The following is a 70,170-nucleotide window of genomic DNA, read 5'->3' on the forward strand; positions in this document are numbered from 1 at the left end:
CTCGATCAGATTGAAATTTTGATAGATGGTTCTTGACTTATGATTATTCATTTTTACAGTTGGGATTGTCAATAAGAGGTATATAGATAGAGAAATGATTTTCACATTTTGATGTACTTGATAAAAATATTGTAATTGAATGTTATGCCAATGTAATAGAAAATGAATGATGAATTATTAACATGTAATTTGAAATAAAGAATAGGTGAATTATGTTATAAGATGAGTTTGGATTTAGGTGAAATACCTATGTATGACATGATGTGATTATTTAAGATTATATGCGAATGTTAGTGATGTTTAAATGTTGAATGAGATGATGATATGAAATTGGAATGTGATGAATGTGTAATGGATTTCAAGGGAGAAAACATTCCACTCTTGTGTTAGGTGTATTGAGTAAGGACTTGGAGGAGATTATCCAAACTCTGTTAGGTATCCCAACTCACATAAAGTAAGATATCTAGTTATAGTGAAAGTCGATGGAGGTTCCTACGACAAGAATTGGTTATGAAGGGACCTTTTCTGGCTTTCATAGGTTAACTAACCTTGCATAGAGGAAGGCTAGGTAAATCCATGGTTTGATGAGCCAAAATCTATTGGGATCCTTATGGTAAGGAACAATTCTAACGTTTCGCTTAATACACAAAAATCCTTCAGAGGTAGTTTATGTTTGTTTTGTTATATATGATGTGTATGCTAAATGTTTAGTTTTGAAATGGTTGATAATGTCTTCTTCAAAATTCATTATACAAAGATATATTAAGATAACTCTTATATGATACCTTGTAAAACAACTTTAGTTTAGTAAAATTTATTTTATTATATTAAAGTCACTACAATGTGAAATTCTTTTAATTGATTAAACTATTATGTTAATAAAATAAAATAGTATGACCATCAACTAGACACCTTCATTAGACAACCAACTAGATGAAGAAAGACAAGGAAAAGTCACCTATTCTCTTCCTTGACTTTGAGTCTTCTTCTAGATTAATATTATGAGACAATTGCTATAAGCAATATCAAAATTGAACAACTCCAAACACTACATGAACTTTCTCATAATAATAGGCTTGGTGACATAAATTGGATTCTCCTTCACACCAATCTTTTGCACTTCAAATGCTTCTCAATGTGAAGAAAATTATACTTGGTGAACAAATCAACTTTGCATTTGGTATCGGAGAACTACATATAGCCTAGGTTGGGGTCAAATAGTATAAAAACAAATTGTTCATTATTGGTTTCTATTACACATACTTATATTCTCTTGGTTGTCTTTAAACATTTTAGAAAGTTTTTACACTCATTTATAAAACAATTAGAGGAATCCTTATAAGCATCTAATAGGTCATATTGGAAACAAATTTCAAGGCAATTTTAAAGTTCTATTTAAACCCTCTCTTTTTAAAGTAGATGTTCTTTTTTGAGATTTCCAATATGTTTTTAAGTAATGTTATTTTTTTAGAAAGACATTCTTAATACAAGTGCTCTAGAAAGTGTCAAGTGTGACAAATTACTATGAATCATTAAGAAACAATTCAATATTCCTGTATTCTTGGATATAAATGATTTATGTGTAATTTTTTGGGGTATAGAGTGAGAATGTGATGGGTGACTAATAAATGTATATTTTATATCATATGATATAGCATGTTACACATTTGTTTACATAATTAACTCACCCTTGTATGTGTGATATAAACTTTACGATCATACTTGATATGAGAGCATACGATATTGCAAGTGGCATGTGATAGAGTTAGAGTAATTTTGTTTCCTTTAGTTATGGAATGTATGAAATATTATAATGTTTTGAGGAACACAATGTTCGTTGTATGGATATATAATTTTCAATTTGACAGTATGTTTTTTGGTCTAGCTCACCATAATGATGGGCCAAAGGTAGTATAGGATGGGCAGATCCACCTACCCTTCTTTTACAATTAAAAATTAAAATAACAAATAATTTAAGTAATTAACTTGTTTATATTATATTATTGAAAAGATGCAAATATCAATAGAACTACAACTCATTAATACTTACAAATTAAGTTCAAATTATTAATCATAACGAAGTAATATAACATTAAAGGTAATAATTATTTTAACTTATCATAATAGAGATATTCATTAATCAATTAAACACTTAAAAAATATTTATTTGATTAAATGTGATATATATATATATATATATATATATATATATATTATAACAAAATTTAAAAACAAATACAAAATACTAGTGGACAAATCCACCAATCTGTCAATCTACCAACCCATTAATCCATCCTTTTTAATAGGTTAGACTAAGATTTTCAACCCACTTTGTCATAGTAACCCAGCGCATCATTCTTTATTTATGATAAGAGATCAAACCAAATTGAGATGGTTTGTGGTTTGCTACTCATATCCAAAATTAACAATTTAATCTTGAAAAATATTAATGAGAAAGCATAACATATAAATTAATTTAAATAAAACTATACCTAAATTTATTAAATAAAGTATCAAATTTGATTTTTATAAATTAAATATACAATTTATTTTTTACTACAAGTAGTAAACTATGCATACAAAAATTATTTTTCCTTTAATTGCAAGTTATTATGCATGATCAATTATTATAATAATTATCTTAAAATTATACTAATAATAGTAGAATAAACTTGTCTATATCAATTCATATTTTATTATCATGGTATTATAAACCAAAATCTATTAGGATCCTTATGATAGGTGCAAAATATCTAATGTCTAATTCAATACATGAAATCTTCCGAAAGTAGTTGTTATAGTTTGTCTAGATAATGGTATATGATTGAATGAAGTTGTTGTATGTGACTGGTTGTTTTTAATCATTTGATTAAATTATAAGTCTTTCCTTTTTAAATATACTACCTTACCCTGGTATATGATTATATTTTTTTCTAGTATGATTATGTGTTACACAAGAGCATATAATAATACAAGTGAGGAACCTAGTAGTGATCTAGCCCTAGAGTAGTGTATATATGGACAACTACTTATGTATAACTTATTTCATGTTGTATAACATTCATCTTTCTTTTGATAATTTTTATATTTTGAAGAACTATGTTAGGTATATTTTAAGGAATGTTATAATACATGGAGCATTACTTATGATGTGATATTATGCTTAATACCAAATTAATGGATGCTTTAAATTAGTTTAGAATTTCTATTAATCCTGGGTGTTACATTTGTTGATGTCTATAAACCTCCTTCTTTACATTTTAAAAATTTAAAATAGAATTCTCCATTAACTTATAATGTTGAAAAATACCATTTGAATTATATAACAGTTGGAAGTCCCAAATCGACTAGAGAAAATGTTGATTTCCAGTATATCAATGAGTGCAAACCTTACCTTACAAGTCAATTTTATGAGATCGAGTTAGGCTTAAAGTTTACTTCTTAACACTCTATCATAGAGTCTATCCTAACAAAATTTGTTGTTTTTTGGGTTTATTGTTTTATCTGCTATCGGAACCTATATGCATCGACGTGAGAAGATATGTTGGAAGTCTTATATCGACTAGGGATAAAACCAATTTACAGTACATAGGTGGGTGCGAGCATCACCTTACAAGCTAGTTTTATGAAGTTAAGTTAGGTTTAAAAGTCCACTTCATAACAAACATATATATATATATATATATATATATATATATATATATCTATATATATATATATATATATATATATATATATATATATTTCAATTAAGTGTTGGTAACTTTAATTAATACTTTTATATTTAATTTACTAATTTTATTTTATAAAATATACATAAAATGAATATTTTATCGTAAGATAATTTATTTTAAAAGTTAATACTACTTTGGATATGAAATAAATAATATTTAGTTATTATTTTTTTGAATAAAAAAGTATATTTAAAAAAATATCAAATCTATGATTTAAAAATAAACCTAAAATAAATATTTATATGTTTTTGTCAAGTTGATTGTAAGAAATTACTTCTTGTATAAAATTATTTTATATACTTTTGTGTGTTTTTGTGTGTTAGGTATGAAGTTTAAAAGTTCTTTGAAAAACATTCATTTTTTCAATAAATATTTTTTCTTTAATAAATTCAAATAATATTTTATTGTAACTAAAATGGAATATGAATTACGATATTAACTTTTAAGATAGGTAACTATATTTTTCCTTTCCTTTTCCTAAATACATTTTTCATACCAAAAAATCAAATCGTTAGTTGGTGTTCTAAAATAATCACACATATTTTATATAAATTTTATTTTATTTTCATAATTAAGAAACTTATAAGTTTTTTTAATTAAGAAACTTATACGTTTTTTTAAATAAGAAACATTAGTGTAGAATTAAAAGAGGTTTATTTATAGTATTTCGTAAAAGAGGTTTAAAATTGAAAATAGATGGTAAAGAAATTTTGAAACATTGGTATTATAAAATACAACCTATAAATTAGTTATTCCAAGAACAATTTAATTCATTTACACTTCATTTTAACTTTCTATTTCATTTTACATTAATAGTTCATATCAATTAATAGCTCATATTGAATAAGTGATAACGTATTTTAATTCTTTCTCAAGAAAACTTTAACATCAATATGCTGAGATACTATAATTTTTCTTTCTTCGTTCATATATATATATATATATATATATATATATATATATATATATATATATATATATATATATATATATATATATAAGAATAAGAATAATTTCCTTTATATAATATAGAATAATATAAATAAATAAATAAATAAAATTAAGAGTAAATAATTTTCTTTGCTATATTGGATGAATATTTAAACTAATTTATTAATTTGTATAAGCTTAGTTGGAAAAATAAATCTGAACTAATGTATATGTAATTTGAATGAATAAAAGTATAACTATGTTTTTTTCATCTAATTTTTGTTTTTAGTTTATTTTGTAATAGAACTTCATTTTAAGTGATAATTAGAAAATTGAAATTAGTAATGAGAATTGCTTCATAAAAAAAAATAATTATTTATATTTTGCCCATGTATATTTAAGGTTTAATTAGTTAATTGATATCTATTTTTGTTTAGATGTATCAATTTGGTAGCCACTATTAAAAAAGTATCAATTGCGTCCCAACTATTGAAAAAAACGTCTCAATTAAGTCTTTTTCACATAAAAATTGTTAACACAGTTAACTATGTGTCACGTGTCCGTCTCTAGTTTTTTAAATTATTTTAAAATTTTTAATTTGTTTTGAATTTTTGTTTTGTTGTCATGTGTTAGGTCCTTGGTGTGCCATGTGGCACTGCTAGTGCCACGTGACAAGGTATTGTTACGTGTTAGTATTACTATCAAATGTTATTGTCTTGATTTCAATTTAGTTTCCACATATGTCTAATTGATTCAATTTAGTCACAAATATGTCTATTTGTTTCAATTTAGTCCCCCACATATGGCATTTTAATTCAATTTAGTCTCCAACTCTTTTTTTTTGTCAAAATAGAGAAATATTCTCTCTCTAAGACAAAATTTATTATTTATATAAATTTTATATTGATATTTGTCATTAAAAAATGACTTACAAAATTGAGTATTGATATTTATATTAAAATTTAGTGATAAAAGTCATGAATAACAAAATATAGGTTAATATTACAAAAAATGTAATATGTTATATCGTCATTTTCAATACAAAAAATATGAATATAAAAATACTCATATTTCTTTATTGAAAATGACATTATAACATGTTACATTTTTTTTTAAATTTTATCTCAATTTTTGTTATTCATGGCTTTTACCACTAAATTTTAATATAAATATGAGTAATTAATTTTGTAAGTCTTTTTAATAATAAATATCAATATTACATTTATATAAATGATAAATTTGATCCGAAAGGAGAGACATTATTTCTCTATTTTGAAAAAAAAAAAACATTGGAATAAATTGAAACAAGTAGATATATGTGTTGACTAAATTGAAACAAATAAACATATGAGAACTAAATTGGATCAAATAAACATATATGTGAACTAAATTAAAATAAAGACAATGACACTTGGTAATGACACTAACACGTGACATCCACATGTCACACCAAGGACCTGACATGTGACAACGAAAATAAATTAAAAAATATTAAAGTTAAAATTAAAAAAAATAGAAAAACCCAGAGACTGACACATGGCACGTCGTTAACTACGTTAATAATTTTGTTATGAAAGAGAACTAATTGAGACACTCGTTCCAAAGATGAGACGCAATTAACACCTTTTTAAAAATGTATACCAAATTAACACATTTAAACAAGAGTGAATACCATCCGACTAATTAAACATATATTTAAATAAACTTAATTAAAAATTTAAGTTTAACTTATAAAAAATACGTTATGTTTGACTTCAATTTATTTAATATATTTATATATCAATTATTTTCTTACCAAGTCTTTTTAATAATTTCCTAATTTTAACGATATAATATCTAAAACGTTATTTTATTTTATTTTATTTTATCTTAATTTAGCACACAGAATTTTGTAAAGATAAATAATAAAAATTAATAAAAATTTAAGTACATTATATATGAATTCTTTTTAAGTTATATATATATATATATATATATATATATATAATATGAAATAATGTATATGTAATTTGAATGAATAAAAGTAAAACTAATTTTTTATCAAACTTTTGTTTTTAGTTTTATTTTGAAATATACCTTCATTTTAAGTGATAATTACACCATTGAAATTAGTACCGGGAATTGTTTCACAACAAAAATTAATGGATTACATTTTTCCCATTTATTTAACTAAGCTTAATTAAAAGTTGAAGTTTAACGTATAAAAAATATGTTAAGTTTGACTTCGATTTATTTAGTATATTTATATGTCAATTATTTCCTTACCAATTTCTTTTTATAACAATTTCCTAATTTTAACAATATAATATCTGAAATGTCATTTAAATTTTTTTTATTTTAACTCAAAATTTTGTTAAGATAAATAGTAAAGTTAATAAATAAGTTTTAGTATATTATATGCGAATTCTTTTTTTTTCTGATATATATTATAATATTCACCTATTAACTATTTATACATATTTTTAAGATTTATAATTATTTGTTAATACAATTTTTGTATTAAAAATTATTAAAATTAAATTCATTATATGAGAAATACAGAGAAACAATTAATTTTAATTTTGTTTATAATTATCTTAATTTTGTTTAGTCATTTGTCTAACAATATTTATAATACAATTTTAAAATAAGTTTTTTAGGCACAAAATTGAATAAACCTAACTTATAAAATTTTTGTGGAGGAACAATGATTGAAAAAACCTATACATTACTATTACTATTTATACTTTTTTTTTTCTATTTTAGTCCAAGTAGCAATTTATTACAAGTCACCCCAGTTTCAATACTTTTATATAAACTTTTTATTTATTTATTTATTTATCTTATTTGACATTTTTCATTGTTTCTTTATCATATTACTTGTCATATTTATAAATTTTTTCACGTTATCTTCTATTTTTTCCTCTCTAACCCAATCAAAATATGTTATGAATATTTACATTTGTTCTATAGATAATATATATTTAATACATATCCTAAAACAAGAAAGAGGATTTAAAAAACAAAATTTTGATTGTTTTCTCATTTTTCCTCTCTAACCCAATCAAAATATGTAATAAATATTTTTACATTTGTTCCATAGATAATATATATTTAATACATATCCTAAAACAAGAAAGAAGATTTAAAAAACAAATTTTTGATTGTTTTCGTAGTTTGAAATCTTTGTACCGTTAATAAATCCTACGGTTCTAAGGTGGAAGTGGAGTGCACAGGCAGACAGAGCGCGTGGAGGAGCCATCTAATTTAGGTAGACAAGAGGTAGCCAACGTCTACATATTCAGGAGATCTGGGCTAAGCAACAGCTCTTTTCAAAATAATATTTTTTTGACATTATTTTCGAACAAGCAATTAATAATTTTGTTAAAAAAAATTACTATATCCATATTCATATTAAATGACCTTACTAAAATTTTAAATATTAATTAATTAAATAATTAATGGCGTCTCCCTTTTATTTCCCAGCTTGTGAATAAATATTAAACTTTGTGTTCTCAAGTTACACCAATCAATCATTCATTCATTCCAAGGAGAGATCGCTTTTGTGCCCCCCTCTCTCTCTCTTTCTCTCACACTCTCTCTTGTTCTTCTCTCTCCTCTGGCACCTCCAAAAGCTTCTTCTGTTCTTTGCAGGTGAATTCTCATCTGGTTTCATTTGATTTTGCTCTAGTGGGGTTTGCATTTTTTTCATCTTACCGGGTTTCATTCATATATTTTCCCCATTTAGGTTGAAATCTGTGTTCAATTGGTGGCGTCGATGATATCCAGAATTTTTTAAGTGTCGTGCGCTGTCAATTGATGCTTTTCTAATCAAACAAGTAATTTTTTTTGTTTGTGGGGTGTTCTGTTTCTTGTTAGATTGGGATTATTGAGATTCTGGGGGTTTCATTTACCCAGTAGGGTTTTGCCGCTGTCGTTTGCTCTCTTTTTTTACAAAAAAGGGCTTTAATTTTTCTAATTCTTCTTCTTTTAATATTTTTTGCTTTGCATTCAAGTGAGTTCCTCTCTTAGGAAAATATAATCTTGAATATTTCTAGGGTTTTGTTGTGAGTGATGTAATTCGGGTCAGGAGCTCAATTTTGGTGTTATTGATTTTTTTGTTTAAATGTATGTGGGTTTTTTTCACGCGATTGGTTGGACAAATATTTTTAATTTCCAGTTATTTGGTGTTTTTAAGTGTCTGAAAGGGGCTAACCGTAGATGTTCCGTTTAATCTTCTTGTGTATGAGTGTGTAAGAATTTTTCTCTTTTTGGTTGTGAAAAATGAGTTTGATTCACAAGTTACTATTGATTGTTTGTGTTTTGGAGGTTTTTTTTTTTCTGAAGGGGAATTACCGATAAATGGGTTACTGGTTTTCTTTCAGCTGATTACTTTGGGTTATTTGAGATTTTTGATTCATGATTTTCCGTACAACTCATTTTAATGCCAATTCTTCTCCCTAGTGCTAATTCTAGTATATATGAGTCCCATCTTTGTGCATAATAATTCGACCTAACTTTTCACTCATTCCTGATAAAAATGCATCTGCATGCAGGCAGTTTTTCTTTTGTTTGATCGGATTCTTTGGTCTAAGCCGCAAATTGAGAATTCAGTTTGAAAAGGGCCACTCCCCCTTAGTGTCAGAACAAAGCAGGTGCCTTTGTACCGATGGTAAGGAATGTTTTGCTCATTTGACTGGAGCTATCTTAATAGAGCTCATGAATCATTAATCTGGCATTTTATTATTAAATATTTGTCACGGTTTTCTATTTCCATTTTGTTAAGGTGTTTAATATTCTCACATTGTAATATGATGCTTTTGTTCTAGGCCACTAATGAAAATCTTCCACCAAATGTTATAAAGCAACTTGCCAAGGAATTGAAAAATCTCGATGAGTCCCCTCCCGAGGGCATTAAAGTTGTAGTAAATGATGATGATTTTTCAACTATTTTTGCTGACATTGAAGGCCCTGGTAAGTAGCTTCATGTTCTTGTTGTGCGATTGTGCATTCATCATTTGGTAGGGAATTTGATGAACTGGAGTATATTATTTTGCAGCTGGAACTCCTTATGAAAATGGAGTTTTCCGCATGAAGCTTTTGCTGTCCCATGATTTTCCTCATTCTCCACCAAAAGGTGTGTTTTAGACTTCCCTTATGGGCAATCTTATAATCTGCTAGTTACATTATTGAGACAGAATTATACTGTTTAGTTTATTGCTTTGGGATTTTAATTTGGTTATTCTTTTGGTTTTTTGAGACTTTTTTGTTTGGTAGAGTTTATTGTGTATTTAACAAAATGACATATATATGCTCTACAGGATCACATATATTCTTTGTATGTTGCAAAAGCTGTTAAACTTATGTAACCATTGAATTCAATGTTGTAGGTTTTTTCTTGACTAAGATTTTCCATCCGAACATTGCAACCAATGGAGAGATTTGTGTCAACACACTTAAAAAGGATTGGAATCCTAGCCTTGGGTTACGTCATGTTCTTATTGTAAGTGCTTTAGATATTCTTCATTTATTAAGTTTTGCTAGATTGGTCTTCATATATGTTAACACCCATTCCCAAATTGAACAGGTTGTTAGGTGTCTATTGATTGAGCCATTTCCAGAATCAGCCCTAAATGAGCAGGCTGGTAAAATGCTGCTTGAAAATTATGACGAGTATGCTAGACATGCTAGGTAAGTTGTCCAAGGATGTTATTCCTGTCAAATAATTTCTTATTGGGGAATTTGAAAAGTTAATGTGAAATTTTTGGTTTTTACCAAGTTTAGAATATTACTAATGAGTGGGTGAATGGCATTGGCTATGGAGCAGTTTATATACTGTTAGATAGGGTTTTTAATATAATAAATGCGTTCTTTTCAATTGCATCCTCCTTTGTTTAAGCCCTGCTCTGGAATCTTTCAAATAATAGATTGCTTTCTTTCTCTGCTGAAGTTCATCACCCGGGCACTTGTATATATCTATTTCTGATCTTTATTATTGCCTCATTTAAACTTACCATTGTGATCTTGAATACCAACATGTTTTATTCGTTGTGGCCAACTCCTATGGTGTTTGAGAGAGAAAAGAGTTCATTCCTTATTTTGGACTTGTTCTGTGAATTTGGTCCCAGCCATAGTAAGTTGTTATCTCAAATGTTATGGCCTGTGTCCTATGGAAAACTATCTCAAACAAACAGGCTCCACCTCATTTAATCTTATGTTTCTTTAGCTGCTCAAGTTCACACGAGTTGAGATGAGACCTTAGGACATATCATTGCTTATGTTATAAACTAAACGTTCTTTTGTAGTTTTGATCAATTTTCCCGAGTTTGTACAGCCATACTATTTTGACATTTTAACAATACCTTACCTACATGATTCATAAACACTCCCTTCCAATTGTGGCATGCAGGCTTTATACTGGAATCCACGCAAAACCAAAGCCCAAATTCAAGAGTGGAGCTATCTCTGAATCAACTACTGCTCTGAATGTTGATCAGACAAACACCTCTGTACTTGGTGCTGACGTTAAAACCACTTCAGCGAGTGCTGCATTGCCAGTACCAGTACCTGCTGCAACAAGAGGAAATAGTCAGGAACAGGCAGCCACCTCTGTGATTACTTCTGCTACAGTCATTTCTACTGCTTCTGCACCTCAGAAGAAGGAAGCAAAAGCTCTGGTGGACAAGAAGAAGATAGATGCCAGAAAGAAAAGTTTGAAAAGATTGTAATGAAATTGTTCAACTGTTGAGGTTTTTATTTGTTGCTTAGTTTTACAATTCCATAGAAAAAGAGGAGTGAGTGGAGATGTGTCCTTCTGGAAAGATGGGTTCAACATTTGCTTTATACAATGAATGAGTTATTTCCATTGGGCGTAAAATGAATGAAATTGAACTTCTTGTCTTTGGCCTTGTGCTATACACCCTAGCAGAGAGCGTATAGGTAGATTGAAGTTAGGTTATTTTAGGATTCAAATTATTTAAAGAATTTTTCCTTTCTATTCAAACTGCTATCGTTTTAGATTGATGTTTTAGTTGAACCCAAATGTTTTTATGTGAAAAAAAAAAAGAAAAAGAAGCTTGATTATGTAAACAAGGATAATCTTAACATGTTAATGAACCAATTTTGAGAAAATTGTGGTAAGTAGGTATTGGTCTAAACCCTACCAAATTTGACAAGGCTCACGAGGCCTTCACTATCCACAGTGGTTTACTCAAGAAGTTCCCCATCAAGGTGGTGGAGGGTATTTTTCTTCTCCAGTACATGCTTTAATCTCAGTCTATCTTCAATAAAAATAAACAAAGATGAGTGGTGTTACTATTTCAAAAGTAACTGGGAGATGTGACATGGTATAAAACAAAACCTTGGATAATGTTTCACCTCATTTTCACTTATTCCATGTCCCTCTAACTAACCTCATTTTTAAAAAGTTGTCAAAAAAATTTACTTTCACAGATAGTTATTTCTTTAAAATAAAGTAAAAACTTAATTCATGTGTAGTTCTAAAGTTAAAGATACAATACCAACGGGATAGAAAATAAATGAAAAAAAAAATAAATTCCACTAATTGATTTTATGTTTCAGTGGAATTATTACAAAATTTTACATCAAAAGTGTTGCATGCTAGTGCCGTTTATAGGCAAATTTAAGTAATCAAATATTAAACGCTCTAGAACTAATAAAAGAAACAACAGCAACAAGTTAATGTTTAAGTCAAACTTCATTTAATATCTTAATGTGAGTAGAGGGAGGCAGAGCAACATTTGCAAACTGAGTCCGATTGTCGCAGAGCAAACTGTGCTGTAGATTAATGAAGGAGAGGGTCAATACTTAATACAGAAGCACTTAAATGGTGATAAAATATTTGCTTCATTTAATCTTTAGACCAAGGATTATTAGTAATTTGATTATTATCTGGTAATTGATTTGTTTCCGTTTATATATTTTTTCTCTGTTTCTATTTTTTTTTTTGTAAAAAACTTAATTTGGTTCATAGTGCTAAGTCAGTGTTAACACCGTTTCAAGAATACATTATGTCAAAATGAGTTATATTTTATCTTATGATTCCTTTGCTTTTTTTTTGTCTTTTTTTTTTCTCCACGTTCCTTTACTTCACCTCTTTTCATCCCATCAACTTCTTTCACATTTCTCAACCTCCCATCACCTTCTTCTACCTCTCACTACCATCTCTTTCAATTTAATCTAGAAAAAATATATTTTGACTCTTTTTTACTCTTATCACTTACTTTCTGACTTGTCTTAATGCGAGTCATTAATTATTTAAAAAGAAAGATATTGATATATTAATCAACAACTCGTACTATAAACTTCTTTACTTCCAATTTTCTTTGTTAAGCTTCATTCCAAAATATTTTTTTAAGATCAAAATTACTAATTAAGTCTTTAAACAATAAAATAAAATCATATGGAGTCCAGGGGTCGTGTCCTCTAAATTTTTGCAATTTAAACTTTTATATATATATATATATATATATAAAATAAAATAAATATATTGATATTAAAAATAATTTATATTTTGAAATTAAATAATTATACTTTTAATAGCAACATTTAAATGCATATAAAAGATATTATATTACTAATAAAAATAATCTATATTAAGAAATTGATAATATTTTTTATAAAATATTTTACTTTTCTATTAATCTTAACTATGGGTTATTGGAAGTTATAGTTATGAAGATTGATGACATTATTCGTGGTTAAAAACTAGTGTTTGGGTTGAAATATGAGTGGCTTATGATGGAGAAGTGTTAGGAATCCAAGTGTGATTCTAAGTCCCACATTGGCTAGAAATGAGAAAATGAAACACTGTATAAGAATAAAAACCCATAAACCCATTGCCTTAAGGTTTTGGGTTGAGAGTGGTGTCAGTGCCTTATATGGTTAGGCCCAGGTCTCATTGGTGTTTGTTCTTCCCAGTGATACCCCCTCCTTATAAACCTAACAAGAAGGAATGAAGAAGACAGTCAAGAAAATTTTAATAAAGTGGTGTTCTGATCAAGAAAATATCTATTTATATTTTATACAAAAGTTATCTAATTAATTGTCCAGTAAAGAGATACACATTGACATATCCATAAATAATTTTTAATTTTAAATAATTAAAAAAAAATCTTATAGGACCCCTTGACATCAAATCCTTCAATGAAGTTAGGAATTTCATCCTTTCTCTAATGTCAGCCTATCCTCTCTTTTTCAAGATGTTAGTCTTTATCAATGTCTTGGAAGTCCTATAATCCATCAAGTGATAATAGTATGCGTTTTTTATGTCGTCTGATTATTATTTGTTTTTTATAAAATCTGAACCCTCAATATAAATATTCATTACATGGTTTTGAATTTTTTTAGAGTTATATTTCAAGTTTTATTGTTAATATTTGAATTTAATGGATAAGTCTAAATTAATAATACTTAAAGTATACATCATAGGAGCAATTTAAAAAACAATTCATATAATTTTCTTATCACAATTCTATACTTTGTACGATTAAATTTTGCACTGTATTTTTTTGTACTATTTATTCACGATGAATTTTACTTATAAATATCTTTGGATTTGCATACTTTTGTCATATTCATAATGCTTTTTTTTTTGTTAGAATTCCATATAATTTCATATGATTTCATACGAGACCGAATAAACCCTTGTGAAGGAAAAATTGTCCAAGTCACAAGAGAAAGAATTGCAAGGCACAATTTATTTTCTGATTGACTCCTACATCTAATTGGTTATCTAATTGGTTGAGTTGGTGTTGGTTAAAACTTGAGGTTTGGATCCATTATTCTTTCTTTCTTTTCAATGTTGCAGTTCAACACACAAACAAAGAAATTAAACAAATTGTCCTTTGAACCAAAACTCATGCAAAATCAAAGTAAACAGTTAAGTAACAGAAAAACACAAAAAACATATAATTTCCACAAATCAAATATAGAATTTCACAATTTTAATGAAGAACTCGAAAAATTAAAAACTTAATGGAATTGGATAAAATCTTAACCTTGTGTTTGGATGAAGCATTTCAACAATGCTGAGAAATTGAAATGCATTGTATTTGAATTGCTTCCAATTAAATTCCCTTCATTTTCTAAATAACTTGTTTGGATAAAGAAATTAAAGTACCTTACATTTCAATTTCTTGTTTGGATAAAATAATTGAATTTCTTATGAGATAAAATTTCATTTTATCAATATTTATTTTAGGCTTAATTATGTTTTGAGTTCATGATAAATTTGGAAACGAGTCGGTCAGGTCAACGAGTCGGTCGGGTCGTTGGGCCTGCCCGACACGTCTGGGTCGTCAAGCCCGCCCGACACCTCTAGGTCGTCTGGCTCTCCAAACCTGTGTGGGTCGCCGGGCTCGCCCGTCCTGCTTGGGCCATCAGACCCACTAACTCGTCTTGGTTGTTAGGTTGGTTCAAGCTAATTGAAATACTTCAAAAAAATGCATGCATTTAAAATGCTTTTTAATTTCTCTATCTAAACAAAGCATTTCATTGCAAAGAATTTTAAATTCTCTAAATAAATGAATCACCCTCTTGAATTGCCTCATCCAAACAAAGCATTTTATTGCAAAGGGTTATACTTACAAAATTCTAAGAACAATGAACCTAACAAAATTTCAAAACAAAGAACGAAAACACAAACATTCAAAAAAATTTAGGTGTTATTTTTTTCTTATTTCATAAGAGAAAAAATAAGTAAGATAAAAGAGGATATTCATACCAGAACCTTGCTCTGATACTAGATAATACGATCTTATCCACCAAAGAGTACGACCATTTTTGAATTTGAATTCTCAAGAGGTACAACAAAAAATCAGAAAAGAATGCAAAATAATACATATATTATATACGTCACAATCTTGCATATTGATAAGTAAAGAAAAATTCACCACAAAGAGAGGTAACTTTTGGATAAGAACTGATAATAAAGATGCCACAATCAAAAAGATTGATAAGTCAAGGAAGATCTCCACAAAAATATCAATATTTGATGAGAACCTGATGTCTAAGCCAAAAACAAAGAAAATCTTCTCTTTATTGAAATAAAATTCAATATATAACTAAGTTTTTACACCAACTTTTGGTACCTTTATATATGGACATAAGTTTAAGAAAACCTAGAAACTCTAATAAAAAACCCAAACTCAAAAACATAAAAATATAAACTAATTTCTAAAAGCTTGATGCTCCAAAACAGATAAACATAAACTAATTTTCTTAAGAACTTTAAATGTACTCCAAGCCATGATTTTTGTTATTTTATGTCCTTTGAATATATGTCAAAGGCTCCTCCTCAAGTTTTTACTTTTTTTTAGTCATGGGATAGTCCTCTATTAATATATTTATTATGTAGTGTTGAAAAAAAAAAATACGGAAACGTTATTTTGACTCCCTACTCTTAACTCACTTTTGACACCGGGACACGTGTCAAACGATTAGCATTAAGAGGACACGTGTCAAACGATTAGCATTAAGAGGACACGTGTCAAAGGATCAGCATTAATGTAATAAACAAAATTTAACGTTTAATTTTTTTGCAATAAATGCACGTGCCGTGCTTAAGTGGAAGGAAAAAAAATTGGCACGTCCAGAGAATGGTCGAAAACGAGATCGCGAAATCAAATAGTTGCAGAAGAATTGGAAAGAGGGTTTGAGGAAGGACAGAAAGGCGTGAAAGGAGATATGAATGTAAACGTTCACGCAGAAGCAATTGGGTCGACGACAATTTGAATCAGGGTTGCATCTACCGGAGGAAGGCGGCCAACGAGGGTAAGGTTTGTGGTTTTGAAGAACGAAATAACGTTTTCGTTTGAAGAATCCGAAAAATTGAAGTTTGGCGAACCCCATTACCATTTGTGCTATTCGTTGCAATTCAGGTATTGATTTAGATGTGGATGTAATTTTGTTGCATTTGATGTTGTCAATTTTTTGATAGGGTTTGGGGGGATTTCTGTTTTCATTGCTGCAACATAAATCTCGTTCCATTTCCCTTTCAGTTATTGAATATGGGCAGTAAAGAGCATAACGCGGGCCTATTGATTGAGGATGTGAAGGTAGGTTTGGTTATGTGTTTGAAAATCCTTTGTGTATTGTGTATGTTAATGTTAATATGGTATGATGTAACACAATTGTTTGTTTACACAGATGTTTTTCCGGCATTCTTGCAAAGCCAAATATGTTGGAAGTTTGAATGAAAAGTTAAGTGTGAAACAACGAGAGTCAATTGCACGCACACCGTTTTGATGGTTTATGTCGTTAAACCATTTTGTTAAGATAAGTCGCAATTTGTTACCTGTGTTATGTTATAGATGGGTTGAAAGGAGGGGTGGTTTTGCTATTGGTAGGGAAGTAGTTGAATTTAATTTGTTAGATGTTTGTTTAGGATTGGGTCTTTGGGTCTTGGGTGAAAAAATTGATATAAGTGACGATGATGAAGATAGTGACTGTAGGAAGTTATTTTGTAGTGGGAAAGTTCATGTTAAAAGGATTTATGAGTTCCTTTTGGAATATGACAATGATGGTGGTAGTATAGAATTGTTTACCAGCCTTTATATATTGTTAGGCATATCCGAGTTCCTGTTGCCAAATAGAGACGGGATTGTGTTCCCCAAAATTTTTAAGTTAGTGGATGACTTGCAAAGTATAGGTAAATACAATTGGGGCAACTTAGTGTACGACTAGTTGGTTGGTAGCTTATGCAGTGCTTCAAGGGCGTTGAAGTATGAATCAAATACAAGTCACATTCATGTATTTGGATGTGTGTATATGTTGCAGGTAAAGTTTCGTTGTTTCATTTTCATGTTCAGTAATTACATAGTAGTTGGACATTTTGTTGTGGATAATTCATTTTTATTGTTTCAGTTGTGGTCATTTGATCATATATTTGTTTGCAACGCAACGTTTAATTGCGGCAAATCAAAGTTCCCACGATTGTTGCACTAGATGAATATTAAAGTTGGTGACAAATTAGTTAAAAGTTCCTTTGATAAAGAATTGGTTAGTGTGGAGAAGTTATAATATTTTAGTTAAATACTGTTATTTTTTAGTTTTTGTTAACTTGTTTTTGTTGTTCACAGGCTGTTAATGAGGTTGTGGTGTGTAACGAAGAACTTGGTTATGAGTTTGTGAGAGAAGCATTCCAAACTTTTGGGACTTCATACAACATATCAATTGATAAGGAGAATGAAGAGCTAAAACGTCTTGTAGAGAATGAAGAACGTGAGATTGCTGATTTGGAAGCTGTTTTGTCTCATTTGGAGGATATGGTTGCAAAAAAGGAAGAACATAACCGTACGGAGGGTGACAGTAAAGATGATCAGCATGATGATGGTAATGATGAGGAGGAGGGTGATGTTGGTGTTGATTACACCGTTACTGACCCTGCATGTGATGTTGAAGGTGATGATTCTGGTGCTGATGATGTTGATGTTGGACAACAAAGCAACATGTATGACCGTATGAAGTCCCAACCTCGAAAGCGAATAAAAAGTCGTGCAATAAGGACGCCATTTGCGGGTTTTGGTAGTAGAAGGAAGACGAAGCTTCTTACAATGGGTTGAATTTGTTTTGAATGTAATGGTTGCAAAGACATTCATTGTTGACTTTTAATTTGTTGTTATAGGCGAAGTGTGTGGTCATTTGTTGTGTCCTTTTGTAGTGTCCAACGTTGTTTCCTTTAATTAGGCTTCAGTTGGTGAATTCTGTTGACCATACTAATATTATTTTTGTTATGTTTGAAGTACTTTACATTGGTGCCCATATATACTGTGTTTGGTGAGAACTGAATGACTTTATGGACTTCAGCATGTTTTAGGGATAAGGCAAAGTCAGTGACAGTATGTTACAAATGTTCTTACGGCAAAGTCAGTTACATACATTATTTGGTGTTAAAAAATTTAGGTCCAAGTTCTCAGTTACTGAAGTGTAACTCCCCACTTGTGGTTGGACAGGAAAATGTTGACATTTTTATCCAGTAATGAAGCATTATTACATTATTTGTAAATTTAAGTTGGCTATGTTCTTAGGTCAATTAAAATAATATAAAAAAAATTAGCCAGTACCATCCATGTATGATTCATGAGTGTAAAAGTAAGGTAGCGAAATTGGTTACTGCATTTAAAGAAATGCTTACAAAAGAACTAAGTGCAAGTCCCCATGTATATTCGTTTAAGTCCACATATGACTTTTTTTTGTAAGTTACGTACAAGTGAACTTAATACAAAATTTGTATGACAAGTCTCCATGTATATTCGTTTAAGTCCACAGATAACTTTTGTGTAAGTCACTTATACATGAACTTATTCCAAATTTTGTATGACAAGTCTCCATGTACATTGGGTTAAGTCCAGACATAACTTTTTTGTAACTGAATTATATTTGAAGTAAGTACAAAAGTTTTCCGACAACTTTCCATCTATATTCCTTTAACTCTCCATATAACTTTCTTGTGACTTACTTATAGGTGAAGTTGTTACAAAATTTGCATGACAAATTTTCATGTATAGTCCTTTAACTCCCCATATAAGTTTCTTCTAACTTACTTATAGGTGAAGTTGTTACAAAATTTGCATGACAACTTTTCATGTATAGTCCTTTAACTCCCCATATAAGTTTCTTCTAACTTACTTATAGGTGAAGTTGTTACAAAGTTTGCATGACAACTTTTCATGTATAGTCCTTTAACTCCTCATATAAGTTTCTTGTAACTTGCTTATAGGTGAAGTTGTTACAAAATTTGCATGACAACTTTCCATGTATAGTCCTTTGAGTCCCCATATAATTTTTTTTGGAACTTCAGTTTATGTCAACTTATTATGAAATGTGTGTGACAATTGTCCATGTTTATTCGTTGAACTCCACACGTAATTTTTTTGGAACTTAGTTATTGGTGAACAGAAATTGTTCGACAATTTTCCATCTATAATCGTTGAAGTCCACACATAACTTTTTTGTAACTATTAGGTGAACTTATTATAAAATTTGTATGACAACACTCCATTTATATTGGTTTAACTCCACACATAAGTTTTTTGTAACTGACTTATATTCGAACTTATTTCAAAAGTTTTGTAACAACTTCCCGTCTATATTCCTTTAACTCCACACATAACTTTTTTGTAACTTACTTTTAGGTCAAGTCATTACAAAATTTGCATGACAAATTTCCATGTATAGTCATTTAACTCTCCATATAAGTTTTTTTGGATGTTACTTATAGGTGAAGTTGTTACAAAATTTGCATGACAACTTTCCATGTATAGTCCCTTAACTCCCCATATAACTTTATTTGGAACTTCACTTTATGTCAACTTATTATACAATGTGTGTGACAACTCTCCATGTTTATTTGTTGAACTCCACACGTAATTTTTTTGGAACTCAGTTATTGGTGAACACAAATTGTTCGACAAGTTTCCATGTATAATCGTTTAAGTCCACACATAACTTTTTTGTAACTATTAGGTGAACTTATTACAAAATTTGTATGACAACACTCCATGTACATTGGTTTAACTTCACACATAAGTTTTTTGTAACTGACTTATATTCGAACTTATTACAAAAGTTTTGTAACTACTTCCCATCTATATTCCTTTCACTCCCCGTATAAGTTTTTTGGAACTTACTTTTAGGTGAAGTCATTACAAAATTTGGATGACAAATTTCCATGTATAGTCCTTGAACTCCCCATATAAGTTTTTTTGGATGTTACTTATAGGTGAACTTATTACAAAATTTGCATGACTAGTCTCCATCTATAATCGTTTAACTCCACTCATAATTTATTTGGAACTTCACTTTATGTCAACTTATTATAAAATGTGTGTCACAACTCTCCATGTTTATTCGTTTAACTCCAGACGTAATTTTTTTTGAACTCAGTTATTGGTGAACACAATTTGTTTGACAAGTTTCCATGTATAATCGTTTAAGTCCACACATAAATTTTTTGTAACTTTTAGGTAAACTTATTACAAAATTTGTATGACAACACTCCATGTATATTGGTTTAACTTCACACATAAGTTTTATTGTAATTGACTTATATTTGAACTTATTACAAAAGTTTTGTAACAACTTACCATCTATATTCCTTTAACTCCCCATATAAGTTTTTTGGAACTAAGGTAATGGTGACCTGATAAGAAAATATGTTTGACAACTGTCCATGTATATTTGTTTAACCGCCCATATAACTTTTTGGTTACTAACGTAGAACCGATTACAAAATTTGAATGACAACTTTCCATGTATATTCGTTTAAGTCCTCACTTTGAATTTTTGATATGAAATTTATCCTTTTTGAATTGGTTTGATTGTTATGGTTCGTTAATAAATTGGTTACAATAATCCGATGACAAGTTTCTAGCTATATTAGCATTACTTCCCACTTAGGTACAAAAACACAAGGGCATACCATTAGCTTTTGTAAAAAAAGTTCACAAATTAATGTACAATGTTTACCGCATATAAAGGATTGAAAGCAATTCTCTTAACATGCCCAAACAAACGTCGTTCACAATACATCATCGTGCTTGCAGCAAAAAGGACAGCCTGCATAAACATGTACTGCTTTCGTCAAACTCAAATCAACACTAGCAAAATAATCGGTGTAAGTGTAAGTAAAATTACCATGTTGTCAACTTTCATCGCTGGACCAAAACCATTACATTCAGAGGTTCCCAATATCTGACCATTTATATTACAGACAACCCTACCATTAACAAAAAACAATTAGTATTACATAAAAACAAATATTAATATTTTACAAATAAATTACCTAATTAAGTAAAAGAGGACACCGTAATAAGTAACACTATTGTACAACTTCAATAAGTCCACTTTCATGGCAGCAGAAGGTGGCTGGAATGAAACACATGGGATGACAACTGCACCCGCAGACAAGTCGTTGCTGCCACCAAAATCTGCTGCACAATTCAAGTCTATCCCTTTCGCCATTTCTTCTTCATTAACAGACACAGCACCTGTTAAATCAACCTTTTGAACACCTTCACTTTGCTCATCAGCACCTTCTCCATCTTCAGCTACATCACATTCTGCATCAACATCTTCACCATTATCTTCCTCTGCAACATTACTAGCAGACATTATCTTTTCATGGAGGAATGATATTCGCTTCTTCATCTTGCGTATGCTTTTTCCATGCCTTTTCAACCTTTTCAACAAAGCTTTCTTAGAAATTGACCTTTCATCTTCATCTTGATCATGAGCGTCACTACCCTCACCAAAAGTCAAAGCTGCACGAATTAACTCATTCCCATAACCCTCTTCTTTCAAACTCCAATCCCAAATTATCTGAATCACAAAACACATTACACAATAATTTTAATCAATGACAACCACATCATAACATTAAATTGAAACAGCAGTTCAATTTCATTACTTGGGTATCTACAAAATGCATCTCAATCCTTCTTGTCTTGAAGGTTACATCCGGCCAGCTGAGAATTCTTGGGAAAACAAAATCTCTATGTGGGCCACATAAACTGAGTCGTTCAACAACCCATAGCTGCAACAAAAACACAAACTCCATTAAATGATTAAATATACAACGAAAAGGTAACTTAAACATATATAATACAAATGCTTACTTGCAACACTACAGCTGAACCGCTCAAGCAGATCTCACGTTAACCTAATGCCAAAAATGCCCGACCAATGCTCCTAACCAAATAACTATGTACTGCTTTCGCCCAATTGTACTTTGACAAACCGTCTATATTGTCTTAAATACTACAAGGAATATTACAGACGTTTTTTGAATTCCTTGGAAAATATAGTACGGCGAAACAAACAAAGAGATACATACAACATACATTATCCACATCATCAACCTCGCTCCCTACCAACAACTTCATCTTCTCAATAACATTGTCACTTGTTATCAATTGACCTCTCAAAAGTGAACCCACACTACCGCACACGTTCCTATCAAATTGTACATCTATTCCACCAACGCCTAATCCTAAACACATACAAATGTCACCTATGGTTAAAGGGACAAACCATTGCATGATACGAAAAGAACTGTTTACAGAAAACCAACGCTTAACCAACTCTAACATAAGTGGGTTGCAAATAGGTAACGCTTTATCCATATGCAAACACCATTTGAATGGTGTGTCTCTAATCTTTGCACGGTGCCTATCCAAGATAAACCCGTTCATTTCCACAATGTACTTTGTATAACAGAAAGTACGCAGCCGAGCCTATCATACACCACAAACATAAACAATGTATAAACAACCAAATTCCCAATAATTGGTACATCAAGCACACAACAAAAACCAATACCATATTCAACCAACCTTATCATTAATTGCATTGGTAAGAGCCATGAATTCAAACACTTGAATTCAATAACACCAAATATCACTGCCCAATGGAAAACAATTCGTATTTAGTCACACAAAAATTTTAAAACAATTAACCACAACAATTATTAAAAGTTCACATATCCAATTATTACAACAACCAAATGAACATATTCAAACATGGCCAATAACCATATAACAAAATGGACATATTCAATCATAGCCAATGCATTTGGAACTAAACAAAACAAATCACACGTACACACAAAAGGAAAATCACAACAAACATCACTATTTGACTTAGAATGTACAAATAAAACTTAAATAAAAATGACACAATTTGGACCCTGTGTTTCAAAAACATAAAACTATAACCCCATACATAAATCACACTTCATAGACACCACATTTTAGGATACAAAACCGTGACAAACAATCTTTCTAAGTAAAAATTCAACATGGCTGCAAATTCGATTTCTTCAATAATCACAATAAGATTGTAAAACAAAATCAGAACCTGGTTGCAAAGAGATGAAGAAATGTGTCGCATTGGTGCTCCAACTAAATCCTCCACCTTCTTCTCCGTCTCTATGCGAAAGGCCCAACCTTTACCAAATCCTTTCCACGATTCTCCTCTGCATTCTGCAACGACGCAAACGGAACAAAAAAAACACAGCTGTTAACTCACAAACAACAACCACAACCTCCTCCACAATTACATCCACCGGGAAAGGCCACACCTTTACAAACATACTCACACAACCCAGAAATGGAAGGACAAACGATACCCACCTGAGAACTTCAATACGCACAGACCAGGTTCTATTCTCCGGCAGCCTTCACTTCACGACGATGATGTGCCGACGATGATGTTTCCTGTGACTTCTTTTCCCACCGGCGAACACTTCGCTGTTTTGTCGTTTTTTCCCTCTCAAAACCAAACCTTCACTTTTCACTTCACTCGACAATTGGTCTTGTTCCTTTTTCTCCAACCACCCGCACGTGACACCATTTTGCGGAAAAAAAAATTAAATAACTGCACTGCTGTGCGTTTGACACGTGTCCCGGTGTCAAAAGTGAGTTAAGAGTAGGGAGTCAAAATAATGTTTCCGAAAAAAATATGTCATATTTTTCTCTTTTATGCTGGGAATGTAAAACTTTTACCACACTTTTTATATCAATTTTAATATCATTATTTATACTAATGAAAATATATGTTACGTACACTTTTTTATGATAATAAATAATAATAATAATATTATTATTATCATTGTTATCATTTTAATTATGAAATTATATATAAATAATTTTAATGACTTTACTGTAAATGCTTTTTATTTATTTTATAGGTAGTTTTATAATTAAAAAATAGTTAAATTTTATAAAACCGGTGAAATTAAAAAAAAAAACAGTTAAATTTAAAATATATTAAAATTGATTAAATAGTTATTTTAATTTAAAAAAAAATAACTATCTAATAGTAATTATAATTAATGAAAAGACATGTACTATCTAATAGTAATTAGTTATACTAATGAAAACATATGCAATGCCTAATAGTAATTGATTAGGCTTTCAAATTTTTCTTTCAGTCTCAAATATAAAGAAATCATTGATTTATTGCCATGAAAATTTAACCTATATATCTTTCATGTTATAGCTTTTTGGTAGATGAGTTAAGAAACATTAAGTAACAACATCAACATTTAATATGTTCGGTTAACCTTCTACTTCTTGTTTTTCACATGTAACAATATAACCTTAGACTTGATTAAGATTTTTCTTAATTTTTAAATGTATTCCTTCCAACCACGCTTCATTATTCCTATTGTTTGTCTGTTATGTAGGATATTGTTGCCATCTTATCTATTTTCTCATAAAGGTCCATGCTTTTTTTTATTTCCCTAATTAATATCTCTGGTGAAACACATTCTTAGAAGTAAGAAAACTAAAATTTGCTAAACATTTACTTCTCATGCGTTCATATTAAAGGCTGTTTAACATTCCTTTAAAAGAAAAAGAAGACGAAGAATGTAGTACCAAAAAAGAAAATGGAAAGAGTCAAGGGAAAATAAAATAAAAAAGATAAAAAATAGTAATAAAGATATAATAATTAAACAATTTGAATTAGAAAAATACTAACGCATAATATAAATCTGAAACAAATGAACCAACACATATACTCATTCATGTCATCAAGTTATAATTGGAATAACAAATAATTTTATTTTAAATTAATTCATTTATTACATGGTTAATGATAAGTTTTTTTTTTTTTTACTTTTGTTTTTGTCTTATTTCTTGTATTATACTTGGCATTAAAGGAGTAACAGAAAGCAGATAAGATATCGTGTCTAAAATATTTAAAGATACCTCGTAATATTTGATAATATTTAAAACTATCTTATAATTTTAAAAATATATTAATATTAAAAAATATCTTTTAATATTTAACTAAATCTAATATCTTTTTAATCAAATAATTATTTATCAAATCTTATTTTTTAAATAAAATAAATAATTAATCATTGATTTTTTTATCTCATATTTATCCCAAAGAAAAAAATCATCTTAATTGCCATATACAAACTCAACGAATATCAAGTTTTGTCTCATTATCTTCACCGGATAAAATAAACATATACTTACTTGTGTCCATACCCTCTCTCTTCCTATTTCAATATCAATTAATTAATTTTTATAAAATAATAAAAAATTATAGCGAAAGAAACATAGTATTAACATATATTCAATGTGGTACACATTATTAAATATTTAGAAAGAAATTATAATTATATACCTTTCAAATTAGAATACCAACTAAAAATTGATACGAACCAAAACATTTATTAAATCTACAACGTTAATGGAGCTTAAATGATAAAATTTATGATTAAATATGTTTTTGGTTGCTTAACTTTCACTCAAAATTGGAATTAGTTCCTTTTTCCAAATTTTAGCCTAATTTAGTCCCCTCAACTTTAGAAATCCGTAGATTTAATCATTTTAACCAAATTTTGTGAAGTTTATTTGATGTTTCAAATGCGAAACATCAAATAAACTTAACAAAATTTGGTTATAAGAACTAAATTCACGCATTGCTAGAGTTTGAAGACTAAATTGGATCAAAGTTTCAAATATAGACTAATTTCAATTTTTCACTGAAAATTGAGGAATTAAAAACATATTTAACTCTAAAATTTGAAAGTGTTTTTTTAAAAATTATAAAAGAAAAATAGATAGTCAAATGAAAAATAATTTAAATGTTTCTTTACTTTCATTCTTTCAATTATAATGAAATATTTTTTTTTATACATTGATAAAAATTAAAATACACCATTCTAGCAAAATCACACATAAGAACAAAGATTGAACTAATAATAATTTAAATTTAACATATATTTATTATGTTTTAACTTCAATATATGTTTGATAGTGATAAAAAAGATTCATGGCAATCACATTAATTGACATATATTATTTGAACATAACTACACATTTCATGATAAAATGTATCATCTATATTTAGCTATCTATCTATCCATATATGTATATCTAGTTATCAATATATGCATATTTATTTATCTATCTATGTATATATGTATATTTCTCTCTCTCTCTCTCTCTATATATATATATATATATATATATATATATATATATATATATATATATATATATATATATATATATATATATATTAGGTTACTTAATAAGTTACGAGTATTTTAAAAATTTAAACAAAGATAGGATGGTCGGGGACATGTATTATGACGAGAGTGGACAAGGACGATCATTATGGTGGGTGGGGACGATGCAAATATGTACATACCTATACCCATCTCTATATCAAATTGAAAATATAGAATATTATCCATACCAAGTCAATACAAGATTTCACATCAAAACGTGGAGACGAGTTCAAATAATATGCATGGAAACGAGTTTATTTGTCATCCCTAAAAGCAACATATACTTAGGGATGCCAATGGGTGAGGCGAAGACGAGTTTCGCTATCCCATGCCCATCCCCATAGAAAAAATTCATCCACATCCTCATATCCAAACCTAATGGGTATTAAACTTTTATCTCATCCCCACTAGGTAATGGGTATCATCTCGTACTCATACCCGTATCCATTTTCTTACTACTTCAATATTAATTTTAATTAATTTTTATAAAATAATAAAAAAATATGGTAAAGAAAATATAATATTATCAAATATTCAATATTAAGAGGATGATTGTTTCTTGGATATCAAATATTTTGAAATAAATTATAATTGTTTACATTTTAGATTATAATACCAAATAAAATTTAATGAGAACCAAAACATTTATTAAATTTGCACACATTAATGAAACCTAGTGGAGAAAATTTCTAAATATTTTAAAATAAATATAAAAGTAAAAAACATATTCAAATTAAAATATATTTTAAATGTTTATTTACTTCAGTTTTTTAAATTCTAATAAATCTATTTTTTATATACTAATAAAATTTATAATACATCCCTTGATCAAAGTAAGGAACAAATAATAAATATAATAATAAAATTTTAACATAGATCTTGTATCTTTTAAACTCCAATATGTGTTGATGATGATAAAAAAATATTCATGACAATTACATTAAATTTTTATATTGTAGTAAATAAAATTTATTTACACAATTATAGTAAAAAATTACAGTATTGTTGATAATGTGTTAGAAATAAAAATAATTAGATAAAATATATTGAAATAGTATTCTATATGATGAAAATAAACAAAAAATAAAAATATTAAAAAATTAACAAATGTTTAGAAACAATTTGAGAAATTATCAAAAGAAATCAAACAAAGGAAAACAAATGTATAATTAACAGTATGATAAGATGAAAATTACCTTAGAGGTCTAAGAAAATTTTTCAAATATCAATATATATACTCAATGGTTGAGAAATAACAAAAATTGTTTTAGTAAAACAAAAGAGTTCTTCAAATGAAACAAAAATTAATAATAATAAGTAAAGAATTTTTTTTATATTATCTAGTAAATGAAAGATTTGTGCTATTAAACATTTAAATTGGGAGTATTAAACATTCTCGTGTGAGAGAAAAATATATAATAAATAAAAATACTAAAAAATAATAGAAATATTTAAATGTGAAACATAAAAAATTTGTAATTAACATACATCATTTTAACATAATTACATAAAACTTATGATAAGATGAAAAATATAGTGGAGATGCGAATGACTTTCATGACAAACCAAATAATTAGAAGAAATAAAAAATAGAAAGTATGTATATATATAAAGTTACTTAATTAATTGTGAATATTTTAATAATTTAAACGTGGACAGGACAAACCAAATAATTAGAAAAATAAAAATTATATATATATATATATATATATATATATATATATATATATATATATATATATAGGGTTACTTAATTAATTATAAATATTTTAATAATTTAAATGGGAACGGGTATTATGGCAATGATATGTACATCCCTATATCTATCCCTATACACAATTGAAAAAGTCGGGAATTCCTCATGTCCATACCTATATCTAGTTAATGCGGAAATTTTTCATCAAAACGGAGACGAATTCGAACAATATCTACGAAAACAGATTTATTTATCATCTCTAAATATACTTGATCAAATAATCAACTTATACTTTGAGATAACAAATAATTGTATTTTGAATTAAATTCATTTATTGCAATAACAATGATAAGTTAATTTTCTTTTTCACTTATTTTATTTTATTTTTTGTAGTAATAGAAAACACAAGATATTATGTCTAAAATATTTAAAGAGATCTCAAAATATCTGACGTTATCTAATCTAAGAATGTCTCACAATTTTTAATAATATATTAATTTTTACAAATTTTTTTTAATATCTAACATTATCTAATATCTTTTTAGTCAAATAATTATGTACCAAATCTTATCTAATATCTTTTTAATCAAGTAATTATTCGCTAGATCTTATCTAATATCTTTTTAATCAAATAATTATTCACTAATCTTACTTTTAATTTTTTTTAAATACAATAAATAATTAATAAATCATTATATCTTTTATCATAATTTTTTTAATATTTTTTAAAATTAAATAATTAATATATATATTTTTAAATTTTTTAAGAAATATTTAAATAAAAATAATTCTTAAATTATATAATCAAGAAAATATTCTAACTTGTACTTAAAATAAATATTTGATATTATTTATCTATTTTCTTAATTATTATAATTTATAATCTCACACCTATTATTACAAACCAATACTATAAATATAGCGGAGAAGACCCTCGTCTTTTCATTCTTTTGTTCTTGCATTGATTTCTGTTTGATAGCAGTTGCCTTCCTTCCGTCTCGTTTACTCTATCTTTTTATTAGTTCGTTATGGCAATCTCGTTTCGTAGCTCTATGGCAATCTCAGACGAAGAAGGTGAACCCTATCCTTTGGTTGTTCAATATTTTTTTCGTATTCCGATGTTTGAGAGCATGGAATTCTAGTTAGCTTGTGAATCATAAGTCTTTATCTTTTACGTGTGTTGTATCATTAATCCGTGCCCTTCCCTCACATTTTTCGAAGTTTAGTCTTGGTTTGTGACAGTGTTTGTATGAGCTAAGGTGTGGTAGACACACTTCTGAGTGCAGTTCAGTGGTTCAGGGTGATGCTCATTTTAGAGTTTTGTTTGTTCAAATGGTATCAGAGTTTTATGGTATAGTCCCGTTTGTGGTGTCATTCAATTGCCGGTTGAGAGTTTAGCTTTGTTCTTGTTTGATTTTTTATGTTTTTTGTTTTTTTGCTTGTTATATAATTGTGATCTATTTGATGCTGTCTTATTTTATGGAACTAATTATGTGAACAGAATTTTCTTCGATGGCCTTTATTCAATATCATCTTATTTTTCTAATACACTTTCTTTACCTTCTAACTTCAGAAGGGCAGGATGGGTATGAAAATGATGGATTTATTGTGGATGACATCGAGGATGAAGAGGAACAAGTTCAAGAAGAGAAAGCAGACAGTGATGATGAGCAACAGAAGAAGAAAAAGAGGAAGAAAAGGTTAGTTTTCTGTCCTCATGTTCTTTCACCTATGCTTGTGATTGAAGTTGATGTATTTGTATGTTTAGTGAAGAAAACGGAATGTCTGATAATAAATAAATAACTTCAATTAAAATGGATATATTTGATAATTACTCTTGCATTCCTTTTACAAAACCTTTCCTCTGTTTTTTAAACTACATAAATCATACATTTAGAAGTTCCATGCACATAGGCTTCTTTTTGCCTTTTTCTCTCTGCTACCGCTTAATTCATTCTGTACCCCTCTTGTGGGAGACAGGCAAAGGATTGAAAAAACAAATTGATTGTCTGCTTTTGTCCGTATTTCTTGTTTAAAAATTAAAACATCAATGATACTAGTGGTCTTATTTCATTATAGATATTTAACGAACTAATGTCACTATTTTAGGTAAGAGTATGTCCTTGACGAAGATGATTATGAGTTGTTGGAAGACAACAATATACATATTCACCGCCGGAAGGTTCTGAACTTTTTATATATGTAAATATATATTTTTATTTTTTTATTAGTGTTTGAATTTAGTGGATCATTACTATAACTTGTGTACAAATTTTATTATTTTATTTATAATTCCTAAGAAGAGCACAAAGTTCAAGCGACTGAAAAAAGGCCGGAGGAACACTGAGGAGGAGCCCTCTGGGCTGTCTGATGCGGAGGATTTTGTTGGAAGTGGTAAAGTTGGACTAACGGCTGAGGAGAAGCTTAAAAACAGCTTATTTGGTGATGATGAAGGTATGTTCTGGTTATGGCGGTTTATGCTTTTGGTTTTTCAGTGGCTGTACTTTATTGTTTTTGGAAGATTACTTTTCACACAGATCATGGAGATTTTGACTTTGAAGACCACTTTTGATAGAAAGAGTTTACTTTGAAAGTGTAAAATGTTTTTTGAAACTAAAACTACCAAAATAGTATTGAAGTTATTTAAAAATTTCCTCATATGTTACTGGTAAAATAGTAAACAGTCCATTTTACTTAAAATATTGTCCTCATGTATTCTGGTTTCTCAATGAATGTTTTTGGCGTTGTAGTTGGTATAATAAATTCTAACACTTCATGTGGAATTACATTTTGTATGCCAAAAGGTAACACATGCTCATTCATACATGATCCAATAACCAATCACTTATTATGCCTCTCATGAATTACAGGAGTTCTGTTTGAGGACATTGCTGAAGAGGAGGAACAATGGGAGAAAGAAGAGGATGCTGAAACCGGAGAAGAGGATGAAATGGCTGACTTCATTGTGGAGGAAGAAGAAGTTTATGAGAATGAAACTCCTATGAGGTATTTTATATTTTTTATTGTTGTTTAAAATTAGGAATCAATTATCTGATGATCTAACGATCTGTTACGGCATTCTAAGGCATAGGAAGTTGAGGAAGAAGGAAAGTAGGCAGGCTCCAGCAGTTTCTTCCTTAGCTCTGCAAGAAGCTCAAGAATTATTTGGAGATCCAGATGAGTTAATTCTGAATCGCCAGAAAAATCTTGAAATGAGTGAATACAGAGAGACTAAACTTGAAGATGAATTTGAGCCTATTGTTGTGTCTGAGAAATATATGACAGAGCAGGATGACCAAATTAGGAAGCTTGATATTCCAGAGAGAATGCAGGTCATCAGGGTTCTTTGTGGAAGTTCAAAATTTCCTGATTAATGAAAAGTATTTTTGTGTGATGAAATGTTTTTTTATTCTATTTTTTATTGTTTAGATATCAAATGAAAGTACTGGTGACCCGCCATTGGATGGAAGTAGTATAGAACAAGAGAGTCAATGGATAGTTAATCAACTTGGAAATGGAGCTGTCCCTTGGATTTACAAGAAGGTCCCAAACTCTAAAAATAATGAAAAGGATGACCTACCGATCAACAAGGATGATATTATCAGATTTTTGGAACTGTATCATGTGCAAAAGTTAGATGTCAGTAAAATATGCTCCATGAGTTTTTTGCATCTATTGTTAGTTTTATGATATCTTCATTTTCATAAGGTGAAAATTTGTGTCTTTAGATCCCTTTTATTGCTATGTATCGGAAGGAGGAATGCTCAAGCCTAATAAAAGACCTGGAGCAACCTGAAGCTGTTGACGAGAATGACAAGACACCTACTCTGAAATGGCACAAGGTCTGTGAACTTTGATTTTTGTAGTCTTTTGATACTATTATGCGTCATTGGTAATTTTGTTAAAATTTTGCTAATGGATTCATCGTGCACGTGTAGGTTCTTTGGGCTCTTCAGGACTTGGACAAGAAGTGGTTGCTTCTTCAGAAGCGGAAGAGTGCTCTCGAGTCATATTATAGTAGACGGTTTGAAGAAGAGTCCCGTCGCGTGTATGATGAAACGAGACTAAACTTGAATCGTCAATTGTTTGAATCAGTCATGAGATCACTGAAGGAAGCAGAGTCCAAGAGGGAGGTTGATGATGTTGACTCCAAGTTCAACTTGCATTTCCCACCAGGTGAAGCTGGTGTTGGTGAAGGGCAATACAAGAGGCCGAAAAGGAAGTCCATGTATAGCACTTTCAGTAAGGCAGGTCTGTGGGAGGTTGCGAGCAGGTTCGGGTGTAGTCCTGAGCAACTTGGATTACGTCTAACTGTAGTTGAACTGGTAAGTATGCTTTGATTTGGAACTGCTGTTTGTTTTGACCCAATACTAAAGATTTTGTTCTCCATGCCTTGTAGCAAGAGTTGGAAGATCCAAAGGAAACACCTGAGGAGATGGCTTCTAACTTCACGTGTGCTATTTATGATACTCCTGAAGAAGTGCTTAAATGTGGCAGGCACATGGTATGTATATGTAACTTTGTTCTTAATCATTCTAAGGGAGCCCTTGTTTGATCTTTTTGTTTATTTTGTTTCAGGCAGCTGTTGAGATAAGTTGTGAGCCTAGCATTAGGAAACATGTTCGTAGCCACTTTCTTGACCATGCAGTTGTGTCAACTTGTCCTACTACTGATGGAAATAAAGTAATAGATTCTTTCCATCAGTTTGGTGGGGTGAAGTGGCTGCGGGAGAAGCCATTGTCTAAGTTTGAAGATTTGCAATGGCTCCTTATACAGAAGGCAGAAGAGGAGAAACTCCTTCAAGTTACTATTAAGTTGCCTGAGGAGTATCTTAATAAGTTGATAGATCAGTTCAATGATTATTATATTAGTGACAGTGTTAGCAGATCTGCTCAACTGTGGAACGAACAGAGGAAGTTGATACTGCATGATGCCATTTTTCGATTCCTTTTATCATCAATGGAAAAAGAAGCAAGAGGTGTATTGGCAAGTAAAGCAAAGAATTGGTTACGTATGGAGTATGGGAAAGCATTATGGAATAAGGTTTCTGTAGGACCTTATCAACAGAAGGAAAATGATCTTGGCTTAGATGATGAGGCTGCTCCAAGGGTTATGGCATGCTGTTGGGGCACTGGAAAGCCACAAACAACTTTTGTCATGTTAGATTCATCAGGAGAAGTGTTAGATGTCCTCTACACCGGGTCTCTTACTTTTAGGTCACAGAATGTTAATGACCAACAACGGAAGAAGAATGACCAGGAGCGAGTGTTGAAGTTTATGACAGATCACCAACCACATGTTGTTTTAGGAGCAGTTAACTTGTCTTGCACCCGATTGAAGGAAGATATATATGAGGTGAGCATCTTGGTTTCTATGTCTATGTGCGTGTTGATGAAATTGTTTGAAGGATTAATACCTATCCCTGCATTGTTTGAGTTCTTGTACCATTTCATTCTAGTCGCCTAACCTTACATGGAAGGGAAGTGATCCGTTGTCAATCCTATTTTAATTGCCATACTGCCCCCTCTTACAGATTATGCACTTTGTGATTTCAATTCTTTATAATATGCCTTTTATTTTTTTCTCTTAAATACACTGTTAGAATATCCTCCTCCTCATCCCGTGGCCCTATAAAGCATGCAACTTGTAGAATGAACTTTTTTATTGAATTAAATTGGACATCTGCAACTCATGGGTATGTTGATTTTTTATGATAGTTTCATTTAAGCTGTAATAAATAGCTTGAGTAATGGTGTCGTTAGTTCGTATTGTTCTAAGTTATTTAATATGATTATAGGTTGTTTGATTCATGTATTCATCTCCATGTAGTGGGAAAAGGCTCTTGTGATATGGTGGGTGTTACCATTGTTTGCTCTACTTTTGTCAGGTTATTTTTAAGATGGTTGAGGAAAACCCTAGAGATGTTGGACATGAAATGGATGGGGTCAGCGTTGTCTATGGAGATGAATCTCTTCCCCGTCTTTATGAAAATTGTCAAATTTCCTCAGACCAACTTCCTTCACAGCCAGGTAAATATTGTTTTGATTCTTTGGTTTGTTATTTATTTTAGGAATCCCATGTTCATGCTATTTTTCTTGCATTGATAGGCATAAGCTTATGGTTTTTTTACTTTAATAGGTATAGTGAGGCGTGCTGTTGCTCTTGGTCGTTATCTCTAGAATCCATTGGCAATGGTTGCAACATTGTGTGGACCTAGAAAGGAAATCATGTCATGGAAATTGAGCCCTTTAGAGAGTTTTCTCAACCAAGATGAGAAATTTGCTATGGTTGGGCAGGTCATGGTAGATGTGACCAATCAGGTTGGATTAGACATTAATTTAGCAATAAGTCATGAATGGTTATTTGCTCCATTACAATTTATTTCCGGGCTTGGTCCGAGGAAGGCCGTATCCTTGCAGAGATCTTTGGTAAGGGCTGGTGCCATTTTTTCACGGAAAAACTTTCTCACAGAACATAAACTTGGTAAAATGGTATTTGTCAATGCGGTTGGTTACTTGTGTGTTCGGCGAAGTGGGTTGGCAGCTAGCCGCAACCACTTTATTGATTTGCTGGATGATACAAGAATTCATCCTGAATCTTATATCCTTGCACAAGAGTTGGCCAAATATATATATGAAGAAAATGGAACACGTGATGAAAATGATGATGATGCGCTCGAGATGGCCATTGAGCATGTGAGAGACCGGCCTATTTATTTGAAAAATCTTAATATTGATAGATATGCTTCCGGTACAAGACGTTAGAACAAAATTCAAACTTTATATGACATGAGAAGAGAATTAATTCAAGGGTTTCAGGATTGGCGCAATCAATATAAATAACCAAGTCAGGTTGAGGAATTACATATGATTTCAGGTGAGACTGAAGAGAGTTTGGCTGAAGGTAAAACTGTGCAAGCTACAGTTCTAAGAGTACATGCTCATAAAGCAATATGTGGGCTTGAATCTGGAATTACTGGAATCCTCATGAAGGAAGACTATACAGATGACTGGAGAGATGTAATGGAATTATCTGATAGGCTACAGGAAGGTGACATGCTCACTTGTAAAATCAAGTCAATTCAAAAGAATAGACATCAAGTCTTCCTTGTTTGTAAAGACAGTGAAATGAGAATTAATCGGTTACAGAATAACCATGATATTGACCCCTATTACCATGAAGATAGGAGTTGCTTTCAGAGTGATCAAGACAAAGCTCAAAAACAAAAGGAACTTGCAAAGAAGCATTTCAAGCCAAGGATGATTGTCCATCCACGCTTTCAGAACATAACTGCAGATGAAGCAATGGAGGTTTGTTGCTTAGCTTATTTTTGTTAAATTTTGTATTTTATTGATCTTATTAGAATGATCTTTTGATGTTGTGAGATTGTTTTGGTTGTGTTGCACCTCCGGACATGTCTTGTTAGGCAGAAGTTAGATTTTTGTTTTTGGTGACAATTTTCTTTAATGACTTCATAGTGATATTTCCTTATTTTATTCTATAAGTTCATTGACGGCTTCTTGTCTTGAAGAATAAATGAACTTTGCTTGTTTGATTGTTGGTCTTTAGAGATCGCATATCGAAATAAATCCATTGGTTTCTACTTAAAATTTGTGTGGGTTCATAGTGTGATGTACTTGGAATTTGGCACGCAATTTTGTTTCAAGTAGTTTCTGAAAAAAAAATCTTAATTAGTTTTATTTCTTTATAAAAAATTTAATGTTTAATATGTTGCTAGCTTAACTATGCCTTTGCCTTTATGCAGTTCTTGTCTGACAAAGATACTGGAGAAAGTATTATCCGTCCTAGTTCACTGGGACCTTCATATCTTACTTTAACTCTTAAAATTAGTGATGGAGTATATGCACATAAGGATATAGTCGAAGGTGGGAAGAAACACAAGGACTTTATAAGCTTGCTGCGAATGGGGAAGACACTAAAAATTGGAGACGACACTTTCGAGGACTTAGATGAGGTAAAGTTCCCAAAATTTTGTGTATGTTTTGCTTATGATATTATATGGCTAACTCCTTCCCTCCGCTGGTTGTTGCTTAGGTTGTGGACAGATATGTAGATCCGTTGGTGGCTCACTTAAAGACAATGCTAATCTATCGCAAATTTCGAAAAGGTACAAGATCAGAGGTTGATAAACTTCTGAGGATGGAGAAAGCTGAGTATCCTATGCGCATTGCCTATAGTTTTGGCATCTCCCACGAGCATCCTGGCACATTTATATTAACTTATTTAAGAAGTCAAAATCCACACCACGAGTATATTGGCCTCTACCCAAAAGGATTCATGTTCAGAAAAAAGATGTTTCAGGACACCGATAGGCTTGTAGCACACTTTCAAAGGTATATTGATGACCCCAAGCAAGATTCAGTCCCCTCCATTACATCGGTTGCTGCTATGGTACCAATGCCTTGCTCCGCAACTGGTGGCTCGGCTGGGCCACCATCTGTGGGCAGTGGATGGGATGGTGGTTCAAATAGTGAGGTTGCTAGAAGAGGTTGTTAGAATTAATTGACGAATTAATTCTATTAGTGACTCATTTGAAATATTATGATGGGTCCAATTGTGATTTAATAAAAATATAAAGACTTATTGGTTATTATTATGGGAAGTGATAATAAAATAAAATAAAAATAAAGATAAAATAAAAACCAACTTGATGGACGTTGGTTTATAAAAGGAATAGGAGTTCTGTCTCTGGCCATAAGGTTCTTTTCACTGTAACCCATCAAGAACGTGTGAGAAGAGAAAGAAAGACAAAGAGATAGATTGAGAAACGGTGAAACGCAAGGTTAGTGCTCTATTATGTTTTATCGAGTGAAAATCATAAATCTTAAAGATCTTTAATTAGTTTTACATGTGGTATCAGAGCAAGGTTGTAGGATTTATGATTCTCTTATTATGTAATGGTTCTCCCTGTGTGTTTCCAATTCTTATGAATCCTAATTAAAGTTTGAAGAATCATTTAACTTTTCCGCTGTTTTAAAATTGAATAGGAATGAATGCATCAATGAATCCATGCGTGAAATCTGAATGAATGAACAGTGGCATGCGTGATTGTATCTAATTGGCATTGAATGAAAAAAAAAGAAAAAAAAAATTGAATGAAAAGTTTAAAAACGGTTTGTTGTGAACGTGGAATGAAGTGTGGGAATGGAATAATGTGTGAACATGGATGGGCAATGTCTGAACGTGCATCAGGAAAATGCGTAATGTTTTTATTGGTTTATGTCACCAATAAATTAATATTAATTTTTTTTTATATAAATAATTAATAATTTTATTTTAATTTGCAATAATATTTATGTTTATTATTGTTAAATTAAAATTAATGAGTATGCTATATAAAGTTTATAGCAATTAAATGTGTATTTATTTATTTGAAATTAAGTATGATAAATTTTGTTAGTCACCAAAGTGGCCAAAATTTTAAAGTTTATATGATTTCAAATTATTAATGTTTTTTATTTTAATTACCCATAGTATGGATGCTAAATTATGAATAATTAAATTTATGGGTTAATTAAAATTCATTAATTATAAGACATTTAAGGATCGCCCAAAGGTTAATTAATTGTTCTCATAATTAATGAACATGATTGTAGATAATTTTGTATGCGTCACTAGTTTTATTTATATAACCAAAGGTAGTAGGTGATTCTAGTTGATGCATATTTTAATTATCAATAATGTTATAATGTGATTAGTATCATTATGTTTATGTTTGTGTATAGTGGATCTCCCAAAGGAGAACATTAGTATGCATAGAATGATTGTTTATATCTGAATCTGTTTTTACGTTTAGTTTTATGACTCAAAGCATTAATGTTAGGCATGTGTTAATTGCAGTCTCTGTTCCGGTATCTTTACACGCGCATGCTTCGTCTGTTCCAGTCTTTAATGGGTTAAATTTCCCTAACTGGAGTGAGCAAGTCCAATTTCACTTAGGTGTGTTGGATCTTGATCTAGCTCTTCTAGTTGAAAAGCCGGCTGCTATCACAGATGCTAGTAGCAATGAAGAGAAAGCCCATTACAAAGCCTGGGTAAGATCAAACAGACTTAGCTTAATGTTTATGAGAATGAGCATAGCAAGCAATATAAAGTCAGCTCTTCCCAAAACTGATGACGCAAAAGAATTTATGAAATTTGTGGAAGAGCGCTCCCAAACTGCTGATAAGTCTCTCGCTGGGACACTGATCAGTACGTTGACCACTATGAAGTTTGACGGTTCGCGTACTATGCATGAGCATGTGATCGAGATGACAAATATCGCAGCAAGACTTAAGTCTTTAGGAATGGTAGTGGATGAAGGTTTTCTCGTGCAGTTCATTCTAAACTCATTACCGTCTGAGTATGGTCCGTTCCAGATGAACTATAACACCATGAAAGACAAGTGGAATGTGCATGAATTGCACAGTATGCTAGTTCAGGAGGAGACCCGACTGAAGAACTTAGGAAGCCACTCTATTCAGTATGTGAAGAATCAAGGAGCTATTGGAAAGAAAGTTTCTAAGAAACATGGAAAGGGTAAAGGACCACTAAAGATTGACAAGTCCTCAACCAAAATCCAGAAGAAAAATGACAAATGTCATTTCTGCGGGAAGTCTGGACATTTCCAGAAGGACTGCATAAAGCGTAAGGCTTGGTTCGAAAAGAAAGGTGAGCATAATGCTTACGTATGTTTTGAATCAAACTTAACTGAAGTTCCCCATAATACGTGGTGGATTGATTCTGGATGTACGACTCATGTTTCTAATGTGATGCAGGGATTTCTTACAACCCGAACCATAAACCCAAATGAGAAGTTTGTCTTCATGGGCAATAAAGAGAAAGTTCCAGTGGAAGCGGTCGGGACTTATCGTCTAATCCTCGACACCGGATATCACATAGACCTTATGGATACTTTTTATGTACCTAGTATCACTAGGAATTTAATTTCTTTGTCTAAGCTTGATATTGCTGGATATTCTTTTAAGTTTGGGAATGGTTGTTTCAGTTTGTTTAAGCATACTTTTATGATTGGATCTGGTACACTTTATGATGGCTTATATAAATTGAATTTGGATAATTTATATGCTGAAACTCTTATGACTTTGCATCACAATGTTCGCACTAAACGTAGTTTAGTGGATGAACGATCTGCTTACTTGTGGCATAAACGTTTGGGACATATTTCCAAAGAAAGAATGCAAAGATTAGTAAAGAATGAAATCCTTTCAGATTTAGATTTTACTGATCTGAATGTGTGTGTGGATTGTATTAAAGGTAAACAAACTAAACACACAAAGAAAGGAGCCACGAGAAGCACTTAGCTTCTTGAAATCATACACACCGATATATGTGGTCCGTTTGATGTAAATTCTTTCAATAAAGAGAAGTACTTCATCACCTTTATTGATGATTTTCCGCGTTATGGACATGTCTATCTACTGCATGAGAAATCTCAGTCAGTAAATGCCTTGGAAGTTTATATAAATGAAGTGGAAAGGCAATTAGACAGAAAGGTGAAAATCGTAAGGTCTGATAGAGGTGGTGAGTATTATGGAAGATACGATGAAAGTGGACAACACCCTGATTCGTTCGCTAAGTTCCTTGAGAAACGTGGTATTTGTGCTCAATACACAATGCCAGGCACACCACAACCAAATGGTGTATCAGAAAGGCGTAATCGAACCTTAATGAATATGGTTAGGAGTATGTTAAGTAATTCATGTTTACATATATCATTGTGGATGTATGCTTTAAAGACTGCCATGTATTTGTTGAACATGGTTCCTAGTAAAGCTGTTCAAAAGACTCCTTTTGAGTTATGGACGAATAGGAAACCCAGTTTGAGACACCTGCATGTTTGGGGTTGTCAGGCAGAAGTAAGAATATACAATCCGCAAGAAAAGAAACTGGATGAAAGAACAATCAGTGGATTTTTCATTGGTTATCCAGAAAAATCAAAGGGGTATATGTTTTACTGTCCTACCCATAGTACTAGAATCGTTGAAACTGGAAATGCTCGGTTTATTGAAAATGGTGAAACCAGTGGGAGTGAAGCTTCACGAAATGTGGAGATTAAGGAAGTTAGAGTACAAGTTCCTATAACTAGTACTTCTTTATCAAGAGTTGTTGTTCCACATGTTGTAGAAACTCACAATAATCAAGAAGAACAACAAATTAATGATCTTGAGGTTAATAATGAACCGATAGTAGAACAACCACAAGAAATAGTATTAAGATCTCACAGAGATAGAAAGTCTGCTATTTCGAATGATTATGTGGTTTATCTACAAGATTCAGAAAATGACTTAAGTATTGATAATGATCCAATTTTTTTTCAGAAGCCATTAATGGTGATAATTCTGATAAGTGGTTAGATGCCATGAAAGATGAGCTTAAATCAATGGCACATAATGACGTATGGGACCTTGTGGAATTGCCAGAAGGATGCAAGAGAGTTGGGTGTAAATGGGTCTTTAAGACTAAGCGTGACTCTCAAGGCAATATTGAACGTTACAAGGCCCGTCTTGTTGCCAAAGGTTTTACTCAGAAGGATGGCATTGACTATAAGGAAACATTTTTGCCTGTTTCTAAGAAAGATTCTTTTAGAATTATCATGGCATTAGTAGCTCATTATGATCTTGAGTTGCATCAAATGGATGTTAAAACTGCTTTTCTGAATGGAGATTTAGAAGAGGATGTCTATATGGACCAACCGGTGGGGTTCGCTGAAGAAGGAAAGGAGCACATGGTGTGTAAACTTAAGAGATCGATATATGGACTTAAGCAAGCTTCTCGGCAATGGTATCTTAAGTTCAATGATACTATTGTGTCCTTTGGATTTAAGGAAAACACCGTTGATCGGTGTATATATCTGAAGGTCAGTGGGAGTAAGTTTATATTTCTGATTCTGTATGTTGATGATATCTTGCTTGCGACTAATGATCTTGGTATATTAAGTGAGACTAAGAGGTTTCTCTCTAATAACTTTGAAATGAAAGATATGGGTGAGGCATACTATGTGATAGGAATAGAAATATTCCGTGACAGATCACAAGGACTGTTAGGTTTGTCTCAGAATGCATATATTAATAAAGTTTTAGAGAGATTCAGAATGGATAAATGTTCAGCATCTCCTGTTCCAATACAGAAAGGAGACAAGTTTAGTCTCATGCAATGTCCAAAGAATGATTTGGAACGAAAACAAATGGAAAATATACCTTATGCATCTGTTGTTGGGAGTTTGATGTATGCTCAAACCTGTACGAGGCCATATATTAGCTTTGCAGTTGGTATGCTTGGTAGATACCAAAGTAATCCAGGTCTGGAGCATTGGAAAGCTGCAAAGAAAGTTTTAAGATACTTACAAGGAACAAAGAATCACATGCTTACTTATAGAAAATCTGATCACCTTGAGGTGATAGGTTATACAGATTCGGACTTTGCCGGCTGTGTGGATACAAGAAAGTCTACTTTTGGTTATGTGTATCTTTTAGCCGGAGGAGCGATTTCATGGAAAAGTGTGAAGCAGTATGTCATTGCTGCATCCACCATGGAAGCTGAATTTATGGCATGCTTTGAGGCCACAGTTCAGGCTAATTGGTTGCGGAACTTTATTTCAGGACTTGGAGTAATCGACAGTATTTCCAAGCCGCTGAAAATTTATTGTGATAATTCCGCAGCAGTCTTCTTTTCTAAAAACGACAAGTATTCTAAAGGTGCTAAACATACTTTGACGTTAAAGAAAAAGTTCAGAAACGTAAAGTGTCAATAGAACATATTAGCACAGATCTTATGATTGCTGACCCTTTAACAAAAAGGTTACCGCCAGTGGCGGAACTTGAAGAAAATACGTAGGGGTGCCAAATTAGATGTTTTATATATAATTATTTTAATTAAAAAAATTATTTTCTTTATTTAAATCATGCAATTCAAACTTTTCAATTTTTAATTTTCTTAATTTGTTGAATTCACATAAATGAGTATTCTAATTTTTATTTCAATTCAAGAGTATTCAACTAATTCATTTTATGCAATTGAAAATACAAAATATCAACATTTTATAATGTTGGGTTATACTAATTTGAGAAAAATATAATTAGGGTTCATGGCAATTTCATACAAAAAATTCCTAAAATCATAGTTAGGGTTCATATTAATTTGGGGAAACTTAATTTGGGAGAAATATCATAATGGAAGAATCATAAATCTAACATACATATATCATATTAGGATACTTATTCATGAGATCGTGTGAGTATGCATATTTGTTATCTTTGTTCTCCAATTCCTTTTTTCTAATCTGTCTTTATTTTATTTCATACTTTTTTATGACTTGTTGTGGATAAACCTTATAACCAGATATAAAACCTTAATCTCTTTAATCTAGTTATTAATCCATCAAATTAATTTTTATTTTACTTTTTAAACAATAAATAAATATATATATATATATATATATATATATATATATATATATATAATTAAAAGCTTGGGGGAGCCATGGCTCCCCTTTGTCCCAACTAAGGTCCGCCATTGGTTACCGCCCAAATTGTATGTTGGTCATGTAAAGAATATGGGCATTATGTCTACTAGTGAATGTTAAATGTTGAATGTTAATGTTTTTTAATGTTTATGTGACACTCTGAGCTCCCTAATGTATAAATTTCTGAAATCTGTGTTTTCTTCTTTATGTTTATGCATGCAAATTATGATGAAGAAAACAAATTATGTTATGTTATTGCTTTGTAAAATGACATTATGTTTGAACCCATTATTGACCTCTCGTTTTTAAGGTCATATTAAGGAGAAAGGGATGATATAATAGTACATGGAAGGGATCATATCGATCAAATGATGTGTGAGCGTCATGACTCTTATTATTTCTGTATCTTTAATTATGAATAATGATGGAACCAATTTATGCAAGGTCTTTTATTACGCATTATGTTTATGTATTAAATCACATAATGTTATGACATCATATGAGTCAAGTGGGAGAATGTTATAATTAATTGACGAATTAATTTTATTAGTGACTCATTTGAAATATTATGATGGGTCCAATTGTGATTTAATAAAAATATAAAGACTTATTGGTTATTATTATGGGAAGTGATAATAAAATAAAATAAAGATAAAGATAAAATAAAAACCAACTTGATGGACGTTGGTTTATAAAAGGAATAGGGGTTCTGTCTCTGGCCATAAGGTTCTTTTCACTGTAACCCATCAAGAACGTGTGAGAAGAGAAAGAAAGGCAAAGAGATAGATTGAGAAACGGTGATTGAAGAGCACACAAGATTATAAGTTTGAAGAACGCATATTCACAAGATCTCTCATGGATCAAGATTAGTGCTCTATTATGTTTTATCGAGTGAGAATCATAAATCTTAAAGATCTTTAATTAGTTTTACAGAGGTCACTCTTATGATAGGGATCGATCTTCTACTCCTGTTTGCAGGACAGGTATGTTGATTTAGTTTTTGAATTTAGTTATAGTTTTTTATTTCTTCATATATTCTAATTGGAGGTTGAACTAATTACATTATTTTGTCTAGTTATCTAATCTGTACGATTTTGCATTTTTTTAATCTAAATTTATGTCCTTATTTAATTTTTGTTCTATAGGACGTGGTGAGTATAGAAACAATGGAAATCGGGACGAACATCCTAGTGAACGAAGACGTGGTCTGGGTCGAGGTTCATATAAAAAGAGACGACACAATTTCAACAATGAAAGGCAGGACTCTTGGTTATGGAGGCAGCAGGTGGGGTTCTAATAATACAAAATTCAAAATTTTCCAAGAAGGAAAGCTTTTACTGTGATTGGGGAGGTGGAAGTAACGGTGATGGTGGTTCAGGTTTATATCTTAGAAAATAGTATCAAATAGAAATTCAGGTTTAGAATAGGAAACAGAACAATGAATAGTACTCGTAGAGTCATCTCATATTACCATAATATTATTACGATCTTTTTATCTCTGGGCCAACTTGAGAGTCTTTCACTTTGCAGATATTAAAAGATTTTATTAAAAGAATTGATATTTTTTTCTTCATACACAGTTTTAAGTTGAACTCCTATTATTATTGATTAAAAGTTGAAGAAGAACTTTTTAGATTATATTAAATTAATTAAATGGTTGTTAATAACATATGTTGTAAGATACGTAAGGGTCCTCCTTCCTACGAACCATATAGAGGGAAAGATACCTGTAATAATCTACCTTTTCAATATTACATCTTTGCTTCTGCTCTTACATCAACTTTCAATATTTTCAATATTAGGTTCAAAACTTTTAGACTGTGTTACTGTTAATGATTTGTGTTTGATGAAAACATTGAGGTTTTAGAGGACATTGTAATTTTTAAGCTCACGCTTATTGTGTTGGTCTCCAAATTTTATTTTTTTTGGAATTCATGGTTTACTCGTATTTTAGTTGTTCATTATGGATTTTAAATGTTACAACTATTTGTCTTTTGGCGTTTTGTTTTTGATGATTTCTTAGTGCTTAAGTGCATTTTTAATGAAAAATATATATAATTATTTGTATGAGTTAACTAATGTTTTTAGTCTCTTAATTATTAAACGATTTTGGTTTTAGTCTTTCCTTTGATCTTTACTCTAATTAGATCCTCATCCTTTCAAAAGTTATGAGATAAGTCTTAATTGTTAATGGAGTTAATATTTTTTTGACTTGGCAAACAGAGTGCTAGATCAATATTTTATTTCAAACACGTAGTAGATTATTTAATTTAAAAAGATAAAATGATTTTCCATTTCATCTTCTTCCCGAGCACAGCTTCTCTCCCAAATCTCTACTAGAGAGGATTCTTCTCCAACATCTACCCAGATCGAGGGTCTTTTCAGGAAGAGACCCTACTATCGCTAGTTGTCGTCATGTCGCTGCTGTGAGGCTTGTTGTTGATAGATGGGACAAATTGAGGCCACGGAACATGCAAATGTTGAAGTTAGAGAGGATAACAAATTTTGTTAGTTGAATATGAAATAGTTAACAAAAATTATAGTTTGACAAAAAGAAAATTTTGATAAATTTGACATTGTTTTTTACACCAAAGATATTGAACTTTTAATTTTTAATTTTTATATTTTTAATTAAGTTTTTCACTTTAGTTGAAGAAAAGATAAAGGATTGTCAAAATTTATTAAAATTTTCTTTATTAAAATATCATTCCCCATTAGTTAATGTTGGTGAAGAGTGATTTATTTTCAGGGTGAATCTTTGGGTTTACCCGTGGTTTTAATTTTGATTTTAATCATTCAATGATCGACTGCATTGCAATTTTCATATAGTACAATCTTCTTATTTATTCTTAAGATTGTTGTGGTGAATTCAAGAAATTAACTTTGTAAAATAGAGAAAATTTAGGTATTAGTATATGCTTTTTTAAATTATATTTGATACCTTGATTGTCAAGGATCCATTTGTCTGCCAAATTTGTCTATCTCAACTTTAAAACTGAATTAGATTAATGGTCTAAATTAGATTTATTTTCAAAACTAAATTAAGTATAGTATAATTTAGATGTATTGTTTTTTAATTTTGTATTCAATTTCAACATTAAGAAATTCAACTTGTGAGATTTACAAACTTAATGTCGATAAGTAAAAGTTACAAAATTTCTATTCAAAATTAATTTTCTATTCAATTTAATATAATGTCAATGAGAAAACAAAGTCATCACCTACCACTTCTAAATACATAAAGATAAAAATACAAAAAATAAGCATGAATAGGTAGTGAAACACAAACGTTTTAAACTTTCCCATTATACTCTGCAATTTGGTATTAGTTGATGCAATAAGAAAATTGCAAATAACAAAGACAAACATGACAAAACTTAATCTAACATTTACCAATAGAATGTCAACTTATTTGTCATTAGACTTAACTTCCAGGTGGATAAAGTGACAACCAGAAAGAATAAGAGTGTGGGTGATCTAGGTTTCTAAAGTTCCTTTTGGCCTTTGAGACTCAAATTATCCTTAAAATGACTGAATCGATTCCCTCTTCCTTTTGAACCCTACATTTTCGATTAGCATTCAATTAGAACAAACTCAAACAAACATAACCCTAAATGCACTCACCAAACACAAACATTCAAAATAATGAAACCTTTATGCAAATTAACCTCACTTGCAAAAATCATGATTTCAAACTGTTTGGGTGTGTCTTTTATTCTCTAAATTCTTCTACGCCGCTTTCTTAACCTTCAAAATTCGAATGTTAAAACCTTTCATAAGAAGTGTGATTCTTCCTTTCTTCCTTTAATATCAAAACTAAATCAAGTGAAATACATTTTATGAAATTTCTCATACCCCTTAAAATTGTTTAATAATTGAGCGGACTAAAAACATAGTTAACCTATTGTATTTATAAAGAAGATAAATGAGTAAAATATAATTAAAAATAGTATCAAATGATTGTAAAAGGATAAATTTGTTAATTTTATCATTTAATCGCAATTAAGCCCAATAATTAATTAATTAATTTTTATCATTTATATTACCTTTGAATTTATAAAAAACGAGTTATAATGAAATTTCAATAATGTTAGAGGATATTTATATTAACTTATTTAAGAAGTTTAAATCCATTAACACCACAAGTACATTGGGCTTTACCAAAAGGTTCGGGTTCAAAAAAAAAAATGTTTGAGGACATTGATTCAAGGGAGCTTCTCCCTACACCCCAAAGCATTTCTCCTGTACCTCCAAAACTTTCTTTATTCTCAATTTTACCCTTAAATGAAGAAAGAGAAAAAATAGTAAAAAAAATCAACTGCACTGCACTCTTGCACCCAGTCAGCGAATCTGCTTTTGTTGTAGGCCTCTGCACCCTCAAAGAATATCAATTCTATGTATGCCAAAACGATGACAGAATCCGTTTCAAGATTTTAAGAAACAAATTTCACAATTCATTTTGCTTTTTTTTTGGTTTTGTAAGAAACAGATTTTACAATCCGTTTTATATAAATTAAATTAAATTAAAAAATACTTAAACTTTAAATTGAAAAATTATTCATTGTATTATAACTTTATCTAATTTATTTAAAGTATATGATTTTTAAATTTTAAATATATTTTTAAATTTTTTTTGTTTATTTATTATGTTTTCATATATTTTAATATATATCTAAAAATAAAGTAATATATATATATATATATATATAATTTGATTTGTAAATAACTTTTTGAAAAATAAATTTAATTATAAAAATAAATAAAACTAAATGATAATTAAACTTTAAATTAGATAAAAGAATGAAAATTTATTCCAATTCTTTTTAATTTTATTTTAAATATAATGCTTTTTGAATTTTAATTATTTTTTTAGTTTATTATTTTTTATTTTAATAATATTTACATATTTAATGTATATTTTAAAAATAAAATAGTATATTAATATTTTTTAACAAATATTTTAAAATAAATATATGAAACAGAGGTTAAAATTCGCTTCAAAAATTTATATTATAAAACGGATCTTAATATCCATTTTAATTTTCTTTTAAATTTGGTTAGACATGTCAAAGTGAGCCAACCCGGCTCACACGGGTTGACTCACCACGAGCCGGGTTCAAAATGAGTGAACCCAACCCGGCTCACTTTTTGGTGAGCCAGAAATTTTGTAACCCGGCTCAACCCACCACGGGTTGGTGGGTTAAGTGGGTTGGCTCACCAACCCACCTAAAAAAATTATTTATTTATTTATTTTATTATTCAAATATTTAAATAAATTTTTAAGTAACCCATGTGATGACAATCATAGTAAAATCAAGAACCAATGCTTTGATCATGCTCACCACCAATATATGAAGAATTATTTCCAAGAAAGTATCCATTAGTCTAAGAAAGCATGACTAATATTACAAATTTTCTGTCATGCTATTCAACAAAATATAAATAAAAAAACTATACATTTTTTTCATACTAATTTAGAAAAAATTGTTTATAAGACGGTTACTTGAGTAATTTACTATAAAGATTATAGTTAAAGATTAAAGTATCAACATATATATAACTTGACAATCAAATTAATTAAACATTCAAATAATTCAAATATAATTAAGCAACATTCTAGCATTTAAAAATATGAAATTGTGAACAAATATAATTGGAGTAGTAAATAATTTAAAAAAAATTAAAAGAAAATTTAAAAAAAATAAAAAAAAATTGTAAAAAAATGTTGGTGGGTTAAGTGGGCCAACCCACCTTCAACCCGGCTCGAACCCGTTTAACCCGTGGGTTAAGTGAGCCGGGTTGAGTTCAACCCACGCTCGAACCCGTTTAACCCGTGGGTTAAGTGAGCCGGGTTGAGTTCAACCCACTTTTGAAAAAATTGAATTTTTCTCAACCCAATCCGGCTCGAACCCGTGGTGAGCCGCATTGGCTCACGGGTTGAAACCCATTTTAACATCTCTAAATTTGGTATACCACGGATACTGAAATCCCCTTCATAGTTTTCAGAAACTGATTTCAAAATCCATTTCGGTCGTATTTATTTAATAGCATGCGTTTTGACGAGAAAAATCATCAGTTTTGACGATCCTTCACCACATCTACCCTCATCGCCAGCAGCACCTTCTTCTCCTTAAAAGCAGCCTCCCCTTCGACTGCTCCGCCTCTCCTCAGGCTCACCCGTCGTCGCCAAAAGCGTCGAGGGCGTGCACTACCCCTTCCTCTTCTCCCTCTCCGATTTCGGAACCCTCCCCGACAAGCCTCACAAGAACCTGCTCGAGAAGGCCAACAGCGAGGGCAACGTGGGTATGGCCACCTTCGACGCCTCTGTCATGGCGTTTCAGGAGTCCGTAGTTGTTATGATGAGGGGAAACGGGTGGCTGAAACTTTGATGTTTGATTACCATAGACAGCATGGCATTGGTAATTTTCGTGTCTTCTTTTCCTCACAGTAGCTTCTCATTTTGTCTAAGGCATATGCAGTAAGTTTTTCCTTTTTCTTTTAACTCCTCGAGGTGCTTTTATCTTTTGAAAATAGAAATACGCATTGCAAGAATCTTTAACACATATGGACCACGCATGAATATTGGCGATGGGCGTGTTGTTAGCAATTTCATTGCTCAAGCACTTCGGTAATTACTTGGCTGTTTTCTGGTTTAAATTCATGCTATAATGTTGTTACTTTTGCATGGTTTGTAATGGTTTAACCATTGCATGATTTGTTCCACGATCATGCCTGATTGCAACTCGAGATCAATCACTCATATAATTGTTCTAAATTTTAGTACTTTAAGTTTGGTGACTCGCTATAATTTTTATTTCTTTCTTAAACTCATTTATATTTTGATTCAATTCTTTAGCAGCAGCATTCATTTCTCCTTTTTTCTTCAAGTTCAAGCTGAGTGGTAAAATGCCTTGGAATCCTCGGAAACCAGAATCAGCAGCTATCTCGCAAAATCAGGCTAAATCGTGGTGGCTTGCGTTGGTGTGGCGTCCCAGGTGGGAGTACCTCACGATGGCTTCGTTCTCTGTCACGGAGGTGACTACCATGGTGGTCACGTTCTAGTGTGAGAAGTTTCGCGTTCTGCCATGGTCGTCGCAGCAGAGGTGGGTGGTCCACACTTCCAGTATTTAATTTTACCCCCAAACACTTTTCAAATTTCAAAAATATCCTTCAACCATTTAATCAAGATCTCATCCAAAAAGTTATTTTTGAATGTCAATGTCTAGAAAGAAGGTTTCTTAATGTCGACATAAAAATACAGTGAAGATTATACAAATGTCAAAAAAAGAAAAAAAAAAAAAAAAATATATATATATATATATATATATATATATATATATATATATAGATCAATATATATAAATACGTCTAAACTAGAAATTCTTAACGTATACATCAAAATAGCAGCAATTTAAAAAATAATTCATATAATCTTCCTCTTATAAATCCGTACTTTGTATGATTAAAGTTTGTACGATTAAATTTTTGTACAATAAATTTTGTATTTTTTCGTTTGAGGATATAGACACTTTAGGGTGTGTTCCTTTGTGTAGATGGATATGGGGGAGAGTGTGAAGATGGATTTGTGTAGATTTAGGTGGATGGATATTTGTGTTTTTTTGAGTGGATTTAGAAGGTAAAGTGAGTGGATTTGGAGATAATTTTTATGAAAGTTAGTGAAAGATTTGATTGATGTGATAGATAAAATTATATGTTAAAATAGATATATTTATTAAGTTACCATAATACCCTTGTGTAAAAAAAGAGAATGATTTTGTAATTTGATGTTATAAAAATAATTATAATTAATTAATACGAATTAAAAAAATATTAAAATTATATAAAATTTTAATAAAATTTTAATTATTATATATATCTATATATAATTATATATATATATATATTAATAAATATGATATTAATATATATATATATATATATATATATATTATTAATTATAATATGTATTGTTAATTATTTATAAATATGTTTAATTATTATTATATATAATAAAATAATAATAGAAAACAAATTATTTATAGTATATTATGATTAATAATTATATATATATAAAGGGTATGAAAGTAAAATCGTTAAAATCTATTCAAATCTTTCTATTGTTGAGAAGATGGATTTTGGTAAAAATTTCATGAATCCATCTTCTCTTTTCTGCGCAAATCACTGAATGGGAACGCAACTTATTTTTAAATCCATCGTCTCTAATATGTGGTAAAAGTACAAACCGCGCAAACGAACAGAGACTTATTGATTTGCTGGATGATATAAGAATTCATCCTGAATTTTATATTCTTGCACAAGAATTATATATATATATATATATATATATATATATATATATATATATATATATATATATATATATATATATATATAGAGAGAGAGAGAGAGAGAGAGAGAGCATGTGAGAGACTGACCTAGTTATTTGAGAAACCTTCAGGTTGACTAATGAAAATATGCTTCTAAGACAAAATGTTAGAACACAATACAAACTTTCTATGACAGGAAAAGAGAATTAATTCAATATTTTAAGGATTGGCGCAATCAATTTGAAAAACCAAGTCAGGATGAGGAATTCTATATGATTTCAGATGAGACTGTGCAAGTCACATCTCGAAGAGTGCATATTCAGAAAACAATATTTAATATACCGAACTTGTTATAAGTGTTTTTGTACGCAGTAATATAGTAATATACGAATTTGTGTTTTGTACGCGGTAATAAACATTTATTTAGAATGATTTCATGTGAGCTTGACTTATTTTCTTCTTTTTCAATCTTTCGTAACAAATCCATAAATTATTTTTAATTTTAAATAATTAAAAAATATCTTATAGGAGCTCTGTCACATTAACTCATTCATCTAAAATGAAATTTGAATGTTGTTTATCTAGTTATATTTTGATTTTTATGGGTAATATTTGAATTTAGTGTATAAATCTAAACTAGTAATTTTTGTACAATAAATTTTGTCCTATGATGAATTTTACTTGTAAATATCTATGGGTTTGCCTACTTTTGTCATTCATATTTCTTGTATCATAATTCTATATCATTTCATGTGATATCATTTCATGTGAGACTGAAGATACCTTGGTGAAGGCAAAATTGTGCAAATCACAATTGGAAGGGTTGCATGGTAAAATTGATTGGGTATGATGATTTCTAATTTATTTATATGTAATTGAGGTAGATTCTTACCTATACTGCCCAATTTCAATATAAACTAGCTATTTTCTAGGTAACCTCATAGTAATTAATTATTTTTTATTAATTATATTATCTTTGTATTTATCAATAATCGATTATAATAAAATTTCAATAATGTTTAAGGATATTTATATTAAGATATATAAGAAGTCCAAATTCACAACATTGGACTTTACTTAAAAGGTTTTCGGTTCATGACAAAAAATGTTTTGAAGACATTGATTGGCATGTGACTTACTTTCAAAGCCAGACATATTGACGATCCCTAGCATGATTCAAACACTTCCCTCATATCATATCTAACCATGCAACTAGTGGGTCTGCTGGAAAATTTGTGAGTGATTGGGAGGCTAGCTCAAAGAGTAAGGGTGGTTTACGTTCTGGTAGATGATAAATGATGTCAATGTTGTAAATAATGATATCAGTGGGACATAATTTTATCGAATAACACTCATACACATACAATAGAAACAAGAGAGGAAGAGAGTGTTTCTACTCAATATGTTTCAAACTAAAATTGATACATAACTCTTGGTACAAGATTAACCTTTTATAGGCTTTACAAAACATTATAATTGTTTCGGTCTAGGAATGATGGCCAAACCAGAACAATAATTCTCTCTCTCTCTCTCTCACTCCTGAGTTCACCCCCCTTTTTCCTTAATCCCTTATGTATATATAGGGTCCTTTAATCCTTTTACTGCTATTTTAATGTCAGATCTTTAGCTAACCAACCTACCCACTTCTCCACTATTCTCTCCTAAAATCTCGCATGTGGGTGGTTATTCTTAAAATCCAGTGATATTTGCTCGTCACCTCGGTCCAAGTGCTCGTTACCTCGGTCACCTCGGCCCAAGTGCTCGTCACCTCGGTCCAAGTGCTCGTCACCTCGGCCACCTCGGCCCAAATGCTCGTGACCTCGGCCTATGACTAAAACTCGTTGTTTTATGATAAATATTTATCAAGTCGGAATCCTGATTAGCACGTTGAGGTCGGCCATTCCCTGGACGGTACAATAATATTAATTTTTAGATAACCCACTCAAGAAGGAATTGTCAGTAAAGATCCTTTCAACTTGTGACTCTAATTGAATGGTGCTTACAATTTTGTGCAATTTTATGCGGTGCCTACAATTAGCTTTACCAGTGTAGCTGCCGTTATGCTTTCCAATAAAGTTACATAGCTTTCTCATAAGGTAAGTTTTGGTCCAATCAATCATTTTCTATCCGGTCAAAGTTTTCAACTTCTGCAGCTTGATTTAATTACTGACATTGCCTCCCTTAAATCAAGCTTGTATCATTCCAAGCATTCTTTTTAACTTATAAAATAACTCAGCTTTCAGTGGCTTTGTAAAAATATCTGCAGCTTGTTCTTTAGTTGGACAATATTCGATTGCTACTTCTTTCTCAGCTACCAGTTCTCGGATTTTATGAAGCCGAATATCTATGTGCTTGGATCGTCCATGAAATACTAGATTTTTGCATAATGCAATTGCTGACTTGTTATCACAAAATATCACTGTGGGAGTATCTTGCTTATGATGCATCACTTCAAGCATTCTTTTTAACAATACTGTCTGGATTGCACAACTAGCTACTGCCATGTATTCTGCTTCGGCTGTTGAAAGAGCGACAACAGGTTGTTTCTTTGAGGACCACGATACTGCTCCTATTCCTAGATGAAATGTATACCCTAACGTGCTTTTTCTTGTTTCAACATCTCCTGCCCAATCACTATTTGTATATCCAACAAGCTTCACAACTTTAGTGTTAGCATAAAAAATTCCCTCAGCTAGAGTACCTTTGATATATCTGAGAATTCTCTTTGCTCCTTGTAAATGACATGCATGTGGCTCTTCCATGAATCTGCTTAGCAATCCTACTCCAAAGACTATATTTGGTCTAGTAACAGTTAAATATCTGAGGCTTCCAATCAAGCTCTTGTAATATGTTGAATCAATTCTTTTTTCATCATTATACTTTTTCAGCTTCAACTTCTCTTCAACAGGTGTTGAGATTGGCTTTGAATTCTTCATCTTGAATTTTTTTTAAATGTCAGCAGCATACTTCTTTTGAGATATAAAAATTCCATCATCTTGCTGAATGACCTCAATGCCAAGAAAATATGACATTAGGCCCAAATCTGTCATCTCAAAACATTTAACCATGGCCTTCCTGAATTCTGCAATCATCTTTGGATTATTGCTAGTAAAAATTAGATCATCAACATAGAGGCACACAATAAGAATATTGTCAGAGTCAACTGATTTGATATACAAAGCATGTTCAAACGGGCATCTCTGAAAACCATTATGCACAAAGTAAGAATCAATCTTCTTATACCATGCCATGGGTGCCTGCTTCAAGCCATACAATGCCTTCTTCAATATGTAGACTTTATCTTCTTTTCCTTCAACTTCATATCCTACAGGCTGCTCAACATATACTTCTTCTTCCAAAGTGCCATTCAAAAAGGCAAATTTAACATCCATTTGATGATTTTTCCAATTATTTTGAGCTGATAGTGAGATAAGCATACGAATTGTATCTAATCTCGCTACAGGAGCAAATACCTCAAAATAATCAATACCTAGCTTTTGTTTGTACCCTTTTGCTACCAACCTTGCTTTGAAACGATCAATTTCTCCACTGGACTTGTACTTAGTTTTGTACACCCATTTTACTCCAATTGGCCTTTTGTATGCTGGTAAGTCTGTCAGCTCCGATGTTTGATTCCTCTTGATGGCATGAATTTCTTCATCCATTGCTTTTCTCCAATGTTGATTATTTGAAGCTTCTTCAAATGTTACAGGCTCACAGTCTGCAAATAAGGCAAAATTGATAATTTCTTCATCAGATGGGTCATTGTCATTACCCACAACATAATCCTCCAATCTGAGTGGTAGTCTCCGTTGCCTCTGTGGTCTGCTTGATGTTTCCGGCTCATCAGGTGTTGGATCTACATGTCTATTCTCCTCTTCATAATTTTCTGGATTTACTGCATGCTCCTTTTGTTCTTTGGAAGACCAATCCCACATTCCTTCTTCATCAAATGTCACATCTCTGCTGATAATTACCTTCTTTGTCACTGGATTGTAAAGCTTGTACGCCTTTGATTTAGTGTTGTACCCAATGAAGATGCACTTCTCTCCTTTGTCATCAAGCTTTTTCCTGATTTGATCTGGTACATGGGCATATGCTGTACACCCAAAAACTCTAAGATACCGGATTGAAGGTTTCCTTCCACTCCAAGCTTCTTCTGGTGTTTTATCACAAACACTCTTTGTTGGACACCTGTTCAAAATATACACAGTAGTAGAAACTGCTTCTGCCCAGAATTCTCTAGGCATTTGTTTCGCCTTTAGCATGCATCTCACCATATCCATAATTGTTTTGTTCTTCCTTTCTGCTACTCCATTTTGTTGAGGAGTGTATCTTGTTGTCATTTGATGTTGAATTCCATGGTGGTCAAAGAAATCTGCACAGGCAAGGTATTCTTGGCCTCTATATGTCTTCAATGCTTTAATTTTGCAGCCACTTTGTTTCTCCACAAATGCCTTAAATGACTTAAAGGCATCACAAGCTTCTGATTTCTGTTTCAATAAATACACCCAAGCTTTTCTGCTAAAGTCATCAATAAAAGTAATGAAATACTTACTACCGCCATGTGTTGGTATCTCAACCATGCATAAATCTGAATGCACAATCTCCAATGGCTTTCTTGCTCTCCAGGATTTTCCAGTTGGAAAAGATTCTCTGTGTTTCTTTCCAAATTCACAAGTCTCACGTATACCTTCAGGAATGTTTATAACAGGCAAACCAGATACATACTCCTTTTTAGAGAAAAAGTTTAATCCAGAAAAGTGGTAATGTCCAAAGCGCATGTGCCACAGCCAATCATCATTTTGTATAATGGAACTCAAGCAAGGAATTTTATCATGTTGAACTTTCAAAGGGAATAGGCGATTAGGAGTCATTTTTACCTTGGCAATGAATCTCCTATTTTTGTTAATCAACGTACAATAGCCATCATGAATCTGCATGTTGTAGCCTTTCTCTGATAATTGTCCCATGCTCAATAGGTTATGATGAAGACCAGGAGTATAGAAAACATCAGAGATGAAATTTTGAGAACCGTCCTTCAATCTGATTGCAACTCGACCTTTTCCCAAAATCGGAATGTTTGAGTTATTTCCGAATTTCATGGTAGATTTTACCGTTTCATCCATCTAGTGAGGAAAATAACTCCTTTTTCCCACACATGTGGTTGCTGCAGCCAATATCTAGGTACCAAATATCTCCATCGCCTAAAAAATTGTTTGCTATGAGAAGTAAGGTTTGTGGATTATCAAAACTTTCACCAGTATGCTGATATTGATGTTCTGCTATATTTGCATGTTGTTTGAATCTACAATCTGTAGCTTTATGCCCGAACTTTCCACAGTGATAGCAATTGAAATTTGTCCTCTCCTGGTAGGTGAAGTTGCCTCTTCCTCTTCCATGGTTGGTAGATCTGTCATTGTGTCCACCTCTTCCTTGATTAGATGGCCTGAAATTGTTGTCTCTCCATTGTTGATTGAAACTACAACGACCTCTTCCTCTGAAGCTGCCACGACCTCTACCTCTGAAATTTATATTACCATCTTCACGACCTCTACCGTCTTTACTTCGGCTAGATTCTACTATGTTGGTAAAATTCACCTAACTTTTCAAGGCTTCTTCATTTGCTTTTTCAGTTTTCTCCAAAATTTTGCTCACATGGCTTTCAATGCTACCTTGCAATTCTGCAACCATCATGATGTTTGTGTCGTGGGACTCAATTATTGTAGTCACCACATGATCAAATTTCATCGGCATTGTGCGTAGAATTTTCTCTACCACCTTGCTTTCAGGGATGTCTTCTCCATACACCTTCATCTTATTGACAAGATTTGTTACCTGTGAAAAATATTGTTCCACGGTTTCTGAACTGGACATCTCATATCTTTCATATTCTCGACGCATGGATTGCAATTTGGATTTCTGAGCTTTCTCTACTCCTTTGTATGACAGCTTCAAAATGTCCCACGCTTCTTTGGCTGTTTTGGCATTTCCTATTTTGCCAAAAATTGAATAATCTACACCTTGGTGAATTTGTGATAGCACCAACTGGTCCTTCCTTTGAGTTGCATCATCAGCTCCTTGTTGTATGCCTGGTTCAATAAAGCTCCAAATATTGTGAGCTTTCAAACGGGTGGACATCAACAATGCCCAATAATTGTAATCTAGTTTCCCATCTAATTTGGGACCGGACCAAACAATATTATAGTTTGTGGCCATCTTTCTTTCTCAAATAGACTCTAAAATTTTTGATAAAGTGAGAACTCTCTTGTTCCTCACACCCTCAATATTTTTTGTAAAATTTTCACTAACTCTTTCACAAACTCACAAAACCAATGCTGGATCTAACCAGCTCTGATACCAATTTGATATCAGTGGGACATAATTTTATCGAATAACACTCATACACGTACAACAAAAACAAGAGAGGAAGAGAGTGTTTCTACTAGAGATGGCAAATAAACCCGTGCCCGTGGGTATCACCCGAACCCGTCCCCGTTTTGACGGGGAATCCCCGCTTTGACTGGGTATGGGTATGGGTATGGGTAATACCCAAAATTTTCAACTGGGGATGGGGATGGGGATGGGGATATATATATACCCGCCCAAATACCCGTCCCTGCTTAAATTACTAAACTATTTATAATTTATTAAATAATCTAAAAAATATATATAAATAAATAATATATTTACACATAAAATATAATATAATATAATATAATATAATATAATATAGTATATATACATATAAATAAAATATACTTTTATATATATATATATATATATATATATATATATATATATATTTACACATATACATGTAATATAATATAATATAATATAATATACATATAATATATATACATAATAATATAATATAATATATATAATATATACGTATAAAACAAATTAATCATTTAACTAGTGAGATCTTTTATAAACAAATTTATAAAAATTTAAAAGAAATATATATATATATATATATAAAAGCATAAAATATCTACGCATATACATATAATATATATACATAATAATATAATATATATTATTATATTTATATTATTATATAATATAATATAATATATACTTAAAATAAATATATATCTATAAAATATATATATATATATATATATATATATATATATATAAACATAAGATATCCACACATATAATATATATACATAGTAATAATAATATAATATATAATATAATATAATATATATAAATAATTATATATATGTATAAACATAAGATATCCACACATATAATATATATATACATAGTAATATAATATATAATATAATATAATATAATATAATATATATATATATATATAACATATTTCTCATTCTCTTTATTTTTTGTTATACACTTTGTTTACTCTCTCAATTGTCTGGTTTGTTTTTCAAGATTTAATTTTGAAGGTAATTTTTCTTCTTCTTATTACATAATTTTTACTCTCTGTACATGGTTATGTTCAAATAGGTGTTCCTCAATTTCATTCTATGAAATAATTTTTAGGTTACACATTTGATTATCTTTATTTATTTATTTATTTTCATGAAAATGTTTGACTCTTATTTTGTAGCTCTTCTTTTTGTTACTTTGGTTATACACTTTTTTACTCTCTTTTAATTGTTTGGCTTGTTCTTTAAGGTTTAAGCAGATCTTCAAGGTACTTTTCCTTTTATCATAATCTTAATTATACATTTTTTTTTTCGTTATATTATGTTCAAATGGATATTCTCAAATTTGGGTCACACATTTAATTATCTTTACTCCTTTATGATAATTTTATTTATTATTTATTTTTTGTTTCATGATAATGTTTAATTCTCAATTTTAAGTGCTCAATTGCATAAATCCTTAATTTAATTCAAGATCAAAAGATGAAGAATCTATGTTTAAATTTGAATTATTATTAATTTAATTTTGTTATTTGTGCTATTTCGTTTAAGTGGTATAATATAAATTTTTAATAGTATAAAAAATATTTGAAATATTTTTAAACTTGATTATTGGTTTTCCTTTTATATTTTGTTAAAAAAGAAATTAACCTTTTTACTTTGTTTGATTTTTTTTTGTTACTATGTTAGTTTCTAGAGAAAATGAGCACAGGAGATCAAGATTTGCAGGTACCAAGTCCACCACAGTGTTCACAACAACCAACTCCCTTTCAAAGTTCCAATAATGACAGTCAATCTCCATTGAATCCATCTACTCAAATTTATTAATATTTTTTGTTAGTATTTTTTGTGAGTTCTCATCTAATATTCTACATTTGGTGTTTGTAGGTGTTAAAAAATTAAAAGGAAAAGATGTTCTCATGAGTGAAAATGAATCTGATGAAGAAGGTACATTATATTCTAGTAATTAAAATTTTCAATTTCAATTATTATATCATATCTAATTTTTCATTTTTTTCTATGTGTAGGTGGGATCGAATGCAAATGAAACCACTGATCATTTGTAAAATTAATAAATATTTTGGTTATTATAAAATTTTAGTAATGTGTAATTTTTTAGCTTTTATATAATTATTTGAATTTCATTTAGTTGTTATTTGATACTTTAATTTGAGATTTATACTATTATAATATTTTTCTTAATATTTGACATCATGAAAATCAAAAAGAGTATGTTATTTTAATATTGAATATTTTGATAGTATCATGATTCCGTTGGTGTGATTTTTAAATTTTTTTTATAAAAAATATTTAATTGATATATGGAACAATAAAAAAATGGGTATGGGTATGGGTATAAGAAAATACCCGTTACCCAGTGGGGATGGGGATGGGTCAAAAGTTGTATACCCGTTGGGTTTGGGGATGGGGATGGGGATGAATTTTTATTATGGGGATGGGGATGGGATCATGATACCCGTACCCGCCCCGCCCCGTTGCCATCCCTAGTTTTTACTCAATATGTTTCAAACTAAAATTGATACATAACTCTTGGTACAAGATTAGCCTTTTATAGGCTTTACAAAATATTATAATATTAATTTTTAGATAACCCACTCAAGAAGGAATTGTCAGTAAAGATCACTTGTGACTCTAATTGAATGGTGCTTACAATTCTGTGCAATTTTGTGTGGTGCCTACAATTAGCTTTACTAGTGTAGCTGCCATTATGCTTTCCAATAAAGTTACATAGCTTTCTCATAAGATAAGTTTTGGTCCAATCAATCATTTTTTATCCGATCAAAGTTTTCAACTTTTGCAGCTTGATTTAATTACTGACTATATTTGGGAAGGAATTAAGTAAAACAGAAATGATATTATAAATTTTTAGTCTCTTATTTGATATGCGACCTTCCTTTGGAGTTTTTTTTGTTTTGTTTTTTTGCGATATTTTTCAAAGCGTCCAGATGTAATAAGAAGTATTTTGTTTAACATTTTTTTCTTTTCATTTCTCAAGAAGTTAAAACTATTTTTATAAAGTTATATATATATATATATATAAGTAATGCTTTTGTACATAGTGATATATGGATATGTGTTTTGTACGTAATAATAAATGGAAATGGATTTGTTTGGAATAATAATGTGTGCGCTTGATTTATTTTCTTCATTTTCAACCTCTCTATGATTACAGATTCATCAATAATTTTTAATTTAAGTAACTAAAAATTTTTTATTGGAGCTCGGTCTACATCAACTCCTCCATCTACAATAGGTATCTCATCTTTTCTCTAATATCAGCATACTCTCCTCTTCTTCTTGATGTTATTCTTTGACAATATCTAAGGATGAAAGTCTAGTAATCCATGAAGTCATGATAAGCATTTGTTTTTATGTTCGTTTGATTTTTTTTTTTTCTATAAACGTTGAACCCTAACTATAAATATTCATTACAAGATTTTTAATATTTTTTATACAATTATATTTCAGTTTTTATTGTTAATACTTTAAAATATACATCAAAATAGGAGCAATTTAAAAAGTTATTAATATAATTTTCTTACCAAAAATTTGTACTTTATACGGTTAATTTTTTTAATGTAAATTTTGTATTATTCATTATGGATTTTAGCTATAAATATAATCCTTCACCATAATTTGAAAAAAAAGTGGAAATATATATATATATATATATATATATATATATATATATATATATATATATATATATTTTGTTGAAGTAGTGGTTGCTGAGAAAAACAATTTTAGTAAAGATTAAGTTTAATTAAACGAGGATTAAATAAAGTTGTCAAAGAGATTGCGATTTTTGGTAAAATATGTGTTCCATTGAAGTCATACAATGGTAACTTTTGTCTAAATGTTAAGATGTTAAATATCGAATTTATCATTGACAACTTCAGTGTAAATAGGGTTAAATATGTTTTTTATCCTTTAAGTCAGTAAAATTTGAAATTAGTCCCTCTTCGAAATCTTATACCAATTTAGTCATTCATCTTTAAAAATACGTGAATTTAGTCATTTTAACCAAATTTTGTTAAGTTTATCTAACGTTTCAAGCACATTTTATGATAGTATTTGAATTGTTTACGCCGTTTGACACATTTTCGTTTCAATGTTAACTCAAATATTATAATAAAATGCGTTTAAAATGTCAAATAAACTTAACAAAAATTGGTAAGAAAGACTAAATCTACATATTTATAAAGATGAAGGACTAAATTGATATAAAGTTTCAAAGAGGGACTAATTTTAAAATTCACTGAAACGTGAGGGATCAAAAACATATTTAACCCATGTAAATATAATGTATAGTTAGATGTATAATCGGTTGTAATTAAGGCTTGAGACTGTACATATATTAAGCAACTCATTAAGTGAATCCAATAGATTAAGCAACACATTTTGTTGTTGATATCGCATATGCATGATAAACTTGTTTGATCTGTATGTGTGTATATCGTCAAAAAGGTTTCTCTACTTTTGAATATAATTATCTCAAACAATGAACAGAATAATGTCTGATACAGAAATATTGGAACAAGCTTGTATATTTTACCTCAATTTGGTAAACGATTTCTCTCTTAAAGCTTTACATTGAAGTTGCTAATGGTAAATACAACTTCAATGTATTTAACATTTTAACATTTACACAAAAATCACTAATGACATATACTACTTTAGTGTATTTAACATTTTAACATTTACGATTTCAATAGAACAAATTCTTTAACATAAATTGTCAATTCTTTGATGACTTTGCTTAATCCCTATTTCATTAAACTTAATGTTTAATGAAATCGCCTTTTTCGATCATGACTTCAATTGTATTAACGAAATCTAGAGATGACAAATAAACCCGTCCCCGTGGGTATTGCCCGAACCCGTCCCCGTTTTGATGGGGAATCCCCGCATTGACTGGGTATGGGTATGGGTATGGGGAATCCCCGACTTTTTCAGTTGGGTATGGGGATGGGTATGGGGATGTACATATACCCGCCATAATACCCGTCCCCGCCATATCTCCATTCTCGTTTAAATTATTAAAATATTCACAATTAATTAAGTAACTCCTATATATATATATATATATATATATATATATATATATATATATATATATATATATATATATATTTTCTATTTTTTTTTCTTTTAATTATTTCATTTGTCATGAAACTCATTCTCATCTCCAATATATTTTTTATCTTATCATAACCTTTATGTAATTATGTTAAAATGATGTATGTTAATAAAAAAAAATATTATGCCTCACATTTGAATATTTATATTATTTTTTAATATTTTTATTTATTATAAATTTTCCTTTCACATGAGAATGTTTATACTCTCAATTTAAGATAATATAAAAAAATTCTTTACTTATTATTATTATTATTATTATTATTAATTTTTGTTTAATTTGAAGAACTCTTTTGTTTCATTGAAATAATTTTCGTTATTTTTCAACCATTAAGTATATATGTTGATATTTGAAAAGTTTTCTTAGTTCTCTAAGATATTTTTCATCTTATCATACCTTAGTTATACATTTGATTTCCTTTGTGTGATTTTTTTCGATAGTCTCTCAAATTATTTCTAAAACACACATTTGTTAGTTTTTTAATATTTTTATTTATTGTTTTTATTTTTATCATGTAGAATAATATTTCGATATATTCTATCTAATTATTTTTTATTTTATAACTCATTGTTAATCATAATGTAATTTTTTCACTTTCAATTCTGTTTGAAGTGGTTAAAATTATATATATATATATATATATATATATATATAATGATATTTAGGAATAGTATATGATAATTCACTACAAGAAAAACATGAAATGGTGACTGATTTAGTCAGTAACCCATATCAGTCACTATTTTTCATCATTGGTGGTAGTAGTTGATTTATTGTCTGAATCAATGACTAAATTAGTGACTGATTCAATGATCGAATCGATAATTGATTTAATGACCAATTTAATTACTAATTTATTTGTAATTTAATGACAAATTTTTTGGTCACTAATGATATTTCTATTTAATTTTAACCACTTCAAACGTAATTTAATAATTAGTTCTCTAATGTATTTTTTATTTTATCATACCTTAATTATACATTTGATTTCCTTTGTGCGATTTCTTTCGATAGTCTCTCAAATTATTTCTAAAACACACATTTGTTAGTTTTTTAATATTTTTATTTATTGTTTATTTTCATCATGTAGAATAATATTTCGATATATTCTATCTAATTATTTGTTATTTTATAACTCACTATTAATCATACTGTAATTTTTTTCACTTTAATTGTATAAATAACTTTTATTTACTACAATATAAAAATTTAATGTAATTGCTATGAATATTTTTTTGTCACTATCCAACATATATTGAAGTTCAAAAGATACAAAATCTATGTCAAAATTTTATTATTATGTTTATTATTTGTTCTTTGTGTCATTTTGATCAAGTGATGTATTATAACTTTTATTAGTGTATAAAAAAGAGATTTATTATAATTTAAAAAATTGAAGTAAACAAACATTTAAAATATATTTTAATTTGAATATTTTTTTTCCTTTTATTATTATGTTTATTATTTGTTCTTTGTGTCATTTTGATCAAGTGATATATTATAACTTTTATTAGTGTATAAAAAAGAGATTCATTAGAATTTAAAAAATTGAAGTAAACAAACATTTAAAATATATTTTAATTTGAATATTTGTTTTCCTTTTATATTTTTTTGAAATATTTTTTAATTTTATCAACTAAGTTCATCAATGTTGTAGTTTGCAAATTTAATAAATGTTTTGGTTCACATGAAATTTTATTTGGTATTCTAATATAAAATGTAAACAATTATAATTTATTTTAAGGTATTTGGCATCAAAGAAAATCCTCCTAATATTGAATATTTCATAATATTATGTTTTCTTTACCGTAATTTTTTTTTCTTTTATAAAAATTAATAGTGAAGTAGTTAGAACACGAGTACGGGTATGGGTACGAGATTATACCCGTTACCCGGTGGGGATGGGGATGGGAAAAAAGTTTGATACCCGTTGGGTTTGGGTATGGGGATGGGGATGAATTTTTTATGCGGGGATGGGTATGGGATAGCGAAACTCGTCCCCGCCCCGCCCCGTTGTCATCCCTAACGAAATCATACTCCCCTTCTACGACTTCTATCATGACTTCTTCAAAACAAAGTCGTGCACATGAGACACATCTTAATTTTGTCTATGATTTTTTAAAACCAGACTCAGATCTGTAATATCAAAAATAAATTAACTCACATTAGAGTTTCAATTAGTTGTTCATTACTCGTATCTTAGTTGTTCATTAGAGTTTCAATTAGTTTTTGGGATCATATTTGAAAAGTGAACATGCAAGAATTCAATTAGGTTTAAGGCTGATAATTTGTATGCAATAAGTTGAAAGGTTTATGGGGTTTTAAATGTTACAACTATTTGTCTTTTGGGTTTTGCTTTTCTTTTAAGTGCGTTTTTGAATGAAAATAAATAAATAAATAAATATATATATATATATATATATGGATAAAATAATTATAAAAAAAGTATTTTTTGTATATATAAAGAAGATAAGTGATTAAAAAAAAGTAAAGATAATATCAAATCACTAACACAAAAAAGCCTTTTAACGTCCGACATTTTCGACCTTTGACGTCTGCCCAAACACCGACATCGTATCGGGACGTCAAAATAACATCGGAAAAATAGCAGACGTCACTTGACGTCGGTGTTTTAGGAGTCCGACGTTATCCAACGTCGGGGCTAGTAACACAGACGTCAATTTTCGCGCTAAAATGAGGGAAAAACCTGAGCAGTTTAACGTCTGTCAGAGCCCGTCAGACGTTAAATAACGTCGGCCCTGGTACGATCAGACGTTAAATAACGTCTGTCAGGGCACACCAGACGTCAAACTGCTCCATATTTTTAAAAAAAATTTGACTGTTTTTACAACATCCATACACCTGAAAATCAGAAAATTCCCAGAACAATTTCATAATACTTTCAGCACAAATGATTGTAGTCTGAACTGGTCGAAAGATCATTTTTATTCCTCTACCACTCAAAATATTTCAGTTATATATGAGGGAAATAAAAGCAGAACTAGGTTGAGGTACATGATTGTTTGTTAAACACTAAAGCATTGATTTTTATTAGTAAAATGATTTTGTTTATATAGATTATCATGGTTTCTATAACAACATTTATGTACTTAAGTACTTAATATGTATGCTAATATTGTTTACAAGTCTAACAAAATTTTTGCTCGATTTCTCCACCTTGAATCTCTTTCTTTTATTAGTAAAAGGACCAACACAATTTTCAAAATATTGATACAAATTGGCACAACTAACCGTATGAAGGCTGCATAGTTAGCATAGACACTTCAACACATCTCCTGAACAGATGCCTTCTTCAAGTCCACCAAATATGTGCACAATTTCTTAATTTCCTGAGGAACAAAGTAGCTTTACTTAGAGCATGAATGAAACATCTGAAATCTTAGATTACAGTTGCTTTTTTAAAAAAATGTTGTTTATGAACTAAGCTGTATTTTGGAAAATAACTTAAATTTGATGAAATAAAATCTAGAGAAAAAGTTGTTCCTTTGACTTGAAAATCTGAAACTTACGATCATTCTTCAACAGTTTCATTTTATCATACACTCTTTTTTATATGTCAAAACTCTTTCTTTTTTCATCCAAACGAACTTAATTATCTTACAATCACTTTTCAATTGACTTATCAAAACATAGAACATTATGATTATAATCAATAATACATATAATTGATTATTAAAATAATATAATTTTGCAATTGTCCAAAGCACACCCTTATATGTCAGCACTACACACATGACTTTTTTTATCAGCAAGCACTACATATGACTAAAGCCCTGTTTGGATAATTTTGTCCTTAAGACTTTATAGGAGAACGAAATAAAGAAAAATAAATCAAATAAGTTTCTCCAGCAGCTAAAATTAGCTTCTAAGCTTATTTGCAAAAGATCTTTTGTATTAGCTTCTCCAAAATCTTCTTTTTAACTTGAATAAGCTAATTTCAGCTTAAGGAGAAACTTTTTTAATTTTTCTACTCATTTTCTTCTCCTTCTAGTGCTTATGGAGTAGTTTGTCTAGCTCTAATTGAAAAAAAAAAAATTATGCCAAAGTGGCTATCACTACATGTTGAAAGCTATTCTACAACTACTTATAAGTCCTAAATAGATGTTGAAGGAGACATGTATCTAATAGCCATATAGAGCACAGAGAAGGTAGGAAAGAAACTACAATTTTTCCCTTTTTAGCCAGTTAAAGGAGTCAATTACAAATAAAACCTATCTCAAACTGTAAAATTTATGAATAACAGGATTCACAAAGGATATCACATGTTGTCGAGGTGTACCACGTGATACTTCAATCCAAAATAAAGCTTGTCCTCTCTTGACTTCCTAGCTTTAAGGACTGACTTTATTTTGAATTAAAAATTAACTTAGAATCTACTGTAAAGAGAAAATCAAAAGAAATGAAGCCTGCAATAATGAACTTCGTATATCTAAGTCTAACCAGTTGAATGATTTTCATAGGCCTCAACACAAGCCTCATTTAGGTATAAATTAAGCTTCTATTATTGAGATATTAACAAACACGCAATTACCGTACACACACACAAGTAATTCTATACATACAATGAACAAATATATACATACAATGAAAAACTAACCTCCTCTAATTGAAAGACAAACTTTGAGAGGAAGTCTAGGGTCTCCGCACACTGCTGGCCAAATGGGAACGAAGAGCAAGTGGGACGAATCTCAAAACGCTGCAAATGGGGATGAAAACGGAAAATAATCGGTTCAAAACGCGTAAAATCAACCCATAATTAAACCCCAACAAGTTTGATGGCGAAAACCTTTCGAAACTCACCTGGAGGGGGTCGGAAATGGCATCGCCGGCGGGAACTCTCGTGGAAAAGATGAACAGCGCGAGGGTTTCTGCGTTTCGCGCAGAGATAAGCTGAAACTTAACGTCGGGGGTGTTATGTCCGACGTTAAGTGACGTCGGGGATGGGAGGGGCCGACGTTAAGTGACGTCTGGCGCGCGCTGGTCCGACGTCAAGGGACGTCTGTCGAGGTGGGGGCCGACGTCCTTTTTTGAGTGACGTCGGGGTATTTTTTAACAGACATTAAGTAACGTCTGCCCCCTCCACGTCAGACGTTAAAAATGTCTCATTATTTACAAAAATGCCACCGCTCATTTTTAACGTTGGGCTTTTTTTAGGCAGACGTTATTGGGGTGACGTTAAAGGTCTTTTTTGTGTTAGTGAATGATCGTAAGAAAAATTGGAATGTGAAAATACCGTTACTTTTTTTAAATAGTGTATAAATAACATAAGAAGGTAGAGATCACTATTTGATTTTGGCCCGTATAAATTGCCACGCGTTGATTTAAGTATAATTATACATCAATCCAGACATACCAATTTGGTTATGAACTCGTCTGTTTTTAACTAAACCTATTTTAAGTGGAGAAAATCTATAAATTTGAAATGGGTATACTTTGAATAAAATGTTGATTATCATTTAATGACCAATAAATAATTAATTTATCAATTATATTATTCTTTCACTTTATAAAAGATTGGTTATAATGAAATTTCAATAATATTTTTGGACATTTATATTAACTACAGTACTACGAGTACATTGAGTTTTACCCAAAAGTTGAGGACATTGATTGGCTTTTGGCATACTTTCAAAAACATATTGATGATCTCTAGCACGATTCAGACCCGGCATTAGATCTAGTCATGCAGCTGGTGGCTTGGCATCTGTGTGAATGATGCAAATATTGTACATAAATTCTTAACGAAGAAATTAAGTAAAACAGAAATCATATTTTAAACTCTTTAGTTTCTTACTTCATTTTTACTTTGATGTGACGGCTTTTTACTTCTTTTATTTTTGTTCGATACTTTTAAGCGTTCGGGATGTAGTGATGGGGATTTCTTTTAACGTTGTTCACTTCCATTTTCAAAAAGTTTAAATTATTTTGTTGCATATAATGCTTATAAATAAATTAAATTTCATAAAAAGAAATCTAATTTTCATCCTTCAAAATTTGAAATATATACATTTTAGTTTTGGAAGTTCATTTTAAAATAAAAAAATAAATAATATTAATATTAGAGACCTAAATATTATTTTAGAAACATAGCATAACATTTATCGTCTAATGGTCTCATAAACCTTAATTTTTCAATATTAAAATAAAAAAAATTATTTTATAATGTCAAAAAGTTATTAATTTTTTCATTTAATTGTAATTAAGGCCAATAATTAATTAATTCATTTTTATCCTTTATATTATCCTTCGAAATTATAAAAAACGAGTTATAATGAAATTTCAATCATCTCCGAGGACATTTATATTAACTTATTTAAGAAGTTTAAATCCATCCGCACCACGGGTTTTGTCTAACACAGTGTTCGTATGAATGAATTGTATTGTTGAATCGACTTTAAGAGAGTGGATTTTGGTGATCCACTTGGTTCGTTTTTCATGATTTGAAGGGATATGCGAGAGCGTATTTGGAGAAAAAGATTTTAAACAAATTAATCAAGTAGTTACTTTAATTATTTTGAGTTCTTTAATTTTAAATTAATTGAATAATAATCTTTTAGAATAATTACTTTTAAGTCTTTTATATTTTCATTTCTTGCATCACATTGCTTACATATATTGTGTTTGCCTAACCTTTTCGTTGTAGGTTTTATAAGAACTAAATTTTTAAAAATTAATTTCAAATTTCTTAAAGAGACAATTTTAGATTTATCCAAAGTAATGTTTTTGACTACTCGTACAGCAATTCTAAAGTTGCTATAATTTTCTATTTTTAACTTTGCGATAACCATCACCTTTTGTCTTATTTTTTCTCACTTCTATCTAAATATTAAATTTTGAAAATTTTATAAGAAAATCAATATATATATATATATATATATATATATAAATTCACAATCTAACTGAAAATTCCATTTCTCGAAGAAAATTATGATATGTTTAACTCATTTTGGAGTACAAAGGTAGCTCTCCATCACCACAACATTTGACTTGGAGGATAATGCTCAATAAAATAGAATTAAAAGAAAATTTAAGGAGGAGATGATCATAATTATTACAAACATTATGTGCTTTATGCGGGTTGATGGAGGAAGATACAACCCACTTATGCTTAACATGTATTACTGTAGACAGGGTGTGGGACTTGTGTAATAAATGAGTGGGTGGGTATAAGTTCAATGCAACAACATAATCACTTAGATATACATTTCCAACAATTATATTTATTGGCTTTGAGCAACAAAAGAAATAAATTATGGAAGTGCGTTTGAATTTCTATTATTTAGAACATATGGCAAAATTAAATGCGTATGAATGAAATACAAAGTTTCAAATGTTTTTTTTTTCTTCTTATAATGATCGAAATTTATGTTCTATTGAAT

General features: G+C 30.2%; 2 protein-coding genes and 1 pseudogene across 3 annotated transcripts; 2 read left to right on the forward strand and 1 right to left on the reverse strand.

Moving 5' to 3' along the window:
* Nucleotides 1–8,138: 8,138 nt before the first annotated feature.
* LOC114183714 (ubiquitin-conjugating enzyme E2 22) lies at nucleotides 8,139–11,560 on the forward strand. 2 transcript variants are annotated; one of them, XM_028070833.1, is made up of 7 exons: nucleotides 8,139–8,297; nucleotides 9,200–9,315; nucleotides 9,473–9,617; nucleotides 9,703–9,780; nucleotides 10,034–10,146; nucleotides 10,231–10,334; nucleotides 11,053–11,560. In XM_028070833.1, exons 2-7 carry the CDS (start codon nucleotides 9,313–9,315, stop codon nucleotides 11,369–11,371), a joined length of 762 nt encoding a protein of 253 aa, XP_027926634.1. In that variant the 5' UTR covers nucleotides 8,139–8,297; nucleotides 9,200–9,312; the 3' UTR covers nucleotides 11,372–11,560. The 2 variants fall into 2 exon arrangements, with proteins under 2 accessions (XP_027926634.1, XP_027926642.1); XM_028070841.1 differs by lacking the exon at nucleotides 8,139–8,297 and adding an exon at nucleotides 8,459–8,482.
* A 17,790-nt stretch (nucleotides 11,561–29,350) lies between these two features.
* On the forward strand, nucleotides 29,351–36,952 carry LOC114183694 (annotated as a pseudogene).
* Nucleotides 36,953–56,487: 19,535 nt separating this feature from the next.
* LOC114190400 lies at nucleotides 56,488–57,421 on the reverse strand. The gene is made up of 2 exons (XM_028079269.1): nucleotides 56,809–57,421; nucleotides 56,488–56,726 (listed from the first exon to the last, which is right to left on the reverse strand). Exons 1-2 carry the CDS (start codon nucleotides 57,419–57,421, stop codon nucleotides 56,488–56,490), a joined length of 852 nt encoding a protein of 283 aa, XP_027935070.1.
* Between the last annotated feature and the right edge of the window lie 12,749 nt (nucleotides 57,422–70,170).

The sequence above is a fragment of the Vigna unguiculata genome, chromosome 1 (assembly GCF_004118075.2).
Source record: "Vigna unguiculata cultivar IT97K-499-35 chromosome 1, ASM411807v1, whole genome shotgun sequence".
Taxonomy (NCBI): Eukaryota; Viridiplantae; Streptophyta; class Magnoliopsida; order Fabales; family Fabaceae; genus Vigna; species Vigna unguiculata.

Coding starts and splice junctions, on each gene's coding strand:
- LOC114190400 (XM_028079269.1), bottom strand. CDS start 57,421: ATGGCCACAAACTATAATATTGTTTGGTCCGGTCCCAAATTAGATGGG. Junction 56,727..56,808: donor AAATGAAGAAGCCTTGAAAA/GTTAGGTGAATT, acceptor TATAAATTTCAG/AGGTAGAGGTCGTGGCAGCT.
- LOC114183714 (XM_028070833.1), top strand. Junction 9,781..10,033: donor TCCTCATTCTCCACCAAAAG/GTGTGTTTTAGA, acceptor TCAATGTTGTAG/GTTTTTTCTTGACTAAGATT. Junction 10,147..10,230: donor GGTTACGTCATGTTCTTATT/GTAAGTGCTTTA, acceptor CAAATTGAACAG/GTTGTTAGGTGTCTATTGAT.